The 72089-nt window shown below is 38.2% G+C and overlaps 1 protein-coding gene across 1 annotated transcript; it reads right to left on the bottom strand.

Moving 5' to 3' along the window:
* Positions 1-27028: 27028 nt before the first annotated feature.
* LOC145060425 (WD repeat-containing protein 55-like) lies at positions 27029-51588 on the bottom strand. The gene is made up of 15 exons (XM_079008094.1): positions 51549-51588; positions 50601-50694; positions 50451-50515; positions 50199-50286; positions 50041-50120; positions 49842-49941; positions 29155-29197; positions 28875-28931; positions 28546-28602; positions 28397-28495; positions 28212-28296; positions 27820-27896; positions 27654-27731; positions 27398-27535; positions 27029-27073 (listed from the first exon to the last, which is right to left on the bottom strand). The coding sequence occupies exons 1-15, from the start codon at positions 51586-51588 to the stop codon at positions 27029-27031; spliced, it is 1146 nt and encodes a 381-aa protein (XP_078864220.1).
* Between the last annotated feature and the right edge of the window lie 20501 nt (positions 51589-72089).

Here is a 72089-nt window from a genome sequence, read left to right as displayed (position 1 = left end):
ATAGTCTTGGTATTTGCAACGGTGTGCATGTAGCATGTTTTGTGCTTACCTCGGAATGTCGACTAGGAAGGGAACTCGATACCCAGTTCTCCCTCCCTCCTCCCTCTTTCTCCTTGTTGTTTTACCAACCAATTAATAGATCATTTTTTATTTTATTCATTAAAATTGCTAACCTAAGTAGTTTTTATCGGTGATCACACGTGATTTCCAGGTGCATATCGATTATCGGCACCTTTCAAATTAGCAATGTCAAATATCAATCTAAAATACCGGAACTGCAAAAATCAGTGATATTTACCGATATTTTTCGTTATTTCCAAGTGATTTCCAGATAGGATATTGTCATATTGGTTAACTAATTTTACTTACTTCTGTTAGTGTTAAGTCATTGTCTTGAGTCTTATGGTTTTAACTTAACTAAACCTATTGTTATTTTAAGTACTTGATTGTTAGTTTTAAGTCATAGACTCTTGGTTTTAAGTCTTAACTGATACTATTGTTGTGTTAATTGTTAAATAATTAAGTGTTAACTTGCAAGTTTCTACTGATCATGTTGTTGTGTTAAGTACTTAATTGTTAACTGATGATGATGATGATGATGATGATGATGATGATGATGATGATGATGATGATGATGATGATGATGATGATGATGATGATGATGATGATGATGATGATGATGATATTAGAGTTGATTAGGAAGATCTTGACAAAATAATAGGATACCTTGGTATGTGGACTTGGAGGAAGATTTCATGGCTTACTTAAGATTATGCTTCAAACATTAACATTTTTTAGTTTTGTATTTTGATATTACTATTATATATATTTTACGTTTATATATATTATTTATGCATGATATAAAAATACCGATTTCCCACCGCGATAACTTGTATCTCAAATTTCGGCTCTATCCCCACGTTAGAAAGAATTTCGTCCCGAAATTTGCGTTTCGACGGGGACTTAAAGAGTTGGGGAAAAGATGCGGGGATTTTTACCTCATTTGATGTTCGCGTTCCCTGATGAACTCGGGTCCTCGTTTAGCGTTCCACCGGACCTTCACGATGGGAATGCGACTTTGTTTTGTTCTTTTGATTTCCCGATCCATGATTTCTATCAGTTCTTCTATGAAGTGGAGATTCTCGTTGATTTCAATTTCGTCAAGCAGGATGGCGAGAGTCTCATCAGACACGCACTTCTTTAAGTTGGAAACCTGAAAGATAGCGTGTATGTTATGGAGTTCCTGTGTTAACCGAAGTTTGTATGCCACAGGGCCAATCCGTGCGAGGATCTCGAATAGTCCGATGTCTCTTGGATTTAACTTCCCACGTCTGCCGAAACGTATCATTCCCTTCCAGGGTGAAACCTTCAGTAGAACACACTCACTAATCTGTTATTCCAAGGGTTTGTGTCGTTTGTCTGCGTAAGTCTTTTGTTGATCTCGGGATACTTTCAGTCTTTCCCGAATTTGGACAATCTTCTCCGTTGTCTCTATTATGATCTCCGGGCCAGTGAGGGTGCTGTTAGGGACTTTCCCTCTTGCTAGTTGTATGCCACCCACTTCGGCCCAACACAGTGGTGATCTGCACTTGCAGCCATAGAGAGCTTCGAATGGGGCAACCTTGATGCTAATATGATAACTGTTGTTGTATGAGAATTCGATAATCGATAAGTGGGTATCGCATGATTTACCGAAGTCGATCACACAAGCTCTTAGCATATCTTCCAAGGTTTGAACATTCCTTTCACTTTTCCAGTCGGTTTGTTGGTGGTAGGCTGTACTTTTGTCTAGCCTAGTTCGTAGAGATTTCTGCAAGGACTGCCAGAATCGCGAAGTAAATCTACTATCTTTGTCAGAGATAATGGATATTGGCACTCCATGTAGTCGTACAACCTCTTTGATATACGTTCTAGTTAATTTCTCCATCTTGTCAGACTCCTTTATTGGCAGGAAGTGTGTGGATTTGGTCAATCTACCGACGATTACCCAAATGGTATCAAGACCACCCGTTGTCTTGGGTAACTTGGTTATGAAATCCATTGTGATCCGTTCCCACTTTCACTCGGGTATCTCGTGTTGTTGTACTAAACCCGAAGACTTTTGGTAGTCTACCTTAACTTTGGCGGAAGTTAAACACTTGCTCACAAAGGTAGCAATCACAGTCTTCATGTTCGGCCACCAATAAAGTTTCTTAAGGTCCAGATAAATCTTGTCTGAACCGGGGTGTATATGATAGTGAGTTTTGTGTGCCTCGTTCATGACGACGTCTCTAACCCTTGAAACTTTGATATCCAGATCCGGTTCATGAGATAACGTGCTTCGTTGCTCTTCACTTCTAGGTTTTTATCCATTCCTCTTAATGTTTCACCTATCACATTTTTTGGTTCCAAGGCTTCTAGTTGCGCTTCCATGATTTGCGTAGTTAGGTGCGAATGGATTGTCATGGCTAACGACCTTACTCGGTGACCCGAGTATTCTTTTCTGCTTAGGGCATCTGCCCGGATGATAACGAATTTCGCATTCGTAACCGTTTAGTAGTTCCACCCATCGCCTCTGCCTCATGTTGAGTTCCTTCTGGTTAAGGATGTGCTGAAGGCTCTTATGATCGGTGAAGATTGTACATTTCCTGCCGTAGAGGTAGTGCCTCCAGATATTCACGGCGAAAACCACTGCTCCTAATTCGAGGTCATGAGTAGTGTACTTAACTTCGTGCGTCTTGAGTTGCCTTGAAGCATAGGCGATGACCTTTCCTCTTTGCATGAGAACACACCCGAGATCTTGATTCGAAGCGTCGCAATAAACCACATAGTCTTCAATTCCCTTCGGAAGAGATCATATTAGAGCACTAAATAGAGCCCGTTTTAGCCTTTGGAATGATGTTTCTTGGTTTTCTCCTCCAATAAACGCCACACTCTTTTGGGTCAGAGTGGTAAGCGGTTTGGCAATCCTAGAGAAGTTTTGTATGAACCTGCGGTAGTACCCAGTAAGGCCCATGAATTGTCGGATCTCGGTTGGTGTCTGTGGTGCAGACCAGGTCTCGATTGCCTTGATTTTTGAGGGATCCACGTGTATCCCTTCCTTGCTGACCAGATGGCCAAGGAAGCTCACTTCTTGGATCCAAAATTCGCACTTTGAGAATTTTGCATATAACTTCTCCACCCTTAGTGTCTCTAATACTTGTCGTAGGTGTTGATGGTGTTCTTTCTTGCTTCGTGAGTAGACCAGAATGTCGTCTATGAAGAGAATCACAAACTTATCCAAGTAGGGCCGACATACCCGGTTCATTAGATCCATGAATACCGCGGGGGAGTTTGTCAACCTGAAGGGCATCACTACAAACACGTAGTGACCGTAACGAGTCTGGAATGCAGTCTTCGGAACGTCTTCCTCTTGGACCCGCAATTGGTGATAACCATACCTTAGATCAATCTTTGAAAAGTAGCTCGCCCCTTGAAGTTGGTCGAATAGATCGTCGATTCTGGGTAAGGGGTATATGTTTGTGATGGTGAGCTTATTTAGTTCGCGATAGTCGATTCACATGCGGAATGATCCATCCTTTTTCTTTACGAACAAGACTGGAGCTCCCCATGCTGAGAAGCTCGGTCTGATGAATTCCTTGCTCAATAACTCGTTCAGTTGGATAGACAGTTCTTGCATTTTGGTTGGCGCAAGGCGGTATGGTACTTTGGCTACGGGGGCAACACCATGGATTAGATCGATTTGGAATTCAACTTGTCACGCTGGCGGCACTCCGGGAAGGTCTTCGAGAAATACGTCAGGGAAATTGTACACCTTTGCAATATCCTTCTTGTCTTTTACCTCTCGTTTCTTATCTACTACATGGGCTAAGAAGGTACAATATTCCTTGCAGAGATACTTTTGGGCATTGACGCAAGAGATGATTTGTAGGTTCAAACTAGGTTTGTTGCCAAAGATGACGAGAGTTTTGCCATTTGGCAGGTTAAGGCGAATGGCCCTTTCGTAACACAGGATGTCATCTCGATTTGAACTTAACCAATCCATGCCAATAATGACGTTGAAGCTTTTTTATTGAAATAGGCATTAGATCGATTTTGAATGATTGGTTACCTAGAGTAAGGGTACACCCTGCATATATATCGCTAGTGTTTTCTATCTTTCCATTTTCCATTTCGACGGTGTATATATCTTTTAGTGATTACGGATTGCGTTTAAGTAAGTTTTTGAACTGATGACTAACGAAACTCCTCTCCGATCCACTATCGAATAATATGCATGCATAAGAGTTATCGAGAAGAAACGTACCGGTAACCACTGTGTGATCTTCTATTGCTTCCCCGTGTCCTATAGCTAGGACTCTTCTCACGCCACCAGTATTGGCTTTCCTTTCCTTCGGACAGTCTGTTTTGAAGTTCCCTGTCTCACCGCAGCCATAATAGGCTTGACCTATCCCTGTTTTGGTGCCTTGATTGATTGGTTGTGCGGGTGCTTAGCAGAAGCGAGTCGTATGCCCCTTCTTGTTGCAGTTGTTGCAGTGCATCTCGCGAAAAGGGCAGGTGTGATGAAAGTTGCACCTATTGCTTTGGGGAGGTTCCCAGCGTATTTTCGCAGGGGTACCAGAGTAGCAAGGGCAGTTGCGGCATGAGCTGCCACGATTTATTGCTTCTTAGAGGAATCTTGGGTTGGTTGGTTCTTGTTGTTCCAGCACCTTCGTTTATTGTTCCCCCTTCTTGCTTGCTCAGAAGTGGCCACCACAGCACTCTGGATAGCTCTATGGTCGATAAGACTTTGCGCCAATTCTTTGGCTCTATCAAAAGTAGAGGGTCATACGGATACTACATTCCCTTGAATCCTGGGAGACAACCCCCAGATGTATCTTTCCACCTTCTTGTCCTCTGGGGTGACCATCCCAGGACATAGAAGGGCCAAATCACTGAATCGAGTAGTGTAGGCCGTGAGGTCGGAGCCAATCATCCGGATATTCTAGAGCTACTGCTCTAGCTTCTGTATCTCGCCCTTTAGGCAGTACTCCTTCATGATTATGGACTTCAAGTCTTCCACTACTTGAAAAACAGCCTTTTACGACGTGCAATGTGTGTCGTAAAAAGCTCAGACGACGCGCAAATGCGTGTCAAGGAAGGCCCTGTCATAACGAGAGACGACACGCTTTTGCGCGTCGTTTATTTATGACGCGCATTTACGTCGCGCATTTATGACATGCATTTACGACGCACAGTTACGACACGCAATGCGTATCAAGGAAGGCCGTGTCATAAAGGAAGACGACATGCATTTGAGTGTCGTAACCTTACGACACGCGTGTTTATGACTCGCAGTGGATATCAAGGAAGCCCCTGTCATAAATGAAGATGACACGCATTTGCGTGTCATAAACTTCAGTAACCATTTACGATATGCATTTATGACGCGTCTTTACGATACTCATTTACGCATAACACATGTAAACAAATATATATCAAAACAATCAATTTCATCCAATAACATCATGTCAAAAAATTGTAATACATTATTATTAAGGGGATCTAATTGTACATTATTACTAAGAGGTTTTCCCTAACTATATAACCTAATACTACATTGCTATCAAGGGACACCTTCTGCAAAGTAATGCTATACAAACTAAAAAGATATACATAAAGATGATAAAAATCAAATTCCAACTAAGTAGAGTTGCATCTTGCCTTTCAGAATTCTTGAAGACTAATGAACCCCTGCTTCGATAATTCTTGTGACCTGATAAAATAAAAGTCAAAAAATTAATATGCTAATATAATTAATAGAAGAATCAAAGAAGGAATGTTAGTTGCAAATACTTGTGCCAAATGTGAGTGGTCAAATGAGGGAAAAGTGAACCTCTGGAAAGGGTCCTAAGGGTTTGAATGGCTAATACCTATACCGACGACTTGTCAAAAAATTAATATGCTAATATAATCCTCCCTTTTTTTTATTATGATTTATATAAATTAACATACAAAAATATTTTAACAACTTTGGTCAGCTTACCATTAGTTCATGCAAAAGTATCTTCACCTTTGAAAGCATGATCTCACAGTTGTATGCTCGCCTATGATCAATCTGTAACAAGGTCAAAAAAGTCAAAATTATATATAAAAAAATATATATTAAACTATGAGAGATAGTATATTACTATACATTACTATATATTACTAGTTGAACTTTTTCTGGTTTCTTAGCAATTGGAGCAGATTTTGATTTTGCAGCATTCTTGTCAGGGGCTAAGAAAAGATTCCCAAGTTCTGATATATTAATCTCTGGTGTCATAATTAGTAAATTAACCATAAGATCAATGAGAAAGAATATGAAGAAATCAAAGGGTCTATTAAGCATAATACTGTGGGCAAATACACAATCAGAACTTGTATATAACTTAAAAACATCAATATATACCCTTTATTCTGATGGATCTCCTACACCCAGTTTTCATCCATATTAGCATAGTTGTTTGAATATGATTTAGAAGTGAAAAATTGGGTGGAAAACGGGTGAAAATGGTGACTTTTGGTACGTCTGAGTAAAGAGTTCTAATTTCAAACTTTCATGAGAATATGAACTTAGAAGATTATGAAATCACACAAACACATTACAAGAGAAAAACATAAGAAAAATACATACATTGATTGACCATTGTCTATAATTGTAGAAGTATAAAATTTATGATGGTTGTAAAGCCCTAACACGTGCTGTTAGTTCCCTGGCTTGATTTTTCAAACGTTCTGGATTACAAAAGAAATCCACAAATACCTTCCTTTGAAGTGCCATTTCTTGAGAGTGATGTTTCATAATTTGTCCCATAAATACATATAACATATATCACATCATTTAATAATTTAATATGTATCCAAACAGTAAAAGGTAAGGTGTTGTTTCTTTTTCATTTACTGAGTTAATCATTAATGGTGAATGTTTATGTTTTACCTCGTTCTTCTTGCAGTGTTCGAGTGTTACTTCTTCCACTGCAGCTGACAGCCTGGCATTCAGCTTTTCCATCCCATCCAGCTCTTTCATCAGAATCTAAATCCATTTTCATAATATCAAGTTTGAACAATTAGACACTATGATTAGTAACAAATATTTATTAAAATAATAATAATAATAATAATAATAATAATAATAATCTTTGATAAATGAATTGCATACGTGTGGTGTCAAAATCAGTTGTGCAGTGGTGGAAGATGCAAATAGTAACTGTTGCAAACTTTGGATAAGAGTGCACATGTAATAATAAATATAGTAAAGACAAACAAAAACATGAATCAAAATCACATTGACAAAAACAAATGTGTATTATTGAATATGGATATGTGCATATGCTTTTATCATCTGGAAGGGCATTGTCTAACTTGGATTGCAGGGCCATGAGATCAGATTGGAGGCTAGAGATCTGTTGCACTAGTCCTGGTGCTGATACATATGTCGACAAACCACCTTGAACATCTAATAAATAAATAAAAAGGTAATCAAGGTTAGAATTTCTTTATTTGACAATTTTATTTATTTTATTTATAAACAAAAAAGGAGTGTAATTTACTTGAATGGTAGCTGAGAAGATCTCTAACACCATGTAAAAATGTATCTCTATCATCAACACCATGTAAAAATGTAAGTCTGTCATCAACACCATGTAAAAATGTATTTTTAGCATATGTAGTCATGTCTAAGTTTCAAAATTTTTAAAAGGGAACAGTGGATTGCAGGTTTGAGGTACATCAAAGCCTAAAACTATGAGATTGGATCATTATAGCAGCTTACTCGTTTTTCAAGGAGTTGAAGTTCTTCCACTTGGCTTAATACAACATCAGCTTTCACATGAACACAAAAAAAAATCCAACAATGACCCCTGATTTGATTAAACATCAAAACAAATCATTTTTAAAGTTAACAACAATCCCATTTCTATTCATGTATTTGATAAGAAACTCTAATGGAATAGAATAGAGCAATTTAAGAAAGTAAGTTAACCTTAAGGTCCATAGTTCCCCTTTTAACTGCTTCTCTGCAACCATCTAACAAAACATCAAAAAGCTCAACCTGTGCATCTACTGGAGCAGCTTCAACAGACCCACCAAACTCTACAGATATCAATCATTAAAGGTGTTGTTTCTTTTTCAAGTGGTGGTGGTTGATAAGTAGAATAATCAGCAGCAACAACCTGCCAAATCAAATGAGGAATATTATTATTGTTATCACATGCCTCATCTTAAGCACCTTTATGTTCAACTAGTTCCTGCAATTACTTTCCCATGAACACAAAGATCAATTTTTTTTATATATAAAATGCTCAAAGATCAAATTTTTCTCCAAATGCTCAAAGAATATTATCCAATTTAAAAAGCCCTTCTTCCTTAAAAACAGGAAGAGACTCTCCTATAAGCATAGACTCATCCACAACACTTCTTCCTGCAATTACTTTCCCCTTAAACTATTTAATTGAAATTATAATGTGACTTATGATGTTCCAATTGAAAATTAACAAGACTTACATCTTATGTATATTAGTGACTGCAGACATATGATAGCCACAAGGGTATAAAGGTCAAAACTCAAAGGTTTTGTAGAATTATAATGTAGAATATTTGTTTAAAAGTATAAACTTACTAATAGTTAATTCATTTTAAGAACATTTCCCTGTTATAGTCCATGAGTTTGCAAACAGGTGGTTTACCATCTGGTTGAACCTGCAAAAAATACACATAAATATATAATATCGCCTCCAGATCATAACACTTACCATTTTTGTGTAAGCCGCCTCCATTTTTTGATTAATTGATGAGATTGCGTATTCGTTTGCAAATAAGACATATCTTCACAAACAAATTTCTCCGAGAAACTAGAAGTGGAAGGCGACCTTACAGGCACAACACCCCCATCTCTTTCCCTCGAACTTGAACTCGAACCGATGTAAGAATTCGCCGGAAAATCATCCAAAATTCTCAATGCCCTCGTGATATTAATCGGTGGCTGCATATTAACCATTCTCACCGTTTGACCATCTCCATCTCCATCTGCATCTCCTCCTTGATTAATCGGAACTTCTGCCATTCTATCTTCCATAACATTTCCAATTTCTGAAGACGATTCCTCTTCCCCTCCCCTAAACAACGACGTCGTCATACTCGGAAGCATTTGGTCTTCATAATGACGGATCGTGGTTGTCGTAGGGTTTGTCCTCAACGTATTTCCCTCTATCTCCATCTCCATATCTTGAAGGAAAGCAATCAGAGCAGTTTGCGACGAGTCTCCAAGCCCTTCTTCTATCCTGTTTTCCAGAATCGCTCGAGAAGACGCTTCGTGCTGCGACATTTGAGTAAGCGCTTCTTGTAGTTGGCCTTTTGCCACATCTATTTTCACAATAGGGAGAGGGTAGTTGCATCCGAGCTCAATTCTGACGGCTTAAAGGACGTATTCCGGTGTTATGAAGTGAAGGATGTTGGTTCCTGGCATCAGAAAAAGTAAGGAATTCATGATGGCGAAGAGATTCGGTGATGGTGCGAGTTTGTTGTGGGAGAAAAGAGGAGCAATGAGTACATTAGGGTTTTTTTGGGTATCTAAGTAAAAGAGAGAAGAACGGGGGAAAGAAGGTAATAACATGGCGGGCCTTTCAAATTTTTCAGAATTCATTTCCCCAAAAAGAAGTGAGCCCGCGTTTCATTACAAAAGTATAAAGCGACATACTTAGAGGACATGCATTTTATGTTATGTGCCCTCCGTGTTTGTTTTTCTTTGTGACACTTATTTTAGGACGTTCAGAAATGCGTGCCCTAAATTCTTCTAATTTTTAGAGAGCTGACATTATTTTTAGGGCACACACTATTGCGTATCATAAGACAACACGTGTCATTGTGTGCGCGTCGTAAAAGGCTATTTTTCTAGTAGTGTTCCCATCTCACCAAGTTAGCAACTGGAAGCGTCAATGACTTTACATGGCCGTTCCACCAAGTGAGGGCCCTGTCGGAGAAAGTGCAAGCCGTAAATTTGACTTTGCTTGCTTCAGGGCATGCGCAGATCTCGAAGACTGATTCGGTCTTCTCAAACCATTGCATTAGAGTGATGACGCCTCCGCTCCCATTGAAGGGTTTGGGTTTGCCATTAGAAAAATATTTGTAGGAGCATTCCCTCGGACGTCCCTAGTTGTCCATGTGATTGGAAGTTGTGGCTCCACTTCCCGCTCCACTCGCAGCATTAGTCTTTAGTTAATCCAGGGCAGCTGCCACGACGGTAGCTATCTCAGCTCGTATTTCCGTAGGATCGTACCAAGCAACTTTCTGCTATAGTTTTAAAGACGAAAAGTAAGTCTTTTGGTAGAGGTTATAAGTCAGGTATTATCGAACCAAGTTATTTTAGGTTCTTAACGTCTTATTTCATGAGTTTAGCGTATTGGTAGGCAATTCATAACGACAGTTCGTACGTCCTAACTCATGAATTTTTAATAGTTGTGTCTGCATGTAAACTTCTAACTTGATTCATACTAGGTCCTTCCCACAATTGCTTGGTGTATACTTGGTTATATATACCTATGATTCAATAGACCATCGATCCTAATGGGTCTTCCCTAAGCCCACAACCAAACAAGGAACATGACCTAAATCAGACTCACCATTTCTAATTCATTAGACTCTTAACTATATATGACGCTAGTGTATACAATGAACAATTGTAGATTCCACTTAGTAACGATATACACTGTTATGAGTATAGTGGTAGCGCTCCGAATGAAATAATATGCATGACCATTTCATTGATATGATTTTAGTACATAATGTTTGGAAAATTTTGTTGGATTAGTGTCTAAGTCCATAACTATTTTGGTATGTACTTGACCCGATGGTGCATGGTCCTTTTGGGTTGCCTTCACCAAAGCAACTTGATAGGATGGATTATGGAGAGAAAGGATTAAATATGATTTATTAATATATTATGAGAATAATATATTAAAGGAGAAATCATATTGTTTAATTAATATTAGTCAAAAATTAATAAGAATTAAGTTTGTGGCTAAAAGAGATTAATTAAATTTAAGGGACTTGAACTGTTGATTGTATAATAGTTGAATATTGAGGTAATGGACTCCATATTAAAGGGGTGGACGAATTCTATGGGGAAACCCATTAGAAATCGTCCTAGGGCCCTTAAGGAAGGAGTCCATGGGTTGCTTAGGGCCTAAGCATCCAAATTAGGGTTTCCTTGTTAGATAACCCGAATAGCCTCACTATTTAAGGAACCCTTAAGCCCCAAAAACGTGGTGAACTAATTAGTTAGCGTTTCCACACGTTTTGGGCAGCCTCCTTCTCTTCTCTTCTTCATCCTCTTGCTCTTGGTGTTTGTGAACCATTGGAGGAGTGACATTTGTGACTCTAAGCTTTCTAAAGTCAATACAAGAAGGAATTGAGATTATTATTGCTATATAACAATCAAGGTATGATCTAAACCTTAATTCATATGTTATATTGATTAGATCTAGGGTTTTAAGTCTTGGATTAAAAGCATGTACAATAGAGAAACCTAGATCCAAGCATTAGGGTTTGCATGAGCACATAGGATGTCTTTTGGCTAAAACCCATCAGTGGTATCAGAGCCTAGATTGGTTTCTATTGTATTGATGCATATTTGATCGAAATCAGCACTAAAAATCAAAAATTTTTTATTCTGAGTGTTTGACTCGCCGAGTCACTTGGTGCACTCGCCGAGTCAGGTGTACTCGACGAGTCCAGGTCCAGACTCGACGAGTCGAAACATCTGACAACTCGTTTTCGCGATTTTCTTCCTGTTTTGGCTTTGGATAATTACCTTAAATATGTTTTTGTTATAAAATCCGAATTTTATCAATATTTGGTGATTATCCTTAACTAAATAGAAGATAATTTTCAAAATTTAGATAATCACTTGTTTTATTAGATAAAGTTTGATTATTTGTAATTTAGATTTGAATTATCTTGTGAAAAAAGTTTCAATTTTTCCCCTTTAGGTTTTATAGTTTAAATTTGAACTTAACAATTTTGTTTTGAAATTTAAATAGTTAAAACCCAAATGTTTTGAAAAGTTTCAAAATTTGCCCTCACGTTTTGGAATTTGTATTTTGATTGAAAAGTTTAATTTTGAAATATTTAAATTCTAAACCCTAATGTTTTGAAATGTTTCAAAAACTTGCCCTCAAGTTTTGGAATTTAAAAGTTGATTAAAAGTTTAATTTAGGAATGTTAAATTCTAAAACCCTAGTATAGTTTTGAAAAGTTCAAATCACACCCTTATGGTTTTATTAATTAATTAAGGTGTATAGTTAAAAGAGATCTAATAAATCCATAAAATTTTGGTGTACAATTTAATTAAAAGTATAATTATTAAATTAGACCACCTAGTATTTTAAAAGTGTAAAATACACCCTATACTATATATAACATTAAAAGTCTAACATTATATATATATATATATATATATATATATATATATATATATATATATATATATATATATATATATATATATATATATGTATGAGTAAAAGTCAGTCTTACCGTTAGTAGGCCTCATTCACGAAACTGGTCTATAAGGGGTGTTTAAGGAAATTGCCTATAAAATGGCGAATGAATGGGTATCCACTCTTACCCACCGCACTCTTGATTAGTAGAGGTTCGTTAGCCGAACGAGTAGGATAGGACAGAAACCTTCCATTATAAGTATAATGAAGTATAAAAGTAACTAAACGCTTTCATAAAATTCCCAATCTTAGTTACTTTAGGCAAAAGTCAATTGATGCAATTCCATGAAATTACACTTTGTGCCCTTGCGAAGACGTTAGTGGAGCGTGTGTGGTTAACCGACACGCTAAATGGTTCTAAGCAAAGGTAGCAAAGGGTGACTCAATGTTTGTCATAGTTCGGTGGAGCGTGTGTGGGTAACCGGCACATCGAATAGGTGATTGTAACATGTGAGGGCACCATGTAGATTTGCATGGTTATTCACACCCGCTTTGTGATCCTTGGCATCCCAGTCACAAACTAAAGGGGCATATTGAGATTTAAACATGCCATTGAAATGTTCAATGAATCTCAAAGGATCTAGGAGTTTTTATAGAATTAAAACTTAAAATTCTTTTTTGTTTTTCATGGTGGAAATTAGTGAATCGTCATTCACTTACCTTCAAATGTTCTGCAATTAGGGTTACGACATCCCTCTCCCGAGTTGTGGAATATTGTGTTGGGTCCTAGCCCTAGTATATCATTTGGGTGATTTACTAAGGACTCAATAAATCAACTAACTTGAATTCGTTTTCTCCCGTTTTGTAGATGTCAAAGTACGACAATTATGGTCTCCCCAAATCCCGTTGAACAAGCATTCCACATGAAGATGATATTCCATGATTCAATCGAGGAACAAAAGATCATGCTTCACTTCCTCCACCTCCTCCAATTATTCTCCCTAGCCCATAAGATCGAAGAATTGAAAGGTTAAATGTCACTAAAGCCCTATTGGAAATGAAACATGAAGATGGTAAACCCGTGTGTACCCACGTTCTAGGAATGAAATCACACATCGATAGGTTGATAATGTTGGGTGCGTCATTCCCTGATGAGTTGGTTATAGGCTGGGTTCTACAGTCACTCCCTGAATCATATAATGAGTTCAAAAGAAAGTATTATATGATGGATCATGACGCAAACCTCATTGACCTAAATTACATGCTCATTGCTGCTGAATCAGAAATGATTTGGCAAAGCAATGGAGCATATTTGTTGGGAAAGTCAACTGACCATGCTTCCGAGGACGTTCTAGGAGAACCGACCTGCGTTTGTTGCCAAGAGAAAGGGCGTTGGATACAAGTCTGCCCTAAGAGCCTGAAGAGTCCAGAAGATGGGAGAGTCAAAGAGTATGGCTGTGCTTCAGGTAAAATCCACTATCTAACTCCATTAAGTTCCTATTCGTTGATTCTTAATACATGATGTGATAAGATTGCATTTGAATGTTTTGCAGGATCAGTGAAAAGAGAGGAAGTTTGATGGAAAAGCAAGATGAGTCTAATCACAATGAAATGGATCTCGATCGCATGGACTTGAAGATTAGATTTTGAGCTTAGAAAGTTATGATAGAGTTGTTAGGAATATTTATTACATAGTTTTTCAGTTGATTTTTTCATTGTAAGGACAAATGTTTTCCGTTGCTTTTATGAATAAAATAAATTTTGGTTTGACTCATTCATTTATTTATTTATTTCCTTGCAATGAAATCGTTATCAAAAATTGATGTTTACATATTTCTACAACGAATGGATGTGATTCTTAATTATGATAATTATGAAATGTCGAGAATTTGCCAAATAGGGAGAGTTTCTCATCGCCCAAGTTTCAATTGGACAGAAATTTGGAATCACGCAACTTGGTTGCACGATGAATGAGAAATTTCATATTTGGAAATTAGACTAATTCGTTGACAAGTGTCAAGTGAAGGAGTAGGAGATTGAGTACACAAAGTTGTGTGTTGATCAAGTCCACCATAAGAGTAACAAGACATTCGTCATGATTTACTAAGGTTAAGTAAATATGATTACACTTATGAGATTAAGTGTAATTCTTAGTTGATTTGAAAGAGTTTAAATCAATAGCAGAACGAATAAGAAGAATCAAGTAGGCAGAAAGATAAAAGTTTCTCCATTCTATGAAGAAGGGAGAGTACCTTTTATTAAGTTTTATGATAGGTCTTAATGATTAAGGAACCATATCTTAATTAATCCTCTGAGTGAGTCTTAGTGCAATTGTATGTCTAAGAAGAGGAATCAAGAATTTAAGAAATTGTTAAATCAAGAAGCCAATCATACTTAATTCCAAAAACAAGTCTTAGAGTTAAGATTGTGACATTGAGTGACAAATATTAGGAAGGTTGATAACATTCATCAAATGTGGAATGTTGTGATGTCTTAGATAAGACAAAGACCAACTAGAACCAATTTTATGAAATGTTTTGTCTTGATAAAAGCTACACTAAATCTTGAATATTTGTTTGTCAAGAAATGTTTTATTGACAAAATAATCTTATATGTCAAGGAGTCAGTGGGAGTCTTAATGATCTTGAAAAGGTTCAAGAACTAATCAAGAATAAACCTTATCGATCATCACTAGCACACGACTTGAGGTTTACAACCTATCGTGTTGACATTATCTGGTTTTTGTGTCGTTCCAATTGAGTTCTCATTCGAATGCATAAAAGGCAAGCACCTTGATCAATGAAAAGTACATTGATAGGAAAGGGTGAGCTGCTTAACTACTTGGAAGACATGGTGGGCAGCCGTGTTACCATGAGGCAAGAAATCAAGATTGAGAAGGTTCAATCCATATGAGTTTGAATTTGTCATAAACTTTGGTTTTAACAAATTCACATGGATAGGAACACATACACCATTAAAATCTAAGTGTCATAAGTTCTCTCCTTCATGAAAATGACTGTGAGGAAATGCTTTCACTAATAGAGATTTTAAGAAGATAGTGATTGTGAAATTGTATTCTCGAATTCGATTATGGTTACGGTATCCCTTTCCATGATTCGAATTGTGAGATTTGGCAATTAGTCTGAATTGTTTAAGACACACATATGAGCTATCTAAAGCAAAGATGTATAAGTTTAAGAAGCCATGATAAAAGATTATCAAAGCATTGGGTATTAGAAATACAAACTTAAAGAAATTCAATAGGCATTGTTATTTCTGAAAATTAAGCTGTTTTTGAATATGTGTCAAAGCTAGTGGGAGCATAAGTGCTATGTTTATAATAATCATCATGATAGTGGGAGCATAAATGTTATGATTGTAGGATTATTAAGGCAAGTATTGCAAGTTAGCAATATTAATTGTAGAAAACAAGAGTCATACTTTGCAAAGTTGTAAGGGTTGAATAATTGTTTCGCTATAATTAAGGGAGAGAATATTATGCTTCATTTCAAATCTAAAGGCTTAGGTTGTGGAATATTAATAAATTTAGTCAAGGATACATAGTGTGTTCTTAAATTTCGATTATGATTATGGCATCCCTCTTCATAATTCGAATTAGAAGAACGTAGCACATAAAATATTATGGCAGAAGATTGATAAAGTATTAAATCTTCATGTAAGACATTATGCATTGTGTCCCATATGCTTCAGGTATAGGATCGATTGCAAATGCTATAATATTTGACCATTCTAATTTTTTTTCAAATCTCTAGCGCATTTAGAGGAAAAAAGGACAAGAATTGTTTTGACTAAGATATTAAACAACTATCAAAGGACAATCCAGGGTTCGCCGAGGATTGGTCGCTTGTGAGAAGTTAGAAGTATGATATTGGATGCACCATATCGACTTTATTATGAATAGATAAGATTCTATTAAGAATGAGTTGTCATATGGAAAATATGGAAACGTTTCCATATTGGGAGTTAAATATTGAGAATCTATGTCTAGATTAGAAACTTTTATGCAAAAGGATGTTCAAAGGAATGTACCTTGAGTGAGAGACATCACATCTATGGAATTGTCTTGTAACAATCTCCGATAGAGGACTTTGTAATTTCATTGGCAATAGTCCTTGTGACTTTAGTGCAGTGATATTACGAAAGGATCATTGCATAAAGTGTTAGAATCTAGCATATTCTATAAGTGGCAAGAATTTGATATTCTTTCACTTGTAGAAAGGATTGGGAGTTGTGAAATGAGTATGATTGGTAATGTGTTCATTTGATCTATTTCACAAAGTAAGAACCATAGGTAAACATTGTGTGCATGCTAAGAGCATGGGAAAAGTGTGGTAATAATTCAAGTAAGAAGTTGATTACCCGAAACAACAAATAATGAGTAATTGATATGGTGATAAATAAAAGGTGTTTTATTTATACTCAAAGGTTTGAGGCCATATGAGATTAGTATTATCCTTGTGTTTCACCTTGCATGTTTTGACTTCCTGAATAATTTAATTGGTTCAGAACAGTCAAATTATTTGAACGGACCACAGTCGTTCATATGTTGGAAGTAGATATGAATGAAGACTGTCATGAATTGGTGTGGGGATTGTCTAAAGAGTGTTGGACATAAGCAAATGTTTGCTGCAACGTTCATGGGTGCTTATGAATATGATTTGAGCATTGGATTAAACCCACGCTCACTTGGATCACTTCATGGATTTCATCACGAGTGATTGGTGAGACGATAACATCTTATATTCTTGAAACCGAGATGTGTGAGTTGTATCTTGCGAATCGGTTGCACATTGATAATATGTAAACGTACCTGTAAATTGGTGTTATAAAACATATTGTTGTGTGTGATTTGGTGAGTGAGTGCAAGCGAGCATTGAGTCAAATTTTATCCGTTCCTTTTATCCAAAGTAGGATAAAAGCGATATCTGTGGGCCCCTCGATGATTTAGTGATGACACCTAATCGCTTGGCCATGCCAGGACTAAATTGATGTGTTCAATTGTAGTCTAATGTCAGTTGTCAGTTGTCATAAATCTGAATTCGGGAAACAGCACATAGACAGAGAGAATGATCCATGTCTTAGTCTATACGATAATATCTAGAATGGAGGAATATATATGATCCCTTATCTAAAGGACACGCGTATCTGATAAGATCAGAGTTGACAGCAGTTTCTGAAAGCTACGATTGCAGATCAGGATTTGAAGTCATACGCGGAATAATTATTAGACTTATCCAAGTGGGAGACTGTTGGATTAGTGTATAAGTCCATAACTATTTTGGTATGTACTTGACCCGATGGTGCATGGTCATTTTGGGTTGCCTTCACCAAAGCAACTTGATAGGATGAATTATGGAGAGAAAGGATTAAATATGATTTATTAATATATTATTAGAATAATATATTAAAGGAGAAATCATATTGTTTAATTAATAGTAGTGAAGAATTAATAAGAATTAAGTTTGTGGCTAAAAGAGATTAATTAAACTTAAGGGACTTGAACTGTTAATTGTATAATAGTTGAATATTGAGGTAATGGACTCCATATTAAAGGGGTGGACGAATTTGTTGGGTTTTGAGCATTCTAACACTCCTAAGTGTACATGCAACCCTAAATACCTTGGATCTATGTTTTCTCTATTATACATGCAAATAAGAACTTCCAAGGTATTATCCTAATCTAGCATACAAAACAATAACTATACCAAGATAGAATACATACCTCTTTGGTGTAGAAAATCTTCATGAAGCTTGAGTGCCAAGTGCCCCAAGTGTGACACCTCAAATGGTTCACACAACACCAAATACACATGGATTAACTTGAGAGAATTCTACACTTCATGAAAATCGGCTAGCCCTTTCTTACTCTCTCTAGTGGCCGATTTTTCCAAAGAATGTGATCTTTATATAGTGTTACAATTAGGGTAAACCCTTAATTGTCATGGATTTCCATTTCCGTGGATCCATGGGTTCAAATACACCATGGAGCATGCATGGACCATCCTATGGGTTTTAGCCCAACTTGATTATCCATGAAGCATTAGCCCACTATACAAGTATGGATGATTTACACAATCAACCCATATATTTAATTAGTCTTCTTTTGATCACTTAATTAATCCTAGATTAATTCTTGATCAATACTAATTAAATAATCTCATTATTCTTATTATTAATATACTAGAACTTATAATATATTAATAACCATAAGTGTCTTATTTCTCTCATTATAGTATATCCAAGTGCATGATGCCATGCAACCCAAATGGACCATGCCGGGTCGGGTCAAGTCTTACCAATTATAGTTATGGACTTAGACATTAATCCAATAGTCTCCCACTTGGATAAGTCTAAAACTATTATTGCGTATGACTTCAGGAACCAACTGGCAATCGTAGCTCTCAAAAGCTTCTGTCGAACTCTGACCTTGTCGATGAACTCTGACCTTTGTCAATGACTTGTCCATTAGATAAGGGATCATATATTCCTCCATTCTAGATATCATATGGACTGAGACATGGATTATAATCATTCTCTCTGTCCATTTGTTGTTTCTCGATTTCCGATTTATGATGACTGACTAATTGAACAAATCAAATCAGTCCTGGCCTGGCCGAGCACTTCCATTTGTCATCATCAAATCATCGAGGGGCCCACAGATATCGCTTTTATCCCGAAGGTAAAAGGAACGGATAAACTTCGACTCATATGGCTTGTTCTACTACTTGTTGAATCATACACAAAGGCACGTTTTATAGCACCGAGTTACCAAATGCGTTTTCGTGCAATCAATGTACTATCAACTCATAGTAACAACTCATATCTCTAGGTTTGAAGAATATAAGATATTATCGTCTCATGATCACTCGTGATAAAATCCATGAAGTGATTCCAATGAGCGCGGGTTGAATCCAATACTCAGAACTTATGAGCACTCATGAGTGTTGTAGCCCTTTGTCCAACACCTTAGACCTCTACAAGCCAACCCATGACAGTCTTAATTCATATCTACTTCCAACATATGACCGACTGTGGATGGTTTGAATAACTTAGTCATTCTGGAAGAATAACCTAGTTTATTCGGGAAGTCAAAACATGCAAAGTGAAACACAATAATAATTGAATCCAATATGGTATCAACCCTTTGAACATAAATAAAACACCTTTTATTTATCACCATATGATTACACATTATTCATTGTATACTGTTTCAGCTATCAACTTTATTCTTTAATTTAAAACAATACTTGTCCCATGCTCCAAGCATGTACATTATGTTTTCTAAACACTAGTCATGCCATACACCAAGTATGCATACTATGTTTGTCTATGATCTTTACTTTGTGAACTAGATCAATTGAACATAACTTCAATGATTCTCTTTTCACACTCCCAAATCCTTACTGCAAATGCACGAATTCCAAATTCATGCCTTTTACTGAAATCTGTTAGATTCTAAACTTATATGCATTGATCCTCTTGTAATGATTATGCACAAAGTCATAAAGACTTGACAACAATCATTACAGAGTATTCCAAAGGAGATCAGCTCCTTGGAAACATCCTTCTTGCATTAAGTTTCCTTAATCTTACACATATTCAAAATTCTAACTTTGAAACATTTCCAGATTCCATTTTGACTATCACTTCTGAAAAAGAGTTGCCTCCTTATAGATTATGTCAATATGGTCCTTCCAGAATTATCACTATACTTCCAACTGTCCTTGAGCAAGCAATCTTTGGTAAACCTTAGATTGTCCTCGACAATTGTTTAATCCTTTTAGTCATATCCAGTTCTAAACCTTTTCCCTTCTTAATGCCCTAGGCATTTGGAAAATTTTAGAAAGGATGAATATAGCACATGTAATCGATCCTATATCCGAAGCATATGGGAACCGATTCATGATGTCTCACATAAAGACTAAACCAGTCTTTTGCTATAACATTTCCATTTCTATTTGCCAAGTTCTCATAATTCAGATTATGAAAAGGGATGCCGTAATCATAATCGAATTTTAGAACGCAAATAATGGACCCGTATACAGAATTTCCTTATGTTGAGCCATTCCAACATGAAATTCATATATATCCTTGACTAAATGATTAAAACCTCATGATCTAAGCTTATAGATTTGAGATAAAGTATAATTTCCTCTCCCTTAATTATAGCAAAACAACCTTTTCCCAATTGAAACCTTTTGTTTTCTATAATTAACATTGCTAGCTTGCAATACTTATCATAATTATCATGCTCCCACTAACATGATGATTATTAGCATAACACTTATGCTCCCACTAGCTTTGACATGTACTCAGACTTCAACTGACTTTCTTACCAAAGTTCAGATTTCTAATACTAGATTGTTTTGATAAGACTTTATCAAAATCATACACCTTCCCTTAGATAGCACACTTGTGTCTCTAAACAATTTCAAGAACTATGAAAAGGGATGCTGTAATCATAGTCTTGATTGTTTTGACCTTTGCCATTTCTCACAAGTCCAGGTTAGTGTGCCGGTAAACCACACACGCTCCACTAACTACTTTGAGAATGCAAATATCACAATTGCTATCTAACTAAAATCTACTTAGTGAAAGTGTTTCCTCACCATCATTTTCATAAATCGGAGAGAAACCTTATGACACTTAGATTTAATGGTGTATGTGTTCTTATCCATGTGAATTGTCAAAACCATAATCACAAGACAAAGATAATGACAAATCCAAAACCATATGGATTGAACTCAATCTTAATTTCTTGCCACCTGGCAGTTCAAGGGCCTGCCATTGCTTCCAAGTTGTTGTGCAACAAATTGAGAACTCTAAGAACTCATATGCAAAGCCAACTTTAACTGGAATGGGCACAGAATATGTGAACACGATAGGTTGTGAACCTCAAGTCGTGTGCTAGTGAAGAACTTCAGGTTTTATTCTTGATTAGTTCTTGAGACTTTCAAGACCTTTAAGACTCCCACTGTCCTCTTGACCTATAAGACTTTCTTGTCAGATATTCAAGAGATAGTGAGGATTCTTAATCAAGACAAACACTTCACACAATTGGCCTAAGTTGGTCTTTGTTTTATCCAAAACATCACAACTTACCAATTTCAAATGTAAAAGAGTAGAAAACTTTTACTCTTACATTTGACAAGTGTTTTAAACCTTCTTTAAGACATGTCACTCAAGTTACAATCTTGGAGTATGACTCTAAGACTTGTATTGGAACGAAGTATGACTCATCTTCTTGATTTAACCATTTCAACAATTCAAGATCCCTCTTCTTAGTCATAAGAATGCACTAAGACTTCCTTAGAGAACTAATTGTGCTATGGTTTCTTAATCATTAAGATGATCACAAAACTGATACTAAAGTACTCTCCCATCTTTTCAGATTTGAGAAACTTTTATCCTTCTGCCTTATTTGATTCTTCTTATTCGCTCTGCCATACATTGGAACCTTTTCTAATGTCTCAGAGTTACACTTAAGCTTGTAAGTATAATCATATTTACTGAGCTTTAGTAAACTATGACGAATAGTCTTATCAATCTTTTGTGGTGGACTTAATCAGTGCACAAGACTATGTACTCGATCCCTTAGTCCATTACTTGACTCACACATCCATGTGAACGAGTAATTAGTCTTAATTTTTCCAATACTTTAAAGTTCTCATTCATCATGCTATACAACTTGCATGATTCCAAGTTCCGGTCCAATTGAAACTTGGGTGATGAGAATCTTTCCTTATTTGGTAAATTTAGACATTACCACAAATGAAAGAATTAATTTCATATTTCCACTCTTGCTATTAATGGAATCATATAAGCAACATTTTTTCCTCAAATGCCATTGTAAGGATAAAATAAAAAATTTTCTTTTATTTTAGAACTTTGCGGAAAAACTTATCCTTACAATCCATATGAAAACTTGTTGTTATCTATTCCTAAGCAATATCTCATAACTCCTAAGAAGTAGCTCAAGAATCCGATCTTCAAACTATGCGATAGAGATCCATCTATGCGATCAGATTCAACATATTCTTTCTTTAAGTTTCTCTACTTTTCTTTGATTCTTAAAACATCACCATGTCACCTAGTCACATCATGTATCAAGAATCTCAGCATAGAAACTCAACAGAGTTAGGTAGTGGACTTTACCTGAAGTAGAGTCAAACTTATTGACTTTAACATCCTTAGGTAAATATGGCAGCTTCGCAACCAATGCCCCTTCCTTTGGCAATATAAACATATGGACCCTTTGATAATGGTACACAAGACTATCATAGACTTAGCTTTTCTCTTTACCATTTGGTCAACCGAGTTGACTATGGCCGATCCCTTTCCATTGGGAAGAGAATGCTTTTCTAGATTTCCTGTGTCACTATTGTCAGTGTCCATCAAGTTTTAAGGAAGTTGATCTTAACAAATAGATAAGATCATTAAGGGTCTTGTCATAGTTTGTTTCATAGGTGTCCCAAAGGAACTCACTATGTGATTTAGAAAGTGATTGAACCACCAACTTTCACAAGACTTTGACACCCAACTCTCCCGGCTTGTCAATATGTGACTACATCTCCAAGATGTGACCACACATAGACCTTTACTTGCCAATAGGGCTTGAGTGACCTTAAACTTTTCAAGAACTTGTGGGTTAGGGAGAATAATTGGAGAAGGTGAAAGAAGTATGATTTCCAAGGGACATCATCTTCATTTAGGAAACCTTGTTTCAAGAGATTTGGGAAGATCATAGGTGTCTAAAACAGACATCTTTTGGGAGATATTCAAGATAGTTGATTTAAAGTCCTTAATATGACACCCAATATGAAATATTATGGCTAGGACCCAACAAACTATTTTATAACTTAGAAGAGGTATGCCGTAATCCAAGCTATAAAATATTTGAAGGTAGGTGAATGACGATTCACCAATTTCCACCAAGATAAACGAAATGTATTATTAGGTTTTAATTGGTTTTGAAACTCCTAGATCTTTGAGATTCATTGAACTTTTCAAAGGCATGTTTCAATCTCAAGTGTGCCCTTCAGGTTTTGTGACTGGGATGCCGAGGATCACAAAACAAGGTGTGAAGTAACCATGCAAATTACTTGGTACCCTTAAGTGTTTACCCCTTAATCGATGTGTCGGTTAACCACACACACTCCATCGATACTATGATAAACATTAAGTTACCCTTTGCCTACCTTGTTAAATACGCGTTAGTGTGCCGGTTAACCACACACGCTCCACTAACCGCCTTAAACAAAGTGCAAAGTGTAATTTCATGGATTAGCACCTTATTCACATTTTTCCTAAGTAACTAAGATTGGGTATTATTAAGAGTTTAGTTACTTAGTATTTATCATTAATACTTTTAATGAAGGGAGAATTTATAAGTCCTTGTCTTACCCGTTCGGTTAACGACCCTCCACCAGTCAAGCAAGCGGTGGGTGAGAGTGGACACCCATTAAGTTGCCATTTTATAGGCAACAACCTTATGCGCACCTTATAGACCGGCTTCGTGAATGAGGCGTACTAGCGGTAAGACTCACTTTACTCTTATACATACATATATATATATATATATATATATATATATATATATATATATATATATATTATTAACTTATAATATTATAAAGTATAAGGGTTGAATTTTAACTTTTAAAATTCTGAGGGCTAACTTGGAATTAAAGTATTCATAAGGAAAACTTTTCAAATTCCAAAACTTTAGGGCAAGTTTTGAAACTATTCAAAACTAATTAATTCCATAACTTATGTGTTTAAAGTAGTTTTAATCCAAAAACTCTTCAAGTTCCATAACTTGAGGACAAGTTATGGAAGACTTTAAACTAATAAAAGAATTAACTTTTCTTTATTTTATAACTTATGAAATTAATTAAGGTTACACTTTATTTATTTATTTATTAATGAAGTGACTCTTGAACCTCCATAACTTAAGGACAAGACTCTTCATCTTTTGTAACCATTGCCAACTTTTATGAGTTTTATGAGTCTTTAATGTGACTCTTCATGTAACTTGAGGACAAGTTACACAAACACATTTTATACTCAACTCTTAGATTAAAATGGATTGAAAACAACTATTTCAATTAACTTTTCTATTAATCTAAGCAACTCATAAGTACAAGATAATTCAAATCAAACTTTTTCATGTAATTAGTCTAAACCTTAAACTAATACAAAACATGAATCTATTGACAATTATCTTTGAAAATGGATTAGCATGAACATTACCACATCAAAAACAAGTTTATAAGTTCAAAAACAACTTAGGGTAATGTTCCTAGTCCATTTCTAGCTAAAAAACTCAAAAATATGCTGTCTGGGGGTCCAACTCGTCGAGTGCATGAACCAACTCGGCGAGTTGGATCGAATTGATCACATTTTAGGCATGGACTCACCGAGTCCTCTGATGGACTCGCCGAGTCTGATGATCAGACAGCAACAAATTCGTTTTTTTTTTCAGCTTCTATTGCAGGTATAACAAGAAAACAAGCCTAGGCTCTGATACCACTGTTGGGTTTTGAGCATTCTAACACTCCTAAGTGTACATGCAACCCTAAATACCTTGGATCTATGTTTTCTCTATTATACATGCAAATAAGAACTTCCAAGGTATTATCCTAATCTAGCATACAAAACAATAACTATAGCAAGATAGAATACATACCTCTTTGGTGTAGAAAGTCTTCATGAAGCTTGAGTGCCAAGTTCCCCAAGTGTGACACCTCAAATGGTTCACACAACACCAAATACACATGGATTAACTTGAGAGAATTCTACACTTCATGAAAATCGGCTAGCCCTTTCTTACTCTCTCTAGTGCCCGATTTTTCCAAAGAATGTGATCTTTATATAGTGTTACAATTAGGGTAAACCCTTAATTGTCATGGCTTTCCATTTCCTTGGATCCATGGGTTCAAATACACCATGGAGCATGCATGGACCATCCTATGGGTTTTAGCCCAACTTGATTATCCATGAAGCATTAGCCCACTATACAAGTATGGATGATTTACACAATCAACCCATATATTTAATTAGTCTTCTTTTGATCACTTAATTAATCCTAGATTAATTCTTGATCAATAATAATTAAATAATCTCATTATTCTTATTATTAATATACTAGAACTTATAATATATTAATAACCATAAGTGTCTTATTTCTCTCATTATAGTCTATCCAAGTGCATGATGCCATGCAACCCAAATGGACCATGCCGGGTCAGGTCAAGTCTTACCAATTATAGTTATGGACTTAGACATTAATCCAACAGAATTCTATGGGGAAACCCATTAGAAATCGTCCTAGGGCCCTTAAGGAAGGAGTCCATGGGTTTCTTAGGGCCTAAGCATCCAAATTAGGGTTTCCTTGTTAGATAACCCTAATAGCCTCACTATTTAAGGAACCCTTAAGCCCCAAAAACATGGTGAACTAATTAGTTAGGGTTTCCACACGTTTTGGGTAGCCTCCTTCTCTTATCTTCTTCATCCTCTTGCTCTTGGTGTTTGTGAACCATTAGAGGAGTGACATTTGTGACTCTAAGCTTTCTAAAGTCAATAAAAGAAGGAATTGAGATTATTATTGCTATATAACAATCAAGGTATGATCTAAGCCCTAATTCATATGTTATATTGATTAGATCTAGGGTTTTAAGTCTTGGATTAAAAGCATATACAATAGAGAAACCTAGATCCAAGCATTAGGGTTTGCATGAGCACATAGGATGTCTTTTGGCTAAAACCCATCAAATTTGACCCTGAAGCAGGTCTAAGTTACATCAATGCAATTAAGACTTTATCAATAATTGAATCCCTTGATTAGTGTAATCACTAAATCGTAGGGTTAAACCAACACATAGAGAAGAGTAGCACCAATGCATACTCATAAACCTAGTCTATATCAAAATGTGGGTAATGTAAACACTACTCGAGTCGGTTACTGCTCTAAGCGTTGGACTCCGCCACTTTGTGCTCTATGACGCGCAGTTACGACACACGATTTACGACGCACATTTATGACACACAATGCGTATCAAGGAAGGCCCTGTCATAAAGGAAGATGACACGCATTTATGACTCGCATTGCGTATCATTAAAGCCCCTTTCAAGAAAGGCCATGTCATAAATGAAGATGACACACATTTTTGCGTATCATAATTTTATATGTTTAAAAAATATTATTTATAGATTTACTAATTTTTAAATTAAATTTGCATTGAATGTCTCTTAATAAATAAAATATCATATACAAAAATACAATCCATTGCACAAAATTTAATGTCATACAAATAATCGTTCCATGGAAAGATAAAACAAATCAATAAAAGTTGTAACGGATATTTACAAACTAATTAGATACAAGAAATATGAAAAGATTGAAATCTCTAGGATTAATAATTCTAACAGAAGCTTCACGTGAGATACATACAGTTGGACCAGTAAGCAAGGATGTTCCCGAATCCACAATAGCAGCACAAGAACGCGTACACGATATTTTTTGCAAGAAGGTGCCGGTCCAAAACTACTGTTGAAGGTTGCCATGATAGCTGTTAAGATTTAAGCATAACAAGAAACCAATCAGTGACTATAATAAGCTAAAAAACAAACAACTAATAAACAAAATAAGCAACTAATTAACTCAAACTATGACTATGTATTGTTCATATAAGAAAAAGAAGGAAATTTTTTCTGATTTATTGGTGTTCATACAACACTCTCCAGACAACACTTAATTCAAGAAAAGAATAAGGCTAAACTTACAAAGAAAAAGAATTCAGGAAGAAGACAAGTTTAAACGCATACAAAATAACGTTTACCCAAGAAAGTGTGATCCACATGTAAACTTGAAAACGCAAAACTATGATTCTCAATCAAATAATTCAGAATTTTACATGCTCCGGAGAAAAGAATAGGGATACCTTAGGGTTATGTTTAACATCCTCCCCTATTGTGTTCTCATCCATGTTCAAAACAATGTTCATGATCTGAACTTTAAAGTCTTGATACACCCCCAATAAAAGTGAATCCAACTTCTGTAGAGTTCTTCCAATCCATATCTACAATGTAAGTTTGTGATGACTGTATCAGTATAGATGATGTACAAATATATGTCCAGTTGGCAAAGTAATATAGGATAATGATGAATGTATATGAAGGGTATCTTATTAATCTTACCTCCACACCACGACTCATCTCTTGTATAGTTGATTGCTCTGATAAGCTATCCAGAAGTTGGAGGTACTCAGACAAGACCTAGAATGTCTGTACATAACAAGATTGTATATTTATTTTTTACACTGCTATGATAAAAAGAAATTCTAAAAAAAATAAAAAAGTGCACCTTAGAGAAATTTTCTTCATTGACATGGGTTTCAAGTTCTACTTGCATGTCCTTTACACGAAGAAGTGCTGCTAAAACTGGATGTATGCACTGTAAATTTAATTTACATTTCTTGTTAGATGTAAATATAAGGTTAGTGGTCTTAAAAGTAAAATTCTGAAGGGTTGTGGAATACCAGAAGATTATGTTTCTTTCTAGAATATGTGTTAACAATGAGGTCCTGTGATACCTCATTTCATGAAGAAGTGAGGTGTCTTCTCCCATTCTATGCATACAAAATAAACATGCATAATGAGTTCCAATTACAATCCTAAAAGTGGAATTATTATCTTACTCTGATTTTCCTGATTTTTCCTTTAATTGTTCTTGGATATGGCTTATAATCTATTAACACTGTTTGTTTGTTTGCTTTGTGGTATTGATGAAGCATCTGATGAGACCATTTTCGGTTCCAGTGATAACCCTCTCTTCATCAAGCTAAACAATATCGGAAAGGGGAAAATCAGTAATTTGTAATTAATAAAAGAATATTGATAATTTGTAATCATTTAAATACAAACGAAAACTTTATTCTCACCTTCAACAAGGCGTTTACTGGATTTGGAGAAAGACCAGTAAAGCGATCGATATAAATTACAAATAAATGAGTTAAATCTGTATAAAAGATGTAAATGCTCTCCAAAATACAAATTTGCATTGAGAATTACCTGCGATCCTTGAAAAAACCCATGAGTATAATAACATGGCCCCGCTTTCAGTCCCACATATAACTTTTCTACCATTCTGAGAAACAAAAATAACCCCATATTAATATGAAAAAGACTAATATTAACCTCATGTAAAAAAACGCACATGTCATCTTTCATAACACTTTTCAAAAGGCATCAATTTCAGGGACTAAAAGTGTGACAAAAAGACTTTTTAGGGACGAAAAAGGTTAAAAATGAAAAACGGACCATATTTGTAAATTTCAACTAACCACAGGGACCAAAAGTGTAATTTAACCTACATTCTATTATCACTCTCTACTAAAAGAGTTGGTCTCAAAAATATACCTTCACTATCACTATTGATAATGGTTCATCTTCAGAAAACTCTGATTGGGTTTGAACCTGAAAAAATGATAAAAAAAATTAGACTTATTAATTATTATATTTATCTCATCAATGGAACATAATTTTATTTTATATTCCAACCCAACAAACTCTCTTTGTGCAAAAGACATGGATGCTCTCCTCGTCAAAAATAGTACTAACAGACATGATTTTCTATAGCTATTTTGATGATGAGGGTATTTACGTTTTTTGTACAGACAAAACATTGAAAACCAATTACCTTGCTACTTTGTAGGTTACAAAAAGATATAGTGCCATCTCCACTACAAAAAAAATAAATGAAAATGTAACAGCCCGGATTTCCAGGTATCTTTTATGCTTTCAATTTTGATGTTTTGTGAGGGGACTCGGCGAGTTGGAGCTCAGACTCGCCGAGTAGGATCGCGATTCTGGACGTGGGTTCGTGCCTGGACTCGGCGAGTTCGCGCTGTTTAATGAAACCCTAATTTCTCGGGTTTGGGACCTATTTAAAGGGCCTTATGGCCGTCATTTGTGCTCACCAGTCCCTTGAGTGAAACCCTAGCGAGTTTGAGCGTTTGGAGCAAAGTAGGAAGCCGTTATTGATCTTGGAGGTGTCATCTTCCAAGGGAAAGGGAGAATCAGCTAAGGGGAAGCAAGAGGAGCCACTTCCTGAGGGTTTGGGGTCCAGAACATCACATTTGAGGTACTATCTTCGAGCTATTCTCTGCTATGTTGATGTTATATTGATTTAGGGCTTATTGAGCCCTTTTGTGGCTAGATCTAGTGCCTCCTTGGTCCCTTAAGCGATTTAGATTATAGATATGGACCCTTGGAGGTCCAGAATGTCCCTTTTGCCAAGCTTTTTGTGAATCCATGGGGGTTTTGGATTGGAATCCTTTTGCCTAAAGGTCAAAACACCATTTATGAGTCATGGGATGTGTTATGAACACCAAGATAAGGACTTTACGTGATGAATCAGCTTAGGAAGGCCAGATCTATGAATTGTTGGAGCGGATCTGGCCTCAGAAGCAAGTTTGAGTTGTTGCATGGCATGGACTCGCCCAGTCCGACGAACAGACTCGACGAGTAGCTTGAAGATGGCCCTTAGCTCGCTCAGTGAGTGGTCCAACCGAGTTATGGGGTGACTCGGTGAGTTAGGGGGAGTTATTGAGGGTTGAGAGGTGTATTGAGTCGAACTGGAACTCGCCGAGTTGTTCTTGAGACTCAGCGAGTTGAGTCGGGGTGGCCCCTCGATTCTTCCAGGTGGAACTCGTCGAGTCAGGGGAGTACTCGACGTGTCAAAAAGGGAATCCTAGAGAGTTGGTGAAAACGTCTAGACTTGCCGAGTCGCTCTAGTGCACTCACCGAGTCCGGTCAAAGTTGACCGTTGACCGTTGACCATTGACCAGAGTTGACCTGTGTTGACTTCTTAGGGATAGTCAACCTTAGTGATAAAAGTGTTAATTAGAGATGTATGATGTTATAGGAGGATTAGAGCTCGAAGGATCGAGCACGAGGGATTCCAGGATTCGTGAGATACCGAGATATGCGAGGTGAGTCTTCTCACTATACTTTACATTGAGTAGGTAACCAGAGTTATGTGATCAGAGTATTTGTATGCTATGTGTATGTGATGTGTTGTACTGCATTATTTCTATGTGATTTATGTTGTGCATGTTTATAGAGTTGGAACCGGAAGGTTCCCAGAGTTAGAACCTGAGGGTTCACAGAGTTGGGTGCACGGACCCATAGAGTTATAGCCTCGAGTGGCTAATATGTGTTATGTGTGTGGTATTTTGGGGAACTCACTAAGCTTCGTGCTTACAGTGTTAGTCTTGTTGTTTCAGGTACTAGCGATGACCGTGGGAAGGCGCCGGCTTGATCAGTACACACGCATGGGATTCTTTGATATATATGTGGTCTTGGGATTTTGTATGATGTGAATTGGGATTTTGAACTTAATGTTTTATGAAGCTAAGTGAGAAATGTTTTTATATTTGTGAAAAATTATTTTGAAAATTCACGATTTCCAGGTATCTTTTATGCTTACAATTTTGATGTTTTGTGAGGGGACTCGGCGAGTTGGAGCTCAGACTCGCCGAGTAGGATCGCGATTCTGGACGCGGGTTCGCGCCTGGACTCGGCGAGTCCAAGGTATGGACTCGGCGAGTCCGTGTTGTTTAATGAAACCCTAATTTCTTGGGTTTGGGACCTATATAAAGGGCCTTATGGCCGTCATTTGTGCTCACCAGTCCCTTGAGTGAAACCCTAGCGAGTTTGAGCGTTTGGAGCAAAGTAGGAAGCCGTTATTGATCTTGGAGGTGTCATCTTGCAAGGGAAAGGGAGAATCAGCTAAGGGGAAGCAAGAGGAGCCACTTCCTGAGGGTTTGGGGTCGAGAACATCACATTTGAGGTACTATCTTCGAGCTATTCTCTGCTATGTTGATGTTATATTGATTTAGGGCTTATTGAGCCCTTTTGTGGCTAGATCTAGTGCTTCCTTGGTCCCTTAAGCGATTTAGATTATAGATATGGACCCTTGGAGGTCCAGAGTGTCCCTTTTGCCAAGCTTTTTGTGAATCCATGGGGGGTTTTGGATTGGAATCCTTATGTCTAAAGGTCAAAACACAATTTATGAGCCATGGGGTGTGTTATGAACACCAAGATAAGGACTTTACGTGATGAATCAGCTTAGGAAGGCCAGATCTATGAATTGTTGGAGCGGATCTGACCTCAGAAGTAAGTTTGAGTTGTTGCATGGCATGGACTCGCCGAGTCCGACGAACAGACTCGGCGAGTAGCTTGAAGATTGCCCTAAGATCGCTCAGTGAGTGGTCCAGCCGAGTTATGGGGTGACTCAGTGAGTCAGGGGGAGTTAGAGAGGGTTGAGAGGTGTATTGAGTCGAACTGGAACTCGCCGAGTTGTTCTTGAGACTCGGCGAGTTGAGTCGGGGTGGCCCCGCGATTCTTCCAGGTGGAACTCATCGAGTCAGGGGAGTACTCGACGTGTCAAAAAGGGAATCCTAGAGAGTTGGTGAAAACGTCTAGACTTGCCGAGTCGCTCTAGTGCACTCGCCGAGTCCGGTCAAAGTTGACCGTTGACCGTTGACCATTGACCAGAGTTGACCTGTGTTGACTTCTTAGGGATAGTCAACCTTAGTGATAAAAGTGTTAATTAGAGATGTATGATGTTATAGGAGGATTAGAGCTCGGAGGATCGAGCACGAGGGATTCCAGGATTCGTGAGATACCGAGAAACGCGAGGTGAGTCTTCTCACTATACTTTACATTGAGTAGGTAACTAGAGTTATGTGATCAGAGTATTTGTATGCTATGTGTATGTGATGTGTTGTACTGCATTATTTCTATGTGATTTATGTTGTGCATGTTTATAGAGTTGGAACCGGAAGGTTCCCAGAGTTAGAACCTGAGGGTTCACAGAGTTGGGTGCACGGACCCATAGAGTTATAGCCTCGAGTGGCTAATATGTGTTATGTGTGTGGTATTTTGGGGAACTCACTAAGCTTCGTGCTTACAGTGTTAGTCTTGTTGTTTCAGGTACTAGCGATGACCGTGGGAAGGCGCCGGCTTGATCAGTACACACGCATGGGATTCTTTGATATATATGTGGTCTTGGGATTTTGTATGGTGTGAATTGGGATTTTGAACTTAATGTTTTATGAAGCTAAGTGAGAAATGTTTTTATATTTGTGAAAAATTATTTTGAAAATTCACGATTTCCAGGTATCTTTTATGCTTACAATTTTGATGTTTTGTGAGGGGACTCGGCGAGTTGGAGCTCAGACTCGCCGAGTAGGATTGCGATTCTGGACGCGGGTTCGCGCCTGGACTCGGCGAGTCCAAGGTATGGACTCGGCGAGTCCGTGCTGTTTAATGAAACCCTAATTTCTTGGGTTTGGGACCTATATAAAGGGCCTTATGGCCGTCATTTGTGCTCACCAGTCCCTTGAGTGAAACCCTAGCGAGTTTGAGCGTTTGGAGCAAAGTAGGAAGCCGTTATTGATCTTGGAGGTGTCATCTTGCAAGGGAAAGGGAGAATCAGCTAAGGGGAAGCAAGAGGAGCCACTTCCTGAGGGTTTGGGGTCGAGAACATCACATTTGAGGTACTATCTTCGAGCTATTCTCTGCTATGTTGATGTTATATTGATTTAGGGCTTATTGAGCCCTTTTGTGGCTAGATCTAGTGCTTCCTTGGTCCCTTAAGCGATTTAGATTATAGATATGGACCCTTGGAGGTCCAGAGTGTCCCTTTTGCCAAGCTTTTTGTGAATCCATGGGGGTTTTGGATTGGAATCCTTATGTCTAAAGGTCAAAACACAATTTATGAGCCATGGGGTGTGTTATGAACACCAAGATAAGGACTTTACGTGATGAATCAGCTTAGGAAGGCCAGATCTATGAATTGTTGGAGCGGATCTGACCTCAGAAGTAAGTTTGAGTTGTTGCATGGCATGGACTCGCCGAGTCCGACGAACAGACTCGGCGAGTAGCTTGAAGATTGCCCTAAGATCGCTCAGTGAGTGGTCCAGCCGAGTTATGGGGTGACTCAGTGAGTCAGGGGGAGTTAGAGAGGGTTGAGAGGTGTATTGAGTCGAACTGGAACTCGCCGAGTTGTTCTTGAGACTCGGCGAGTTGAGTCGGGGTGGCCCCGCGATTCTTCCAGGTGGAACTCATCGAGTCAGGGGAGTACTCGACGTGTCAAAAAGGGAATCCTAGAGAGTTGGTGAAAACGTCTAGACTTGCCGAGTCGCTCTAGTGCACTCGCCGAGTCCGGTCAAAGTTGACCGTTGACCGTTGACCATTGACCAGAGTTGACCTGTGTTGACTTCTTAGGGATAGTCAACCTTAGTGATAAAAGTGTTAATTAGAGATGTATGATGTTATAGGAGGATTAGAGCTCGGAGGATCGAGCACGAGGGATTCCAGGATTCGTGAGATACCGAGAAACGCGAGGTGAGTCTTCTCACTATACTTTACATTGAGTAGGTAACTAGAGTTATGTGATCAGAGTATTTGTATGCTATGTGTATGTGATGTGTTGTACTGCATTATTTCTATGTGATTTATGTTGTGCATGTTTATAGAGTTGGAACCGGAAGGTTCCCAGAGTTAGAACCTGAGGGTTCACAGAGTTGGGTGCACGGACCCATAGAGTTATAGCCTCGAGTGGCTAATATGTGTTATGTGTGTGGTATTTTGGGGAACTCACTAAGCTTCGTGCTTACAGTGTTAGTCTTGTTGTTTCAGGTACTAGCGATGACCGTGGGAAGGCGCCGGCTTGATCAGTACACACGCATGGGATTCTTTGATATATATGTGGTCTTGGGATTTTGTATGATGTGAATTGGGATTTTGAACTTAATGTTTTATGAAGCTAAGTGAGAAATGTTTTTATATTTGTGAAAAATTATTTTGAAAATTCACGATTTCCAGGTATCTTTTATGCTTACAATTTTGATGTTTTGTGAGGGGACTCGGCGAGTTGGAGCTCAGACTCGCCGAGTAGGATTGCGATTCTGGACGCGGGTTCGCGCCTGGACTCGGCGAGTCCAAGGTATGGACTCGGCGAGTCCGTGCTGTTTAATGAAACCCTAATTTCTTGGGTTTGGGACCTATATAAAGGGCCTTATGGCCGTCATTTGTGCTCACCAGTCCCTTGAGTGAAACCCTAGCGAGTTTGAGCGTTTGGAGCAAAGTAGGAAGCCGTTATTGATCTTGGAGGTGTCATCTTGCAAGGGAAAGGGAGAATCAGCTAAGGGGAAGCAAGAGGAGCCACTTCCTGAGGGTTTGGGGTCGAGAACATCACATTTGAGGTACTATCTTCGAGCTATTCTCTGCTATGTTGATGTTATATTGATTTAGGGCTTATTGAGCCCTTTTGTGGCTAGATCTAGTGCTTCCTTGGTCCCTTAAGCGATTTAGATTATAGATATGGACCCTTGGAGGTCCAGAGTGTCCCTTTTGCCAAGCTTTTTGTGAATCCATGGGGGTTTTGGATTGGAATCCTTATGTCTAAAGGTCAAAACACAATTTATGAGCCATGGGGTGTGTTATGAACACCAAGATAAGGACTTTACGTGATGAATCAGCTTAGGAAGGCCAGATCTATGAATTGTTGGAGCGGATCTGACCTCAGAAGTAAGTTTGAGTTGTTGCATGGCATGGACTCGCCGAGTCCGACGAACAGACTCGGCGAGTAGCTTGAAGATTGCCCTAAGATCGCTCAGTGAGTGGTCCAGCCGAGTTATGGGGTGACTCAGTGAGTCAGGGGGAGTTAGAGAGGGTTGAGAGGTGTATTGAGTCGAACTGGAACTCGCCGAGTTGTTCTTGAGACTCGGCGAGTTGAGTCGGGGTGGCCCCGCGATTCTTCCAGGTGGAACTCATCGAGTCAGGGGAGTACTCGACGTGTCAAAAAGGGAATCCTAGAGAGTTGGTGAAAACGTCTAGACTTGCCGAGTCGCTCTAGTGCACTCGCCGAGTCCGGTCAAAGTTGACCGTTGACCGTTGACCATTGACCAGAGTTGACCTGTGTTGACTTCTTAGGGATAGTCAACCTTAGTGATAAAAGTGTTAATTAGAGATGTATGATGTTATAGGAGGATTAGAGCTCGGAGGATCGAGCACGAGGGATTCCAGGATTCGTGAGATACCGAGAAACGCGAGGTGAGTCTTCTCACTATACTTTACATTGAGTAGGTAACTAGAGTTATGTGATCAGAGTATTTGTATGCTATGTGTATGTGATGTGTTGTACTGCATTATTTCTATGTGATTTATGTTGTGCATGTTTATAGAGTTGGAACCGGAAGGTTCCCAGAGTTAGAACCTGAGGGTTCACAGAGTTGGGTGCACGGACCCATAGAGTTATAGCCTCGAGTGGCTAATATGTGTTATGTGTGTGGTATTTTGGGGAACTCACTAAGCTTCGTGCTTACAGTGTTAGTCTTGTTGTTTCAGGTACTAGCGATGACCGTGGGAAGGCGCCGGCTTGATCAGTACACACGCATGGGATTCTTTGATATATATGTGGTCTTGGGATTTTGTATGATGTGAATTGGGATTTTGAACTTAATGTTTTATGAAGCTAAGTGAGAAATGTTTTTATATTTGTGAAAAATTATTTTGAAAATTCACGATTTCCAGGTATCTTTTATGCTTACAATTTTGATGTTTTGTGAGGGGACTCGGCGAGTTGGAGCTCAGACTCGCCGAGTAGGATTGCGATTCTGGACGCGGGTTCGCGCCTGGACTCGGCGAGTCCAAGGTATGGACTCGGCGAGTCCGTGCTGTTTAATGAAACCCTAATTTCTTGGGTTTGGGACCTATATAAAGGGCCTTATGGCCGTCATTTGTGCTCACCAGTCCCTTGAGTGAAACCCTAGCGAGTTTGAGCGTTTGGAGCAAAGTAGGAAGCCGTTATTGATCTTGGAGGTGTCATCTTGCAAGGGAAAGGGAGAATCAGCTAAGGGGAAGCAAGAGGAGCCACTTCCTGAGGGTTTGGGGTCGAGAACATCACATTTGAGGTACTATCTTCGAGCTATTCTCTGCTATGTTGATGTTATATTGATTTAGGGCTTATTGAGCCCTTTTGTGGCTAGATCTAGTGCTTCCTTGGTCCCTTAAGCGATTTAGATTATAGATATGGACCCTTGGAGGTCCAGAGTGTCCCTTTTGCCAAGCTTTTTGTGAATCCATGGGGGTTTTGGATTGGAATCCTTATGTCTAAAGGTCAAAACACAATTTATGAGCCATGGGGTGTGTTATGAACACCAAGATAAGGACTTTACGTGATGAATCAGCTTAGGAAGGCCAGATCTATGAATTGTTGGAGCGGATCTGACCTCAGAAGTAAGTTTGAGTTGTTGCATGGCATGGACTCGCCGAGTCCGACGAACAGACTCGGCGAGTAGCTTGAAGATTGCCCTAAGATCGCTCAGTGAGTGGTCCAGCCGAGTTATGGGGTGACTCAGTGAGTCAGGGGGAGTTAGAGAGGGTTGAGAGGTGTATTGAGTCGAACTGGAACTCGCCGAGTTGTTCTTGAGACTCGGCGAGTTGAGTCGGGGTGGCCCCGCGATTCTTCCAGGTGGAACTCATCGAGTCAGGGGAGTACTCGACGTGTCAAAAAGGGAATCCTAGAGAGTTGGTGAAAACGTCTAGACTTGCCAAGTCGCTCTAGTGCACTCGCCGAGTCCGGTCAAAGTTGACCGTTGACCGTTGACCATTGACCAGAGTTGACCTGTGTTGACTTCTTAGGGATAGTCAACCTTAGTGATAAAAGTGTTAATTAGAGATGTATGATGTTATAGGAGGATTAGAGCTCGGAGGATCGAGCACGAGGGATTCCAGGATTCGTGAGATACCGAGAAACGCGAGGTGAGTCTTCTCACTATACTTTACATTGAGTAGGTAACTAGAGTTATGTGATCAGAGTATTTGTATGCTATGTGTATGTGATGTGTTGTACTGCATTATTTCTATGTGATTTATGTTGTGCATGTTTATAGAGTTGGAACCGGAAGGTTCCCAGAGTTAGAACCTGAGGGTTCACAGAGTTGGGTGCACGGACCCATAGAGTTATAGCCTCGAGTGGCTAATATGTGTTATGTGTGTGGTATTTTGGGGAACTCACTAAGCTTCGTGCTTACAGTGTTAGTCTTGTTGTTTCAGGTACTAGCGATGACCGTGGGAAGGCGCCGGCTTGATCAGTACACACGCATGGGATTCTTTGATATATATGTGGTCTTGGGATTTTGTATGATGTGAATTGGGATTTTGAACTTAATGTTTTATGAAGCTAAGTGAGAAATGTTTTTATATTTGTGAAAAATTATTTTGAAAATTCACGATTTCCAGGTATCTTTTATGCTTACAATTTTGATGTTTTGTGAGGGGACTCGGCGAGTTGGAGCTCAGACTCGCCGAGTAGGATTGCGATTCTGGACGCGGGTTCGCGCCTGGACTCGGCGAGTCCAAGGTATGGACTCGGCGAGTCCGTGCTGTTTAATGAAACCCTAATTTCTTGGGTTTGGGACCTATATAAAGGGCCTTATGGCCGTCATTTGTGCTCACCAGTCCCTTGAGTGAAACCCTAGCGAGTTTGAGCGTTTGGAGCAAAGTAGGAAGCCGTTATTGATCTTGGAGGTGTCATCTTGCAAGGGAAAGGGAGAATCAGCTAAGGGGAAGCAAGAGGAGCCACTTCCTGAGGGTTTGGGGTCGAGAACATCACATTTGAGGTACTATCTTCGAGCTATTCTCTGCTATGTTGATGTTATATTGATTTAGGGCTTATTGAGCCCTTTTGTGGCTAGATCTAGTGCTTCCTTGGTCCCTTAAGCGATTTAGATTATAGATATGGACCCTTGGAGGTCCAGAGTGTCCCTTTTGCCAAGCTTTTTGTGAATCCATGGGGGTTTTGGATTGGAATCCTTATGTCTAAAGGTCAAAACACAATTTATGAGCCATGGGGTGTGTTATGAACACCAAGATAAGGACTTTACGTGATGAATCAGCTTAGGAAGGCCAGATCTATGAATTGTTGGAGCGGATCTGACCTCAGAAGTAAGTTTGAGTTGTTGCATGGCATGGACTCGCCGAGTCCGACGAACAGACTCGGCGAGTAGCTTGAAGATTGCCCTAAGATCGCTCAGTGAGTGGTCCAGCCGAGTTATGGGGTGACTCAGTGAGTCAGGGGGAGTTAGAGAGGGTTGAGAGGTGTATTGAGTCGAACTGGAACTCGCCGAGTTGTTCTTGAGACTCGGCGAGTTGAGTCGGGGTGGCCCCGCGATTCTTCCAGGTGGAACTCATCGAGTCAGGGGAGTACTCGACGTGTCAAAAAGGGAATCCTAGAGAGTTGGTGAAAACGTCTAGACTTGCCGAGTCGCTCTAGTGCACTCGCCGAGTCCGGTCAAAGTTGACCGTTGACCGTTGACCATTGACCAGAGTTGACCTGTGTTGACTTCTTAGGGATAGTCAACCTTAGTGATAAAAGTGTTAATTAGAGATGTATGATGTTATAGGAGGATTAGAGCTCGGAGGATCGAGCACGAGGGATTCCAGGATTCGTGAGATACCGAGAAACGCGAGGTGAGTCTTCTCACTATACTTTACATTGAGTAGGTAACTAGAGTTATGTGATCAGAGTATTTGTATGCTATGTGTATGTGATGTGTTGTACTGCATTATTTCTATGTGATTTATGTTGTGCATGTTTATAGAGTTGGAACCGGAAGGTTCCCAGAGTTAGAACCTGAGGGTTCACAGAGTTGGGTGCACGGACCCATAGAGTTATAGCCTCGAGTGGCTAATATGTGTTATGTGTGTGGTATTTTGGGGAACTCACTAAGCTTCGTGCTTACAGTGTTAGTCTTGTTGTTTCAGGTACTAGCGATGACCGTGGGAAGGCGCCGGCTTGATCAGTACACACGCATGGGATTCTTTGATATATATGTGGTCTTGGGATTTTGTATGATGTGAATTGGGATTTTGAACTTAATGTTTTATGAAGCTAAGTGAGAAATGTTTTTATATTTGTGAAAAATTATTTTGAAAATTCACGATTTCCAGGTATCTTTTATGCTTACAATTTTGATGTTTTGTGAGGGGACTCGGCGAGTTGGAGCTCAGACTCGCCGAGTAGGATTGCGATTCTGGACGCGGGTTCGCGCCTGGACTCGGCGAGTCCAAGGTATGGACTCGGCGAGTCCGTGCTGTTTAATGAAACCCTAATTTCTTGGGTTTGGGACCTATATAAAGGGCCTTATGGCCGTCATTTGTGCTCACCAGTCCCTTGAGTGAAACCCTAGCGAGTTTGAGCGTTTGGAGCAAAGTAGGAAGCCGTTATTGATCTTGGAGGTGTCATCTTGCAAGGGAAAGGGAGAATCAGCTAAGGGGAAGCAAGAGGAGCCACTTCCTGAGGGTTTGGGGTCGAGAACATCACATTTGAGGTACTATCTTCGAGCTATTCTCTGCTATGTTGATGTTATATTGATTTAGGGCTTATTGAGCCCTTTTGTGGCTAGATCTAGTGCTTCCTTGGTCCGTTAAGCGATTTAGATTATAGATATGGACCCTTGGAGGTCCAGAGTGTCCCTTTTGCCAAGCTTTTTGTGAATCCATGGGGGTTTTGGATTGGAATCCTTATGCCTAATGGTCAAAACACAATTTATGAGCCATGGGGTGTGTTATGAACACCAAGATAAGGACTTTACGTGATGAATCAGCTTAGGAAGGCCAGATCTATGAATTGTTGGAGCGGATCTGACCTCAGAAGCAAGTTTGAGTTGTTGCATGGCATGGACTCACCGAGTCCGACGAACAGACTCGGCGAGTAGCTTGAAGATTGCCCTAAGATCACTCAGTGAGTGGTCCAGCCGAGTTATGGGGTGACTCAGTGAGTCAGGGGGAGTAAGAGAGGGTTGAGAGGTGTATTGAGTCGAACTGGAACTCGCCGAGTTGTTCTTGAGACTCGGCGAGTTGAGTCGGGGTGGCCCCGCGATTCTTCCAGGTGGAACTCATCGAGTCAGGGGAGTACTCGACGTGTCAAAAAGGGAATCCTAGAGAGTTGATGAAAACGTCTAGACTTGCCGAGTCGCTCTAGTGCACTCACCGAGTCCGGTCAAAGTTGACCGTTGACCATTGACCATTGACCAGAGTTGACCTGTGTTGACTTCTTAGGGATAGTCAACCTTAGTGATAAAAGTGTTAATTAGAGATGTATGATGTTATAGGAGGATTAGAGCTCGGAGGATCGAGCACGAGGGATTCCAGGATTCGTGAGATACCGAGAAACGCGAGGTGAGTCTTCTCACTATACTTTACATTGAGTAGGTAACTAGAGTTATGTGATCAGAGTATTTGTATGCTATGTGTATGTGATGTGTTGTACTGCATTATTTCTATGTGATTTATGTTGTGCATGTTTATAGAGTTGGAACCGGAAGGTTCCCAGAGTTAGAACCTGAGGGTTCACAGAGTTGGGTGCACGGACCCATAGAGTTATAGCCTCGAGTGGCTAATATGTGTTATGTGTGTGGTATTTTGGGGAACTCACTAAGCTTCGTGCTTACAGTGTTAGTCTTGTTGTTTCAGGTACTAGCGATGACCGTGGGAAGGCGCCGGCTTGATCAGTACACACGCATGGGATTCTTTGATATATATGTGGTCTTGGGATTTTGTATGATGTGAATTGGGATTTTGAACTTAATGTTTTATGAAGCTAAGTGAGAAATGTTTTTATATTTGTGAAAAATTATTTTGAAAATTCACGATTTCCAGGTATCTTTTATGCTTACAATTTTGATGTTTTGTGAGGGGACTCGGCGAGTTGGAGCTCAGACTCGCCGAGTAGGATCGCGATTCTGGACGCGGGTTCGCGCCTGGACTCGGCGAGTCCAAGGTATGGACTCGGCGAGTCCGTGCTGTTTAATGAAACCCTAATTTCTTGGGTTTGGGACCTATATAAAGGGCCTTATGGCCGTCATTTGTGCTCACCAGTCCCTTGAGTGAAACCCTAGCGAGTTTGAGCGTTTGGAGCAAAGTAGGAAGCCGTTATTGATCTTGGAGGTGTCATCTTGCAAGGGAAAGGGAGAATCAGCTAAGGGGAAGCAAGAGGAGCCACTTCCTGAGGGTTTGGGGTCGAGAACATCACATTTGAGGTACTATCTTCGAGCTATTCTCTGCTATGTTGATGTTATATTGATTTAGGGCTTATTGAGCCCTTTTGTGGCTAGATCTAGTGCTTCCTTGGTCCCTTAAGCGATTTAGATTATAGATATGGACCCTTGGAGGTCCAGAGTGTCCCTTTTGCCAAGCTTTTTGTGAATCCATGGGGGTTTTGGATTGGAATCCTTATGTCTAAAGGTCAAAACACAATTTATGAGCCATGGGGTGTGTTATGAACACCAAGATAAGGACTTTACGTGATGAATCAGCTTAGGAAGGCCAGATCTATGAATTGTTGGAGCGGATCTGACCTCAGAAGTAAGTTTGAGGTTTTGCATGGCATGGACTCGCCGAGTCCGACGAACAGACTCGGCGAGTAGCTTGAAGATTGCCCTAAGATCGCTCAGTGAGTGGTCCAGCCGAGTTATGGGGTGACTCAGTGAGTCAGGGGGAGTTAGAGAGGGTTGAGAGGTGTATTGAGTCGAACTGGAACTCGCCGAGTTGTTCTTGAGACTCGGCGAGTTGAGTCGGGGTGGCCCCGCGATTCTTCCAGGTGGAACTCATCGAGTCAGGGGAGTACTCGACGTGTCAAAAAGGGAATCCTAGAGAGTTGGTGAAAACGTCTAGACTTGCCGAGTCGCTCTAGTGCACTCGCCGAGTCCGGTCAAAGTTGACCGTTGACCGTTGACCATTGACCAGAGTTGACCTGTGTTGACTTCTTAGGGATAGTCAACCTTAGTGATAAAAGTGTTAATTAGAGATGTATGATGTTATAGGAGGATTAGAGCTCGGAGGATCGAGCACGAGGGATTCCAGGATTCGTGAGATACCGAGAAACGCGAGGTGAGTCTTCTCACTATACTTTACATTGAGTAGGTAACTAGAGTTATGTGATCAGAGTATTTGTATGCTATGTGTATGTGATGTGTTGTACTGCATTATTTCTATGTGATTTATGTTGTGCATGTTTATAGAGTTGGAACCGGAAGGTTCCCAGAGTTAGAACCTGAGGGTTCACAGAGTTGGGTGCACGGACCCATAGAGTTATAGCCTCGAGTGGCTAATATGTGTTATGTGTGTGGTATTTTGGGGAACTCACTAAGCTTCGTGCTTACAGTGTTAGTCTTGTTGTTTCAGGTACTAGCGATGACCGTGGGAAGGCGCCGGCTTGATCAGTACACACGCATGGGATTCTTTGATATATATGTGGTCTTGGGATTTTGTATGATGTGAATTGGGATTTTGAACTTAATGTTTTATGAAGCTAAGTGAGAAATGTTTTTATATTTGTGAAAAATTATTTTGAAAATTCACGATTTCCAGGTATCTTTTATGCTTACAATTTTGATGTTTTGTGAGGGGACTCGGCGAGTTGGAGCTCAGACTCGCCGAGTAGGATTGCGATTCTGGACGCGGGTTCGCGCCTGGACTCGGCGAGTCCAAGGTATGGACTCGGCGAGTCCGTGCTGTTTAATGAAACCCTAATTTCTTGGGTTTGGGACCTATATAAAGGGCCTTATGGCCGTCATTTGTGCTCACCAGTCCCTTGAGTGAAACCCTAGCGAGTTTGAGCGTTTGGAGCAAAGTAGGAAGCCGTTATTGATCTTGGAGGTGTCATCTTGCAAGGGAAAGGGAGAATCAGCTAAGGGGAAGCAAGAGGAGCCACTTCCTGAGGGTTTGGGGTCGAGAACATCACATTTGAGGTACTATCTTCGAGCTATTCTCTGCTATGTTGATGTTATATTGATTTAGGGCTTATTGAGCCCTTTTGTGGCTAGATCTAGTGCTTCCTTGGTCCGTTAAGCGATTTAGATTATAGATATGGACCCTTGGAGGTCCAGAGTGTCCCTTTTGCCAAGCTTTTTGTGAATCCATGGGGGTTTTGGATTGGAATCCTTATGCCTAATGGTCAAAACACAATTTATGAGCCATGGGGTGTGTTATGAACACCAAGATAAGGACTTTACGTGATGAATCAGCTTAGGAAGGCCAGATCTATGAATTGTTGGAGCGGATCTGACCTCAGAAGCAAGTTTGAGTTGTTGCATGGCATGGACTCACCGAGTCCGACGAACAGACTCGGCGAGTAGCTTGAAGATTGCCCTAAGATCACTCAGTGAGTGGTCCAGCCGAGTTATGGGGTGACTCAGTGAGTCAGGGGGAGTAAGAGAGGGTTGAGAGGTGTATTGAGTCGAACTGGAACTCGCCGAGTTGTTCTTGAGACTCGGCGAGTTGAGTCGGGGTGGCCCCGCGATTCTTCCAGGTGGAACTCATCGAGTCAGGGGAGTACTCGACGTGTCAAAAAGGGAATCCTAGAGAGTTGATGAAAACGTCTAGACTTGCCGAGTCGCTCTAGTGCACTCACCGAGTCCGGTCAAAGTTGACCGTTGACCATTGACCATTGACCAGAGTTGACCTGTGTTGACTTCTTAGGGATAGTCAACCTTAGTGATAAAAGTGTTAATTAGAGATGTATGATGTTATAGGAGGATTAGAGCTCGGAGGATCGAGCACGAGGGATTCCAGGATTCGTGAGATACCGAGAAACGCGAGGTGAGTCTTCTCACTATACTTTACATTGAGTAGGTAACTAGAGTTATGTGATCAGAGTATTTGTATGCTATGTGTATGTGATGTGTTGTACTGCATTATTTCTATGTGATTTATGTTGTGCATGTTTATAGAGTTGGAACCGGAAGGTTCCCAGAGTTAGAACCTGAGGGTTCACAGAGTTGGGTGCACGGACCCATAGAGTTATAGCCTCGAGTGGCTAATATGTGTTATGTGTGTGGTATTTTGGGGAACTCACTAAGCTTCGTGCTTACAGTGTTAGTCTTGTTGTTTCAGGTACTAGCGATGACCGTGGGAAGGCGCCGGCTTGATCAGTACACACGCATGGGATTCTTTGATATATATGTGGTCTTGGGATTTTGTATGATGTGAATTGGGATTTTGAACTTAATGTTTTATGAAGCTAAGTGAGAAATGTTTTTATATTTGTGAAAAATTATTTTGAAAATTCACGATTTCCAGGTATCTTTTATGCTTACAATTTTGATGTTTTGTGAGGGGACTCGGCGAGTTGGAGCTCAGACTCGCCGAGTAGGATCGCGATTCTGGACGCGGGTTCGCGCCTGGACTCGGCGAGTCCAAGGTATGGACTCGGCGAGTCCGTGCTGTTTAATGAAACCCTAATTTCTTGGGTTTGGGACCTATATAAAGGGCCTTATGGCCGTCATTTGTGCTCACCAGTCCCTTGAGTGAAACCCTAGCGAGTTTGAGCGTTTGGAGCAAAGTAGGAAGCCGTTATTGATCTTGGAGGTGTCATCTTGCAAGGGAAAGGGAGAATCAGCTAAGGGGAAGCAAGAGGAGCCACTTCCTGAGGGTTTGGGGTCGAGAACATCACATTTGAGGTACTATCTTCGAGCTATTCTCTGCTATGTTGATGTTATATTGATTTAGGGCTTATTGAGCCCTTTTGTGGCTAGATCTAGTGCTTCCTTGGTCCCTTAAGCGATTTAGATTATAGATATGGACCCTTGGAGGTCCAGAGTGTCCCTTTTGCCAAGCTTTTTGTGAATCCATGGGGGTTTTGGATTGGAATCCTTATGTCTAAAGGTCAAAACACAATTTATGAGCCATGGGGTGTGTTATGAACACCAAGATAAGGACTTTACGTGATGAATCAGCTTAGGAAGGCCAGATCTATGAATTGTTGGAGCGGATCTGACCTCAGAAGTAAGTTTGAGGTTTTGCATGGCATGGACTCGCCGAGTCCGACGAACAGACTCGGCGAGTAGCTTGAAGATTGCCCTAAGATCGCTCAGTGAGTGGTCCAGCCGAGTTATGGGGTGACTCAGTGAGTCAGGGGGAGTTAGAGAGGGTTGAGAGGTGTATTGAGTCGAACTGGAACTCGCCGAGTTGTTCTTGAGACTCGGCGAGTTGAGTCGGGGTGGCCCCGCGATTCTTCCAGGTGGAACTCATCGAGTCAGGGGAGTACTCGACGTGTCAAAAAGGGAATCCTAGAGAGTTGGTGAAAACGTCTAGACTTGCCGAGTCGCTCTAGTGCACTCGCCGAGTCCGGTCAAAGTTGACCGTTGACCGTTGACCATTGACCAGAGTTGACCTGTGTTGACTTCTTAGGGATAGTCAACCTTAGTGATAAAAGTGTTAATTAGAGATGTATGATGTTATAGGAGGATTAGAGCTCGGAGGATCGAGCACGAGGGATTCCAGGATTCGTGAGATACCGAGAAACGCGAGGTGAGTCTTCTCACTATACTTTACATTGAGTAGGTAACTAGAGTTATGTGATCAGAGTATTTGTATGCTATGTGTATGTGATGTGTTGTACTGCATTATTTCTATGTGATTTATGTTGTGCATGTTTATAGAGTTGGAACCGGAAGGTTCCCAGAGTTAGAACCTGAGGGTTCACAGAGTTGGGTGCACGGACCCATAGAGTTATAGCCTCGAGTGGCTAATATGTGTTATGTGTGTGGTATTTTGGGGAACTCACTAAGCTTCGTGCTTACAGTGTTAGTCTTGTTGTTTCAGGTACTAGCGATGACCGTGGGAAGGCGCCGGCTTGATCAGTACACACGCATGGGATTCTTTGATATATATGTGGTCTTGGGATTTTGTATGATGTGAATTGGGATTTTGAACTTAATGTTTTATGAAGCTAAGTGAGAAATGTTTTTATATTTGTGAAAAATTATTTTGAAAATTCACGATTTCCAGGTATCTTTTATGCTTACAATTTTGATGTTTTGTGAGGGGACTCGGCGAGTTGGAGCTCAGACTCGCCGAGTAGGATCGCGATTCTGGACGCGGGTTCGCGCCTGGACTCGGCGAGTCCAAGGTATGGACTCGGCGAGTCCAAGGTATGGACTCGGCGAGTCCGTGCTGTTTAATGAAACCCTAATTTCTTGGGTTTGGGACCTATATAAAGGGCCTTATGGCCGTCATTTGTGCTCACCAGTCCCTTGAGTGAAACCCTAGCGAGTTTGAGCGTTTGGAGCAAAGTAGGAAGCCGTTATTGATCTTGGAGGTGTCATCTTCCAAGGGAAAGGGAGAATCAGCTAAGGGGAAGCAAGAGGAGCCACTTCCTGAGGGTTTGGGGTCCAGAACATCACATTTGAGGTACTATCTTCGAGCTATTCTCTGCTATGTTGATGTTATATTGATTTAGGGCTTATTGAGCCCTTTTGTGGCTAGATCTAGTGCTTCCTTGGTCCCTTAAGCGATTTAGATTATAGATATGGACCCTTGGTGGTCCAGAGTGTCCCTTTTGCCAAGCTTTTTGTGAATCCATGGGGGTTTTGGATTGGAATCCTTATGCCTAAAGGTCAAAACACAATTTATGAGCCATGGGGTGTGTTATGAACACCAAGATAAGGACTTTACGTGATGAATCAGCTTCGGAAGGCCAGATCTATGAATTGTTGGAGCGGATCTGACCTCAGAAGCAAGTTTGAGTTGTTGCATGGCATGGACTCGCCGAGTCCGACGAACAGACTCGGCGAGTAGCTTGAAGATTGCCCTAAGATCGCTCAGTGAGTGGTCCAGCCGAGTTATGGGGTGACTCAGTGAGTCAGGGGGAGTTAGAGAGGGTTGAGAGGTGTATTGAGTCGAACTGGAACTCGCCGAGTTGTTCTTGAGACTCGGCGAGTTGAGTCGGGGTGGCCCCGCGATTCTTCCAAGTGGAACTCATCGAGTCAGGGGAGTACTCGACGTGTCAAAAAGGGAATCCTAGATAGTTGGTGAAAACATCTAGACTTGTCGAGTCGCTCTAGTGCACTCGCCGAGTCCGGTCAAAGTTGACCGTTGACCGTTGATCATTGACCAGAGTTGACCTGTGTTAACTTCTTAGGGATAGTCAACCTTAGTGATAAAAGTGTTAATTAGAGATGTATGATGTTATAGGAGGATTAGAGCTCGGAGGATCGAGCACGAGGGATTCCATGATTCGTGAGATACCGAGAAACGCGAGGTGAGTCTTCTCACTATACTTTACATTGAGTAGGTAACTAGAGTTATGTGATCAGAGTATTTGTATGCTATGTGTATGTGATGTGTTGTACTGCATTATTTCTATGTGATTTATGTTGTGCATGTTTATAGAGTTGGAACCGGAAGGTTCCCAGAGTTAGAACCTGAGGGTTCACAGATTTGGGTGCACGGACCCATAGAGTTATAGCCTCGAGTGGCTAATATGTGTTATGTGTGTGGTATTTTGGGGAACTCACTAAGCTTCGTGCTTACAGTGTTAGTTTTGATGTTTCAGGTACTAGCGATGACCGTGGGAAGGCGCCGGCTTGATCAGTACACACGCATGGGATTCTTTGATATATATGTGGTCTTGGGATTTTGTATGATGTGAATTGGGATTTTGAACTTAATGTTTTATGAAGCTAAGTGAGAAATGTTTTTATATTTGAGAAAAATTATTTTGAAAATTCACGATTTCCAGGTATCTTTTATGCTTACAATTTTGATGTTTTGTGAGGGGACTCGGCGAGTTGGAGCTCAGACTCGCCGAGTAGGATCGCGATTCTGGACGCGGGTTCGCGCCTGGACTCGGCGAGTCCGCGCTGTTTAATGAAACCCTAATTTCTTGGTTTTGGGACTTATATAAAGGGCCTTATGGCCGTCATTTGTGCTCACCAGTCCCTTGAGTGAAACCCTAGCGAGTTTGAGCGTTTGGAGCAAAGTAGGAAGCCGTTATTGATCTTGGAGGTGTCATCTTCCAAGGGAAAGGGAGAATCAGCTAAGGGGAAGCAAGAGGAGCCACTTCCTGAGGGTTTGGGGTCCAGAACATCACATTTGAGGTACTATCTTCGAGCTATTCTCTGCTATGTTGATGTTATATTGATTTAGGGCTTATTGAGCCCTTTTGTGGCTAGATCTAGTGCTTCCTTGGTCCCTTAAGCGATTTAGATTATAGATATGGACCCTTGGAGATCCAGAGTGTCCCTTTTGCCAAGCTTTTTGTGAATCCATGGGGGTTTTGGATTGGTATCCTTATGCCTAAAGGTCAAAACACCATTTATGAGCCATGGGGTGTGTTATGAACACCAAGATAAGGACTTTACATGATGAATCAGCTTAGGAAGGCCAGATGTATGAATTGTTGGAGCGTATCTGACCTCAGAAGCAAGTTTGAGTTGTTGCATGGCATGGACTCGCCGAGTCCGACGAACAGACTCGGCGAGTAGCTTGAAGATTGCCCTTAGATCGCTCAGTGAGAGGTCCAACCGAGTTATGGGGTGACTCAGTGAGTCAGGGGGAGTTAGAGAGGGTTGAGAGGTGTATTGAGTCGAACTGGAACTCGGCGAGTTGTTCTTGAGACTCGGCGAGTTGAGTCGGGGTGGCCCCGCGATTCTTCCAGGTGGAACTCGTCGAGTCAGGGGAGTACTCGACGTGTCAAAAAGGGAATCCTAGCGAGTTGGTGAAAACGTCTAGACTCGCCGAGTCGCTCTAGTGCACTCGCCGAGTCCGGTCAAAGTTGACCGTTGACCGTTGACCATTGACCAGAGTTGACCTGTGTTGACTTCTTAGGGATAGTCAACCTTAGTGATAAAAGTGTTAATTAGAGATGTATGATGTTATAGGAGGATTAGAGCTCGGAGGATCGAGCACGAGGGATTCCAGGATTCGTGAGATACCGAGATACGCGAGGTGAGTCTTCTCACTATACATTACATTGAGTAGGTAACCAGAGTTATGTGATCAGAGTATTTGTGTGTTATGTCTATGTGATGTGTTGTACTGCATTATTTCTATGTGATTTATGTTGTGCATGTTTATAGAGTTGGAACCGGAAGGTTCCCAGAGTTAGAACCTGAGGGTTCACAGAGTTGGGTGCATGGACCCATAGAGTTATAGCCTCGAGTGGCTAATATGTGTTATGTGTGTGGTATTTTGGGGAACTCACTAAGCTTCGTGCTTACAGTGTTAGTTTTGTTGTTTCAGGTACTAGCGATGACCGTGGGAAGGCGCCGGCTTGATCAGTACACACGCATGGGATTCTTTGATATATATGTGGTCTTGGGATTTTGTATGATGTGAATTGGGATTTTGAACTTAATGTTTTATGAAACTAAATGAGAAATGTTTTTATATTTGTGAAAAATTATTTTGAAAATTCACGGTGTTACAGAAAACAAAAATGATTTCATTGTTAAAATGGCTTACATGGAATTTTCCATAAAAAATAAGAAATTTATAAATAAATATTAAAAAAGGGACATTTTTTCCTACCTTGTTCCCAATAGTTTCATGGAATCAGGCTCAAAGATCATATCAGTAATATACTCTTTATGAACTTTAAATGAATTGCAGCATGTCTGCTGTCTTGTATCTCATACCCACATTTAAAAAATCAAAATATGAAATAATAATAACAATAATAATAAAAGAAAAAGATATTACTAAATAAAGGAAAAATATAATAACAAACAAGTAACCTTTATATGCCCTTCATCACCTCCAGAAGCAATTGTTGTTTCTGTGAGATTAACTAGCCTGTTCACAACTTTCCTAAAAAATATTTATTGTTAAAGCAAATATGATAATTATATATAATTAAGAAATAATAAAATAATAAAAAACACCTACTCATGAGAATTTTCAAGACGAGCAACTAGAGGTCCTGTTTCCATATCAGTTGCAAGAATACAACAATTTGGAGAACCTGTGAGGATCACTGATAACAAAAACACACATTCATAATCAAGTTTAAAGAAATAGAAACATACTTTACTCTTTTTATTATTTGTATGAAATATAGAAGTATGTTGCTACTGAGGGTAAAAAAGTAAATTACATGGTTCAAGAGTATATAAAGTATAAACAATGTTGGTTCATTACAACGTCCTTTATTGATAAATCTTACAGCTTTACAAAATTCATTGTGTGCATGAACTTTCAACACCCTGAAATGATTTTTTTTAGAGAAATCACATTATAAGAACGGTTTTTAATGACGAAATTACCCCTGAAAAAATGTTATATATAAACAAACCCACGGTTGTTCCGATTAAAATCAGCTTTACTCTTCTTACATATAAACAAACCAAAGCATCAAAATCAGAAAAGTAAATGAATATATAAACTGTAAAAACATATATAGTTACAAATAGATATATTTTTTCATTAAAGAATATCTAAAATCTTGATATTACAAAACTATGTTATGAAAAAATCAACTAATCTCAGGAGTTGTATAGCATTTGAGATGTTGAACAATTAGGACACTTGATAGAAGCAATGCACCATCAAAAGGTGTTGTAGAAGAAAAAGGGCAAAAATGAAATAAGCAAAAAAAAGAATAATATGAGATTTAATTTGATGTAGATTTAAGTAAAATAAAGGGTATCACCATATGGAAACGGGAACCAACATGCTATATAAAACCATAACATTACACCAAAACACAATAAAATAATATGACAAGAAGCATGAAGAAGAACAAAACATAACAGGGGTATATTTTGTTTAAGCATTTTAATAAACACTTTCCGTGCATACATACAAATAGAGTGTAAACTCCAAAAACAATTCAAGCTGCAATGAAGAAGTGAATAATGAAAGAGGTAATTATGCACACTTAACTGTATATGAGTTTGCAAAATATATATTGGAATAGAATCTGAATTCAAACGAAGCTAAAGAAAATAGTTCACACTATTGCTATATTATGGAAAACTAATTAATTAAGTAATTTAGTAGAAGAGGGATGAATTAATACCTCAAAATTACGACTTTGAACATAAGATGTCATTATCATCGACAGAGACAGACGAAGGAGGAGTGGTGCGCAGATGAGGAAGAAAGATGTGGGGTTGTCATTTAGGGAAGAAGAACACAATCCAGGCAACCAGTCACCTTCGTGAAGCAGAGGAGATCAAATTTTCATGTTCGAATTTTGCATGCTTCCGGTAAGGGCGAGTGGAGAAAACGACATACAAAACTCCAACGATGGATTGCCTGTTGCCTTGATCGACATCGAAAAACGGGAAGGAACAGGTGGCGGCGGTCGGAGTCCAAGGGATTGAAGAAAGCAATGCTTGATGTAGGAAGGGGGAGGAAGAGCGGCGATAACTTTTTTGGGGAAAAGAACACACCTAGGGCAAAATAGCGGAAACAAGGAAGGCTGGAGAAGTGAGCTGAGTTTGCCGGCAAGGCGACGTGAGGTCGCGGAACAGATCGATTGTAGAGAGCACTGAGTGAGTGAGTTATTGTAATGTTCTTGAAAAAAGCCCTAGATCCTTTAAATTTTGGGATAAAGAGATGTGCATTTGTAAAATTATAAAGCGACACTTACAGAGGACGCGCATTTAAGATACAGCACCCTCCGTGCTTTTAATTTTTTTTTCTTACGAAACTAATTTAAGGGCACGCAATAATGCGTGACCTAAATCTTTAAATTTTTTGAAGAGATGACACTTTTTTAATGTCACTCTCTTTTGCATAACATAAATCAATGAGTTTCATGGTTTGCGCATCGTAAAAGGTCTTTTTCTTGTAGTGGTTTATCACATACTATGATCAGTGGGCTGATCGTATGGAGGATTATGTCAATTGTATCGATGAGGATCTGTGGAGATTGATCGAGACTGAACCTTATCGTGTAGATTTGGTTCAAGCAGTTGGTAAGGTTGGAGTAGATGAGGATATAACTGTGCAAGGGAATAAGATGAAAGGGAATGACAAAAAATGCCTCCGTGAACTGCGAGGAGCTCTTGCACCCATCGTTTACAATTATGTTCGTGGTTTCAAGACTGCTAAGCTGATTTGGGATACTTTGTAAGAAAAATATCAAGGAAAAGAAAGAACGAAGAAGAGCTCTATGTCGAAATGCTTATCTGAATTAGAAGGTTTTTAGAAAAAATAGAACGAAAGTATGATGACATACTATGACAGGCTGAACGAGTTAATATTCAAATGTAGTCTATATGGAGTAAGTCATACAACACTAGAGTTCAATCTAACCTTTGTTTTTTTTGACTTAGAAAGGAATGGGTAAACATTTGTTTGATGATAAGGATACATAAGAATTTCGACACATACTCCTTATGAAATATCTACAACATTCTAAAAGCACATGAATCAAAGGTGATGGAGATTCCTGAAGAAAACAAGATGAATTTTGGAGGTTGAATGACTTTGATGTCCAAAAAAAATATGAAGGAAGATAAGTTTGAAGAAGATGTGAAAGAAGGCGAATATGGTTTTCTTCATAATTCCGATGATGAAATTGTTTCATACTATTCGAATAATATGGTGAAAAAGTTCTTCAGTAAGTTGATAAGTGGAAATTTCAAAAATAACTTGGAGAAGAAGCTGATGTCGAATGTTGGTGAAAGTCAGAAAGGAGATGCGAAAGTTAAGAAGAAAGAAGAATAGAAGAAGTCTGAGATGTAATTGAAAGGTGATTCGTGGTACAACTTCAACTATTGTAATGGTTACAATCATCTGGCAAAACATTGTATGTTAAGGAAGAAAGAAGAAAAGAAAGAGAAAGTGAAGGAGAAAGCTTATTATGTGAAGAGGCTTCAAGAAGTTTGTGCTCAAACAAAGAATCATTCATTCATGGATAAAGGTACTGAAGACAGGGAAGGAACTTATAAGATATGGTCTTCCGGATCAAATGATGAGTAATTACATCATCCCACACATGGCGTGTTGTTTTCTAAACATGAAGATGTGGATCTAGAGGAAAGAGATGGTTCAAGGATGCTGTTTTCTCAAGATGATTTGAAAAATGTTGAAAAGAATGTTCTCAATAAAAAAATGGGTTTTTGCAAAAAGAAAAAGTTCTTCAAAAAGCAAATGAGAAATGAATATTAAGGTTTCAAATCTTGTTTAGAAAAATGTTCAAGAGATGAATGTTTTTCAAAATAACAAAATGAATTCAGAAAATTGTTTTCAAAACAATGGACAAAGGTATTTTCCTCAAAATCAAAAAGTTTTTCAAAAGGATTCTCATTTTGGTTAATAACATCGATACGAAAGTCATTTTCAATAATGACCACAAATACCATCATCTCAAATGAATTTCACGAAAATGACAAATGTTGCAAAGAAAAATATACCATTCAAACATGATGGTCCACAATTTTCAAATCCTGATTTAAAGCAAAAGTCAAATGTATCGTTTTTCAAAGGTAAACGACACGAAAAATCTTAATCATTGGTTGGAGGAAAAAGGAAGACAATTTCAGTCGAAATTTATTCTCAAGAAGAATTCCAAGAGGCTTATGAGAATTACTTGATCGAATCCTTGAATAAGAGTAACTCTTCTCAAGAATCAGTGTCGAAAGTGTCAAAATGACAAGAAGTTAAAACAAAGAAAGTTGACGTTTCTCAACAAAAGGTTAAAAAACAAAAAATCAAAGTTGAAACTTCACCTTTGAATGATTACATATCAATTCCTAAAGCTGACGAATTTGACTTAATCGATAAAATTAAGACTAAAGTTTGTAGTTTGATCTTTAGTTCTTCATTGCACATTACATTTCAAGATAATGTCCAAGGACCGAAAACATATTGGGGACCTAAATCTCTCTAAATGATTGCAGGTTCTATGTAACGAGCAATATGGTGAAAAATGGTATATCGATAGTGGATGCCTGTGTCACATGACAGGGAGAAAAGGAGAATTTGAGAGATTTTCACCTGTTAGAGAATGCTGGAGTAGTAAACTTTGGGAGCAACCAAAAGTTAAAAGTCAAAAAATATGGGAAAGTTACAAGTGGAAAGTTCACAGTGAAAAGAGTCACGTATGTAGAAGGGTAAAATCACAACCTAATAAGTGTATCTCAACTCATAGTAGGAATTGGCAGTCAAATGTTTGTCGATGAGGAAGGAAGTATAACTTCGAACAAATAAAAAAAGAAGTATTGTTGAAGTTAAAGAGGAATGGTGATATGTTCACTTTGGACATAAAACCTATAGTGGGATATTCACACAACTTTGTTCGATATAGGGTGTTGAAAAAACGAACATGGAAAGTTGAAGAAACATTCAATCTCACATTTGACAATTACTATGTTAAGAGAGTTGAAAAATAATTTTCAAAGAAACCTATAATTTCTGAAACAAATGAAGAATCTGAGCAAATGCTTACTTTTGATATTTATCTTGATTTAATATTTGGTACCTGATAGGGAAATTGATGTTGAGATCAATATTATAGATAATAAAGTACTAGAAGCATCAAAGCAGTCAGATGATTAATTAAGCACTAATGAAGAAAATGAAGCTCATTCTTCATCAACCTCAATATTCAATGTCGAAATAACTCAAAATTCGACTGATGGTCAAACGGAGGGGGAGAACTTGATTTCTTCACCTCATTTCGAAAGCAGAAATTTGACATATCAATCTCAAGTTGAGTGGGAGTTGTTAAACTCATATGCTGATGTTCAGGAGAGTTGTTGACTTTGCATGTTGGTGTTGAGGGGAGCACCATACAGCAAACCAATTGCTTGAAGGGGAGCCAAGTGGAATGAATCATAATGATAGTGATGCTCAAGGTAATGAATTTCAAGATATTAATGATAATATTTCTATTTCAGATGAATCATTAAAAGCAGAAGAGACATTTGAGGATGCACATTTGGAGTTTGATCCTACATTTCGTCCTATTGAGAAATGGACGAGGGATCATCCCAAAGAACAAATTCTTAGTGATCCTAGTTTGGTTGTTTTAACATGAGCACATATTTAAGCTAGGAATGAGGTTCCAAATGTTCATCAGGAATATTGAATGCTTAATGTCTTTATTTAAAAAATAGAACCTAAAACAATCAAGAATGCATTAGAACATCCTGATTGGGTTGTTGCGATGCAGTCTGCGTTAGTTGAATTCAAAAGGTACAAAGTTTGGTGATTAATTCCCAAACCTGATGATGTTTCATTTGTTGTTCTTAAATGCATTTTTAAAAATAAAATGGATAAAGAAGCAAATATTGTTCATAACAAAGCAAGATTGGTCGTAAAAGGTTATTGTTAACAAGAGGGAATTGATTATGAAGAAACCTTTGCCCCTATCGCAAGACTTGAGGACGTATGGAATTTTCTTGCCTATGCAGCTCATAAGAATTATGACATCTACCAGATTGATGTTAAGTGTGTATTTCTTAACATTGTTCTTCAAGAGAAGGTCTATGTCGAACATCCACCTGGATTCCTAAACGATAAGTATCTTGATCATTGTTATATCCTTGACAATGCATTTTATGGGTTAAAATAATCACCTCGTGCTTGGTATGCGGTGCTAACTAATTTTTTAAAAATCACTAAATTTAAGAGAGGATCAGTTCATCCCACTCTATTTCAAAAGAAATTGGGGGATCACCTAATGCTTGTTCAAATTTATGTTGATGACATAATATTTAGTTATAATGACCTTTCATTGTCAAATGAGTTTGACGACCTTATGAATAGTAAATTTGAAATGAGCATTATAGGGAAAATCAATCATTTTTGGGTTTTGAACATTCCTCAGAGCAGGGAAGGAATCTTCATTAATCAAGAGAACTATACATGAGACCTGCTTGAAAGATTTGTAAAGATGAATTGCTCGAATGTACTGTTCCCATGGCAGTTGGCACTCACTTAGGTCCTCCGTTCAATAAGCCAACTGTTGATCTCAAAACATATAGAAGCATGATCGGTTTGTTATTGTACATAACTGCGAGTTGACCTGATATAATGTTTTCTTACACAACTATGCTAGGTATCAAGCGAATCCCAGAGAACCCCATCTTACAACGGTGAAAAATACTGTTTGTTATCTTTACCACACTTCGAGTCGTGGATTATGGTATCCATCGAATATAGGACTCTTTATTTATGCTTTCTCAGATGCTAATCTAGGAGGTTGTCAATTAGATCGTAAAACAACTACATGCGGATGTCAATACGTAGATGGGAAGCTTGTAAGTTGGCAGTCCAAAAAGCAGACGTTTGTATCAATTTTGACAGCTGAGGTACAATATATTACTACAGTGGCTTGTACTTCTAAAGTGATCTAGATCCAAATTCAATTACATGACTATGCGATTAACATGAAGAAAATTCCATTATATTGTGATTCTCAAAGCGCAATTCTCATATGTTATAATCCAGTTCAAGAATCCAAAACTATGCATATCGCACTTCGATAGCACTTCATTAAAGATCTTGTTGAAGATGGGAATATTGAAGTTCATTTTGTTAAAACAGCCGACCAACTTGCTAATATTTTTACAAAACCACTCAACAAAAAATCATTTTTGACAGTTTTAAATGGGTTGAGAATGATGGAAGCATATTATGTTCGTAATTTCAACTAATTTTTTCTTAAATTTGATGTGCGAAAATGTTGGACTAACTTTTGTTAATTGTCAAAATTCGTTCAAAGGTTACTGTTCCCATTCAGCATTCGACTCGCTTCGCTTTCGACATTGTCTCTGATTCGTTCCGCAGATGTTGACATCTAGCAAATGGGAAATGTATCTAAATGGGAAGCATACACAATGTGAAATATCACATAAGGGAAAATCTCGTTTATGGAAAATCAATTTGTTATGGGAATCATATATAATGGGAAACATTGGTTCGCCTATGAAATACTTGTTATCATTAATGAATAACCAATGTTGGTGATATCCTTTTCTTATTTTTTGTCTTTTCTTATAAAATTCAAAAATATATTTATTATAATTGAAATTTAATTTTTCAAAAATCACACACACACACATACACACACACACACACACACACACACACACATATATATATATATATATATATATATATATATATATATATATATATATATATATATATATATATATTCCTTATTTGCTTTTCAAATTTGAAGCATTCGTTGTAACAATGTGTTGCTCATTCGCATGCCTAAATCAAAGCTCAACAGGGAACATGTATTATATGAAACTTTTGTACTAGTTAAGTGTCCTTAAAGGCATGCTGCAACATGTTGTCCACAAGCTTTATCGACTCATTGTGTACAAAACCTTAATTAATTTTTTCTTACAAAAATTTCTTCCCAATTAGGTTGTACTCCTAATAGTCAAAGAGCTACCTTTCTCTTCTCATTTTGAGTAAAGAGATTACTTCAAGGTCCAATTATTCACAGAGGTACAATGATTTTTCGCATCATATCTATTTCACCCAAAATCTCTAACGCACTCACGCACGATGTCACATGCGCAAGATATCTCTGGTAAAAAAACCAACCAGTATAATAGGTATGTCACAAACTCTGTGTTTATGATCCTAAATCATTTTTCCATAATGAAGATGAGACCTAACATACCAAAACTTAATGAATTGACGATGTACATTTATTGTTCAAGATTCTAACGAAACTTTTTGTTTCACTATACCTTTTTCGTTGTTCAAAATCTCATTTTCATTTCTTTCAAGTGATCTTGATGAAATATACTCATTCCAAGTCATTTCTTCCCAATAGATCTAGATCTTAAATTTTTTTATATGAAACGAGAAATCCGTATGAACATTTGTCTAATTCCTTCGTTACTTAAAAGTTTTTCAAAGCTTACTTGTTCCTGACTACACTGGTTATACAAGTATTTTCGTACAATTATTTGCAGTTATGTGAAGTTGTGAATTCGTGGGAAAATGAAGCCACCTAGGAAGCTTATTAAAAGAGGCACTTTTTTACTCGTCAATGGTTATTCGATTGTAATTCATGGGAAACCACACAAGCAATTCGAGATCTCTCTTGATGTAGAATGCATAGTATCTTTTCTAGGGATATATCTACTTTTATATAAAAGATTCATTGATTTCAGTTTGTCCAAAATTTTCCTAATTTGATTTTATCTTTTCTTTTGGCACACATAAGCACCGAAATCCTTGAGGTCATGGGTATTACCAACTTAGACCTAGATTTCGCAAAGTCTGTAAAATGATTTTACTTACGATTCCCATAAGTGAATGAGCCATACCTCCATAACGACGATTGGTTGTTGCTGTGTGACGGTTCACTTTTACTAGGAAGGATGAAGTATACGTTGGATGAGAGAGTTCAGTATTTTCTCATGGCTGAAGGAAAAAAGTGACCATCATTTTTACACGTGGCAATTCAGTGTGATGATGGTTATGTAACCCACTTTACACATGGCTTTCTCTGAATGGATCAACGTTTGAATTTGAATTTGACACTGGTTATTTAAGGACAACATGATGATTCAGTTTTCTTTTTAATGTTCCAGACATTCACACAAAAATCCTAATTTTTCTTTGCAATAAAATCCCAAATTCCTTCTCAATTTTTCATCATGGCTACTGGAGTCAATGTTGTTGATCAATTCAACACCAACGATGAAGAAATCTCTCAACCAACAATGAAGATTCAATAGAATAATCTTTGGTTCAAACTGTTGATCAAGGATTTTCCCAATGAATTGAAGATGCTTGTTCAAGTGATGAATGATTCAATTCTCACTTATGCGTTAACTTCTTCATTTGCAATTCCTATAAAATGGTTATCAATGGTTGCTTCTACTACTATGTATAACATGACAACTGGACTTGTTACGTTTTAGTTGAAATTGAACAAGACCAAACGATTAACAAAGAAGCAATTTGCCCAAATCTTGAAGTTACCATATTCAGTTGAGTTCGATGAAGTTACCAGTTAACAACTTTTTCATATGTTTTATGAAATGGGGCATCATCTAACTCTTTCGGTTATTATCCATTTCAAGAAATCAAGTCTTACCCTTCATTGTGGGTGGTTTGTATTATGGAGTTTTTTCTTTGGAATTACCCTTCGTTGGATATGGAGTTTTTTCTTTGGAATTACCCTTTGTTGCTTAACCGGTAGGATTTTTTGTTTGCATAAAGTGAAACTCATGTTTTATTTAGTTGTGGGTGGTTTGTATTATGGACCGGCTATTGATTATACCTCATTGCTCTAGGCTAATTTTGGTAGTACGATTTCTCATTCGAAGATGACTACAGAAGAGTCTAGTGCTCGATTTTGGAGTTTGATTTTGAATGAAGTGGATACATAAGAAGGTATTCCTTTACCTATTGATGATGATGTTGCTACATTTCCTTTGATGGCTATTCCCGAGTTTGCCATTAATGATCTTGCTATCTTTCTTGTGGTTGTTCGAATTCTGGATTTGAAGTTTAATGGATCCAAATCCTACTGAGATTCTTTCTAAGAAGGCTACTTTTAAAGGTGTAGAAGGATCTTCCAAAGAAGCTACGTGCACAAAAGGGAAGAAACAAGTTGTGAAACCTAAAGCAGTTGAGGAGGAATTATCTCAGAAAGATGTGTCCAAAAATTGTTCCTGAGAAGTATACACGTGTTGGTTCTGAGAAGCAACCTGAGCAAATTTCTGAGAAGGTTACTAAGGAAGCTTCTTCTTCAAGAAGGATAAATTCCTAATCAAGAGGGCGAAACTAATACTCAAGAGGGAGAAAATCCTATTGAAGCGGTTGTCTCTACGAAACCTAAGAAATTACATCTCAAGGTAACAATCAGGGGTGTTATGATAAGAGGTGTTTTCCATTCCTGATTCTCCTGATACGAAAAAGCAAAAGGAACTGGAAGTTGTATAGAGATTAAGGAAGTTTAAGACTTCTACTATTGAGTCACCATTGACAAATGGTACAGTTCAGCATCACTATGATAGTGAAGCTATAGAAGACGCCTTCCAAGGTACATTTTTTTTTTCATGTAGGAAGGATACCTATGTCAAATTGATTTTTGTGGAGACAAGTAATATTGATGTCAATGCGAACATATCTGATATGGATGCAAATATCAATTCTAGTGAACAACCTATTACATTACTCCCTAAGTAGATGAAAGTCACGCCACCCAAGGTCTCATATTCCAAGTCCAATATGGAGGAGGACAAAACTTCAAACATCAATGCAAACTTATCTAATAAGGACGTAAATCTTAGTATAGGTGATGGGCTTTCTACATGTATCATTGGTACTATAGCTATTCCACCACTACCACCTACTTCACCACCACAAACATCTTCAATTCCACCTACATCCATTCTAGTTGTTTCCCCAACTTATCAAGTAGTGATGAGTGAACCCAATAGATCCTTATTCTTATCTCAATCTGCAAAGGCTAGGAAGATTGTTAATGAAGAAGAAGTAGATGAAGATTATGTCATGGTTGCCTTTGCAGATTCACAATTCAATCCAGATGAGAATGATGTTCCTGATAATGCCCTGATGTCTGGTAAACAACTCAAGATTCTTAATTCGAATATGAATTATATTCCTTAATATCTAAATAACTCATTAGTTAGTGATTTTGAGGTTGAATACGGGTTAAATTCACAAGAGTTGAGAACTAGGACTTGATGAAAAGTTGACTCTGCATTCTCAAAATTTCAATCATGAAATTGGGAAATTGCAAGATGTTGCCAAAGAGAGACATGGACTCTTTGAGAAGTTTTTCATCTCTTCAAAGCAATCAGTTGAGTTAAAGCTTACTAAACTTCGTAATTCTCTTGACCAAGAAATTTCAAAATTGGACACGTTTTACGGACAAGTCAAAAGCAGTGTTGAAACTTTGATTGGGGCAATTCGCACATTGATAGAAGATATTCAAGCTGCAAAGACTATGTGAAGGTATTAACATAGAAAAAGGAAGAAGATAGTAATCTGTTTTCCATATTGAGAATTCGCTCACTAGCTTTCATGAGCAATTATCAGAGTTTGATGTGCCTAAATCGAATTCGATTTCTCAAAAACAATTCACCTGCATGGTTTTCTCTGTGGAGATATCCTTCAAAGTTGAATTGGCAACAATTCTTGATGTTGTCCTTCACATTCCATTCAATGCTCCATGTTCCACAAATGTGTCACAAGGGGGAGAAAGGGGGCTGGTTCGTCCAAAAGAACTAGGGAAGATAAAAGTGTTGTTATGGGAAGGGTAATAACTACACACATTCCCACTTCGCTACAAAGGAAACCATGTTGGATTAAGGTGTCTAAGGTCCTATCTAAATTGGTATAATTTTTATGAATAAAACTAAAGTCCTTTTAGTGTTGTCCTCATAACTAAGAAATTGTGTAGATTGATTTTTGAGAGAGATAAACTTTTTATTAGACAAAATCGCAAAAATGGTCCCTGTGGTATGCATTTTTTAGGGGTTTTAGTCCACACCCCGACTTTTTTGAATTAGTGGTCCTTTTGAGCTAGTTTTGTTGCGGATTTGGTCCCTCGGTAAACTGAAATGACTATAATGCCCTTCTAATTTTTTTTATGTTTTTTCTATTTAATTTAATTGAAAAAGGAAATAAATAATTAATTTGGGCCCACATGTCTCTCTGTCTCTTTCACTCTCCAACTAAGAAAAAACCCACATATCTTCTTCTCACCACCGCACCTATAACTCAAATCCATTAAAAATCATATTAGTAAAAAGGATATTACGATATAAACGAGAGTGGTAGGGTGTTGGGGTTTATCAAAAGGAAAGAGAAAAGTTTTGGGGCTCGATTCAGTTTTTTTTATTGATAGAGCTAAATGGAGAGATGGAGGATCTGTGTGATCTACAGGTGACGAATGAAAGTACAGAGGGTTCTTGATGGGTTATTTCAGAAGGAGACTGTGAGAGGAGATATAAGTCGAAGATGAAGAACGAGATTACGACATCAGAGAGGGTCGTTGATTTGGACCTTGAAGACAAGAAAGATACGAGAGGAGTGGAGAGAACACAATAAAAAACATAACTCCTCCATTACTAGCAGATGCTTCATCTTCATCCAGTGGCAACCTCTTCGGTGAGATCATAAAAGATTTTCTAGTGATCTACTCCGATTGATTGAAGGGTAGAAGGATAAATCGAGATACAACTGTTATGTGTTCAAGAACTGATCATAAACCAAATCAAAAATTGATGTTGCAGGTGGTTGAGGAATATGATGATGGACCACGAAAAGAACCAAACCCACAAGATCGTCTCCATCGACTACTTCTCTTCATCTACCTGGTGATAATTTTTTCATGGGTTATCATTGGATAGTTTAGTTTTTCTGGGATTTCAATTTTCTAAACTTTTGTGGGTCAAGGACCCTATTCTAACTGGTTATATCTACAACTAGGCAGAAACCTCTTAACCCATTGAAGTAAATTTTTACAAGAATCTTGTTATGACAATTCATAAGGAATTTTTAAGTCTAAGAATCATGGATATTTGTATTTCTTCTCAACCTCAAATGAAACTTTCAGTCAACCAAGCAATAAAAAGTTTGTGTTCTCAGTTTTGTTCTTACAGAATCTTTCTTATTTTAAAAATCAAGGAAGGCACTGAAGAGAATAATTAAGGAAAAAAGAGCCTAGTTTGAAGGAATTATATGTCATTTCTTGATAGAATTCAGTTAAAATATCAAGGAAGAAGGAATCACAAAAAATATCAACATTTGTTAGAGAAGACAAGTCACCCGAAGGGAAAGAGAAAGTCAAAGCGGGTTGAGACCATGGCAAAAAACAACCAGATGAAAAATAGTTAAATGAAAATAGAAGATTGATGTGTGAGAGATGACGAACTCACGATTAATATTTATGAAAGGAAGGATTCTTATGGAGTGAGAGAGAGAGTGAGACCTTTTTTTATTTTTTAAATATTAAAATAAATAAATTTGTAAAGAAATGAAAGAAAAATGGAAAATAAATACCCCAAGGGCATTACAGTCTTTTCAGTATTCATACGGATCATAAACACAACGAAACTAGCTATAAGGGACCACTAATCCAAAAAAGTCGGGGTTTGGACTAAAAACCCAAAAAATGCATACCATAGGGACCATTTTTGCAATTTTGTCTTTTTATTTTTATATTATATGAATAATATATGAATTAGAAATAATTATAATTAGTTTAGAACTAACCAGAATTACGTTGGAATTACTTTTGGTTTAATAAGAATTAATTAAAATTTAAAGGGCTATAGTTGTAATTATTCAAAAGTTAAGCAGAGGACAGGTTCTAGAACCCTCCTGTGTGGGATGGTTTAGAGGATCCTTTGGAGTCTTCTGGAAGCCTTCATACATATAATTAAGGAACTAGATAATTTCCTTATTTGAAATAATATTATTTAAATTCGAATTAGGGTTTCTAGGTATTTCCTAATCAACTATAAATAGAGCCTTATGGCTTAGAATTTTCAGCCAATGCAATTAGATATACAATAGACAAAAATTTCTTTCCTCTCCCCTCTCTCCTAAATCTTATAGAGTTCATGTGATGTGTGTGTGAACCATTAGAAGCTAGTTTTCAAGAGATTATTGGATTGATCAAAGGGTTTGTTTACAATAACAAATCAGAGGCATGTTATTATCCTTGCGAATTTCGATTTCATTTAGGGTTTAGAATCTTGTTGTTCAAAAGTATATTGCTTCAACAGACTTATGGCATAGATCTATATAGATTTCATGTACCCTTAAGAGTTTAAGGTATTTTCCACATTATTACATGTAAATACTATAAGTGCTATTAGAGAATTAGGTCATCTAAAAATTGAATGTTCATAAAATGAACTTGAACAATTGAAGGAAAACAGAGTCATGATTTTGTTTTTACGCTACGTCATGGGTTCTTCTGCCATGTCGTGGTCAATGTCTGATCTGCGTATTTTCTTCTTCTTCCACGACATGGAGCCTATCTGCCAGATCGTAGGGGACCTCCTATTCAGCAAAAATTTTGAGATAAATAAGATTTTGATTAGGATAATTACATTTATAGATATTTTTTTAATTGGATAAAATCTAAATATTTAAAATTAGTAATTTAATCTCCTAATATCTAGAATCTTTGAATTATCCTCATGATTTAGTTAAATTTAATTATTTGATTAGTTATAAAGATTTATTTTGAAATCATTAATCTAAATTTTTGAGCTTTATTTTAAGTGTTTAAAATACACCCTTATACTTATATATATATATATATATATATATATATATATATATATATATATATATATTTATATATATATATATATATATATATATATATATATATATATTAAAATTTTAATACTATGTGTATAACATGAGTCAGTTGAATCACTAGTATGCATCATTCACGAAGTTATGCTATAAATAAGGTATAAGGAAGCGACCTATAAAATGTTCGTTGAATGAGTGTCTATTCTCATCCCCTGCTCTCATGTGTGGTGGAGGGTCGTTAGCATAACGGGTTTAATAGGACACAGACTCATTAAAAGTATAATGCTATAAAGTAATAGAACGTTTATAAAATTTCCCAGTCAAGTTACGATAAGGAAAAATGTGAAAGTGTACGCTAATCCCTGAAAACCCACATCCATCTTTATGAGTTTTTAGTGGAGCGTGTGCGGTTAAGCAACACACTAATTAGGGACTATAAAATTGAAACATGACACAACTGAAAAAATTATCATTAATTAATGGAGCATGAGTGGTTTGCCGACAAGTTAATTTGAGTTGATAAAAGACACTGAGGTTTTTAAGCGGGTTTGCATGGTTATTCACATCTTATTTGTGATCCTTGGCATCCTAATCATACATCGAAGAGCATAATCGAGATTAAACATTCCATTGATAAGGTTCAATGAATCCAAATGATCTAGCATTTTCTTATAGATTAAAATTGGTAAAATGCATTACCTACCTTAAATGAATTCGTGATTAGATTACGACATCCCTTTTCTTAATTGTTAATTGAATTATTGGATCCTAGCCTTGAATATTAATTTGGTTTAAAATATGAAGGATTGAATCAACTAACTATAATCTTATCCTTATTTCACATAAATGTCTTCCAGTGGTGAACTTCCTCTTCCTCCTCGTCCATCAAGCCACAACTTCACTCTACTATCGGTCCTTACTAAGGACAAGCTTATTGGTCCAAACTACATGAACTGGATAAGGAATCTGAAGATGATGCTTCGTTACATGAAAAAAGAGTATGTTCTCACTACTCCAATTCTATATATCAACAAATAAACTATCACTCCTGAGGAGATTGCTGACTATTATTAGAATGTGGATGATGCCGCAAAGGTCTCTTGCATTATGATTGCAACTATGGAACCTCAGCTACAAAAGACTTATTAGGATTACTGGTCATATGAACTTAAGACTAACTTGTCTTAAATGTTCCACAAGAAAGAGAGACAAGACCATTAGGCAGTGGTCAAGTCCCTAATGGCGTGGGAATTAAAGAAGGGGATTCTATGTTCGCTAATCTACAGAAAATGCATAGGCATAAGGAAAGATTAGAAAAGCTTAATGTGGATTTTGATAAGGACCTTGCCATTGACATGGTCCTCAACTCTCTGCCCAATAGTTATGATTATTTAATATTGACCTATCTTTTGAACAATACAAAGACCAGATTGATTGAGCTTCACAATCTGTTGCGAATGGCTAAAGTATGAATGAAGAAGTCTCAATCCAACAGTTTTGCAAGTGCCCCTGTCATGACTATCCAACAAATCAAATGAAAGAAGAGAAAGGACCCTACCCCATCCAAATGGAAAAAGAATGTCATCGTGGAGAGTACAATGGAACAAAAGAAAAGCCCAACTTTGACACTCCTCCTGTTGTTGATCCAAAGGAAGTCGTGTGCTTTTCGTGTATGTATTCTATTTAATTCAACAATACTAATATTTCAAATTCTTGGGTTCTTGATACAGGATGTGGTTCCCACATTTGTGTTGATATGCAGAGACTAAAGCAAAGTGAAGAAGTCGAGCATGGGAAGTAAAACCGAATCATGGGGAACAAACAAAAATAAAATATTACTAGCATTGGTACTTATGAGCTTATGTTTGATAGTATTAGGGTAAATTTGGATAATTGTTGCTAGGTGCCAGAAATGCCTCAAAACATTATATTTTTTTCATGCTTTGCTTAGACAAGGATATCGTTACGATATTGATAATAATGCTGGTACTATTTTAGTTTATTTTAATGATGCATTTATTTTCAAAGCATATCCTTGTGATGGTGTGTATGAAACTATTGTTTGTGTGAATGAATTATGTAACAATGTACATAATATTAGTTATTCGAATAGTTTAGAAAAGTCATGCCTATGGAATTGTCATCCACGGCACATCAACAAGAAATGCATCGCCCAAATCTAGAAGGATGGAATTTTGGAATCATTTGACCTAAAAGCAAACGATGAATGTGACTCTCATCTGTTGGAAAAGATGACTAAATCACCTTTCAGTGGCACATGTTAAAGTGGTGAAGATTTGTTGCCTCTAATCCATACTGATGTAACACCCGGATTCCTAAGTATATTATTTATTCCTTTATTTTTAGAGGTTGGGAGGGGACTCGGCGAGTTGGTGTTCAGACTCGCCGAGTATGGTCGCGGATTCGTATCCGGGTTCACAGCTGGACTCGACGAGTTCATGAGTCGACTCGGCGAGTCCATGCTGTTTAATGAAACCCTAATTTCCTGGGTTTGGGACCTATTTAAAGGCACTTCGGGCCGTCATTTGTTGCTACCAAACCCCAGAGAGAAACCCTAAGAGATCTAGAGCGTTTGTGAGGAAGGAGAGGCTATTCTTGATCATTTTGTTGGTGTAATTGCAAGAAGGAGGTGACCAAGGCAAGAGGAGGCTAAAGGAGGTGCAATTCTGGTGACTTCAGAGTTCATAGACTTCAACTTGAGATATTTTTCGGAACTTCTTCGGATTGGTGTTGGTTCTTAGAGTTAGGGTTTTCTAACCCCCTTTAGAAGATGAATAAGTGGAGCAATTGGTCCCCTCTCGATTTTATGCTTGGGATCTGGACTCAAAGAGGTCCAGAGACCTTAACCCTTGGAGCTTTATGAGTTATTTTGGAAGCCATGAACTTAGGATGTTATTTTTGGGGCTAAATCACCAAGTGAGACCATCTAGATGTTATATGTGTGTCAAGGTCTGAACTTTACGTGATTAGCATGCTTGGGAAGGGCAAATCTATGGATTAAAGGAACAAATCTGACCTTAGGATGTCTATGGAGTTTGTGCATGGCATGAACTCGCCGAGTACAAAGATCAAAATCGGCGAGTAGGGTTAGGGTTCCCCGTAAATCACTCAGTGAGTAGACTTGCCGAGTTGGGGAAATAACTCATTGAGTCAAAGGGGGATTAGGGGATAGGAGTTCAAGGCAGAACTCGCCGATTTGTTCTTGAAACTCGGCAAGCTGAGTCGGGGTGGCCCCGTGATTCGTGCCAGGTGTGACTCATCGAGCAAGGGGATGAACTCGACGTGCCAAGTAGGATTAAAGAGTTAGTGGACACATGTAGACTTGCCGAGTCGCCCAAGTGCACTCGACGAGTCGGGTCAAAGTTTGACCATTGACTTTTGTTGACTTTTAGGGTTTGGTCAACAATATGGAGTTTGAGCTAAAAGAGGGGTAAAATGGTCTCTTGCCTGCTGAGGGTGCCTAGAGAGGGTTGATTCTAGTCCCGAGAGTTATATTTATGAGAATATTTACTTTATGTGATTAGGCGGAGGCTAGATCATATTTCTACCGAGTCAGAGATTTACCGAGACATCTGAGGTGAGTCTTCTCACTATACTTTACCTAGTGTGGTAACAGAATTATGTGACAGAGTATTTTAGAGTTATATGTCAGGGTATTTGCATGTTATTATGTGTTATGATTTCTTGTGATATGTGATATGCATGATTCAGAGTTCACAGAGTTAGGACCAGTGGGTCCATACAGTTATGGGACCAAGAGGGTCCCATGGAGATATTCGACCGGGGGGTCAACAGAGTTACAGCCTTGAGTGTGTGATATGTGTTTGTGTGGTATTTTGGGGAACTCACTAAGAAAATATGCTTACAGTGTTATGTGTGGTGTTTCAGGTACCATCGATGATCGCGGGAAGGCGCCGGCATGACTCGTACACACGCACACTAGAGTTTATATGTTTTGATCTTAGGGTTTTTGTATTAAGATAATGATGATACAATGTTTTAAAATGTGGATGTGAATGAAATTATATGATTTTTAAAATGCGAAAAATTGTTTAAATTTTTACGGTGTTACAACTGATGTGTATGGACCATTCAGATCTGTCACAAAAGATACAAGTCGCTACTACGTTACATTTACTAACAATTGTAGTAGGTATGGTTATATTTACTTGATAAAACATAACTCAAAATTTTTTGAAAGGTTCAAAGAGTTTAAGAACGAAGTAGAGAACCGATTGGGCAAAAGGATAAAGATACTATGTTTGATAGAGGTGGTGAGTATCTTAGTATCGAGTTTAACGACTATCTGAAGGAATGTGGAATTGTTTCACAATTAACACCTTCTACGACACCACAACTAAAAGGTGTAGCTGAGACGTGTAATCGGAACTTACTTGATATGGTTTGTTCCATGATGAGTTCAGCTTCGCTTCCCATGTCATTATGGGGGCATGCCATAGAAACAGCCTCCCATATCCCTAATCTTGTTCCGACTAAATTTGCCAAGACACCTCATGAAATGTAGAAAGGGAAACCTCACTCACTCACGCATATAAAGGTATGGGTTCGTGAGGTTCTCTTTAGGCAAGAAACTTCAGACAAACTTAAACCAGAGTCGAGAAACATTTTTTCCTTGATTAGCCACAAAAATCCATTGGATACTTATTTTAGAAACCCAGTGGCAACATGGTGTTTAAAGAGATTCATATTAAAGAGATTCGAGAGAGCTCATTTCTAAAGAGGGCAGTGGGAGCACGATTGATATTGAAGAGATTTAAGAGTCATCCAATGAACCAACTATAGAAGATACTAGCTCTCAACCTGAGAATTAAACTATTGAGCCCACTCACAATCCGTTTCCCCTTCGTCGGTCTAGTAGGGTTAGCATGTCACGTTCATTCTATGGTTTCCATATAACTGTTGAAGGTGATATATTTATCGGTGATGTAACAATGGAAAATTTGGATGAGCCTGCTAACTACAAGGAGGCAATGTCAGGCCCTGAGGCTGCCAAGTGGAAATAGGCAATGGAGGCTGAGATCCAATCCATTTATGATAACCAAGTGTGGACCCTGGTTGATCAAGCACCTGGTCAAAAGATAGTGGGGGTGTAAATGGATGATCAAGAAAAAGACTGACATGGATGGTAATTTAAAAAATTACAAATCTAGGATGGTTGCAGAAGGCTTTAATCAAGCCATAATGGATTGACTATGATGATACTGTTTCACTAGTTTCCAAAGTTAAGTCAATTAGGGTGATTCTTGCTGTAATTACTCAGGATGACTATACAGTATGGAAAATGTATGTCAAAACTACTTTTCTTAATATGAACTTGGTTGAGGATGTTAACATGGCTCAACCATATGGTTTTTTGCATACTAAATTCCCTAATAAGGTGTGCAAGCTTGAGCAGTCCATCTATGTACTGAAACAAGCATCTTCTAGCTGGAATCTTTGTTATCATGAAAAGGTCAAAGAGTTTGAATTTTCTAATAGTGAAGATAAATCTTGCATGTATGTCAAAGCTAGTGGAGCATAGTAACTTTTCTAGTTTTGTATGTGGATGACATACTCCTAATAGGAAACAAGTTTCCAACCTTACAAGATGTCAAGTCTTCGCTTGGGAAATGTTTCGGTATGAAGGATCTAAGAGAAGCTACTTATATTGTTGTTATAAGAATATACATGAACATGCAATAATGATTACTAGCATTAATTCAGAGTACATACTTGGATAAAATATTGAAAAGATTCAATATGGCAAATTCCAAGAAGGGAGACTTACCTATGCATTATGCTCTTAAGTTGAGAAAGGCTTAATATACCAATAACGAGAAGCAGATAGATACTATGAGTCAGATTCCAATGCTTCAGCTATAGGTGAAGAATTGAGAAAAAATCATTAAACCTTAGACTTGAAGAGTCTAAGTGTTGAAAATACTGAAACAAAGTATCAGAATCATCAATTGGCAAGTAATGCAGGAAGCAGAGAGTTGTGAATCAACCAAGTTAATGAGAAAAACATTTTTAATGCTTAAGATCAATGATTCAAATGTGTCTCATATTCATAAAGATTCAGTTACAAGTGTTTGAATGTAAAACACACTAAAACACTGAAATGCTTTCTGAAAACTAGTCTAAATAGCAATTGAGCAGAATGAGCATGGAATGAGCAGAATGATCAGAATTGAGCAACATTATAATGGATCCCAAAGGGCCTATTTATAGGCTTTGGAAAAGCCCGTGACATAGCATGACCGACAATGTGTTGACACGTCATCATGACTTAGTCATCAGTTGACACCTTTGCCAAAATTAACGGAGAATGGATGGAATAATCCAATTCAGTTAGTATTTCGTTAGGGTTCCATCCAACTTTTGAGACTTCATATTTCTTGAGCCTTCTGCATCAACGTTGAATATGTGATGAGCAACATGAGCGTCATGTTTCTCCATTGTCATCTAAGATGTCATTAACTTCTAGAAGTGTCATTAATCAAGTTGACTTGTTTCTTAAATATTGGAATATGTCTTGAACTTGAATATGTACAACCATGTGTTCAAGATGGACCACGGACAAACTGAAAGTGCCATTGAGAATTTGGACGTGCCGTCATTATACATGATGTGCCATGTGCAATCTTGTTGAGCCATCAATGTCATCATCTTGATCCATTGACTTGAGATAAGCCACCAATATTTATGTTGATCCATCAACGTCTTGTTGAGCCATAGAGTTGTGGATGATCCAACAATGTTTCTTGTGTGCCATCAATATTCTAGATGATTTACCAATGTCTTGATGCTCCATAAATGATCTTGATGTGCCATCTAAGATCATGATGATCTAACTTGCTTTCAGCAAGTACTCCATGGTCAGCAAGTGGTCCATGTCAGATGTAAGTGCTTCAAGTTAAGTTCAAGTACTCCATGTCAACTAGAAGTGCTCCATGTTAACTTGAAGTTCTCCAACATTTGATTCTTCAAACACTTGTTGAATTTTCAAGATCTTTCGAACCTGAAACATTATGATAATGTTTGTTAGAAAATGTAAATCACTACTTAACTTATTTCAAGTGACAATCATATAAAAAATATTCCAACAGTTCCGCCCTATGTGATTGTTATTGAAATAAGGAGTTGTAAAAAAATGTGTAAAAGGAAAAATATTGATTTAACATTTTTCCCCTCTGCTTCAATGGAATTTTCTGTTGAAGTAGATACACTTAAAAAAAACCTTTAAAAAATAATTCGAGAGAATGTCTTTCTCCAACTTGAAAGATTTTGTAAAAAAAAAATAACTGTCAATATGACAATTGTAAAAAAGAAATTTGGAATAATAAAAAATGTTCGAATTTGCATGATCTAGAAAAAAAATTGTTTTGTCAAGATGGGAAAATAAAGTGAGAGATAGGAACAACTTGCAAACTCGTGTTATATTATATTTAGGCCTGAAGTTTGAAGAAAAATCAAGTGTTGAATAATAGTAAAAGACTTGATCTTTTTCTACAA

The sequence above is a fragment of the Lactuca serriola genome, chromosome 6 (assembly GCF_051521515.1).
Source record: "Lactuca serriola cultivar US96UC23 chromosome 6, Lser_US96UC23_V15, whole genome shotgun sequence".
NCBI lineage: Eukaryota > Viridiplantae > Streptophyta > Magnoliopsida > Asterales > Asteraceae > Lactuca > Lactuca serriola.
The sequence above is the reverse complement of the archived record's forward strand: the minus strand, read 5'-3'. Positions and strand labels throughout refer to the sequence as shown.

Bases quoted from the DNA above. Each gene is read 5' to 3' on its own strand.
- LOC145060425 (XM_079008094.1), bottom strand. From the start codon at position 51,588: ATGTCGATCAAGGCAACAGGCAATCCATCGTTGGAGTTTT. The intron at 27,897-28,211 runs GTTAATAGATTA...GCATACATCCAG, and splicing joins AAAGCAAACAAACAAACAGT to TTTTAGCAGCACTTCTTCGT. The intron at 27,536-27,653 runs GTAAGATTAATA...CTTACATTGTAG, and splicing joins AGATGAGTCGTGGTGTGGAG to ATATGGATTGGAAGAACTCT.